Raw genomic sequence first — 65,509 nt, 5'->3', positions numbered from 1 at the left:
AAAGGTTACCTGGCTGTGAGGAGGGCCGGAACCTTTGAAGATCTGCCGGATTGAGAGCCCTGCACTTGAGTACGGCCGTGCGGCCAGGGACAGTGGCCTGCCGACAGCCGGCTCGTTCTGCCTCTTCGTCTCTTCTTCGTCAAACGTGCAGGCCTATTGGGGGCTCGGTGGTCTTTTCGGGACACACGGGGGGGGCGGCCTATGCTCCCGCTATTGTTTGGGGGTCTATTGTGAGTGGCTCCATGACGGGCTTCGGGGCATGTGCGGCGTTTGTGGTTCCAGGACCCTTGGGTTCCATATCGGGCCCGGAGCCCTGTTTAAAAAAAATAATAGATAAAATGAAACCCCCGGAGCCCCGTGGTGCTGAGGGCTCCTGCGCACCCGTTGCGAAGTAGTAGGGATCGAGGTCCCGTTTTAAATACAAAGCCCCGGAGCCCCGCTGGGCGCCATGCGGGCTCCCTGGCATGTACAGCGGTTGTGGGTCTCTGTGGTCGTGCTCTTGGGCTCTAGGCCCCGTTTAAAAAAAAAATTGAAACCCGGGGTTTTGAGGCGGCGTTAGAGGCTCCTGTTGCCCCCGTTGCGGCGTGGTAGGGCTCAAGGTCCCGTTTTGAAACATGAAGCCCCGCTGGGTGCCATGCATACTCCAGGGCATGTGCGGCGGTGCCCATTTTGTTTTTAAAATTGACGGGAGCGAGGCGCCTGAAAAGACACGGGGCTCTAAGCTGAGGAGGAGGGACGGGGGTCTGCATCAAGGGACAGGGCAGCTGGCACGCCGTGCGGGCGCAAAGGCTGGCGCGGGGCGCACGGTACCTTCCTCCGCAAACTTCATGCTGCCAAGGCGCGAGTAGAGGGCAGCGTGCAGCTCCAGGGCTCCTGCGGGGGCGAGGGGCATCCACAGCCCGAGACAGTTCCAGCCTCCTCCCGGCAGAGATTCGGACAGTTGACCGCGTGCCTCTCAGAAGTTTACTCTGACTGGAAGTCACTGCACCGTAGAGAGCCGGCTGGGGCAGCGGTGCACCGTTGTCACTGGCAGCGCCCGGGCGGCCTGGAGAGCGGGTAACTCACTTGCCACGAGCAGGGTGGCAGCGGGAGCAAGGTGACTTGTTTGCTTAGCGAACACGCCAAACTGAACGAGGCGCTGCCGGTGTGTGAGAGGGAAGGAAAGTGGGATTCTGGGCGGGTACCGTGATATTTACAAGGTCACACGGTGATGGCACGCAGAGAAGCCAGGATTTCAGTGCCATGTTTGTGGTTTTCGAACCCTGGTTTAGCTGGTAACCAACAAGCGCTGCGAGACCGCTCCTGCGCTAGAAGTGTGCTATACTACGGCAGCACGCGTCCTTCCTCCCTGGGCGGCGAGCTCTCCTTCAGGGCAGTGTGGGCAGCTTGTGCCCTCTGGTTTCCTTCTGGGGGTAGAGTTGAGGGAGTGAAGGCTGATGGAGATGGCAGGACACATGGCGCGGGACACACTGCACAAACGGGGATGGCGGGATACACAGCGCACACGAGCTACAGAGGACACGAACAGCGGGAGGGGGCGGGAACAGTGGGAGGGGGCGGGAGGGAGGACAGCTGGAGCCACGAACAGCAAGAGGGGGCGGGAGGGGACAGCGGGAGCCACGAACAGCGAGACCATCCTCATAGGAAGAGAAACCAAATAATGGCCGACGGAAGGTTCTACATTTTTTTCGGATTTGGGGGAGTGTTCGGTGGGCGTGGCTAAAAAGTGGAAAGAACACCGAACACACCTCCAAATCCGAAAAGGACGGAGCCTATTTGGAGTGACGGCTCTCTCCTCCAATGGCTGGCATCCATTTAGGAAGCCAGCCAATGGGAGAGAGCCAAAATTAGAGGCGGGATAAAGAGCCCCTCTAAGAAACATAAGATCTCGCTACTTCCGGTTCTGCAGAACCGGATAGTACCTCGACCTAAAAAGGGGTTTTCCACGTGGTTGGTAGAGCATTATCGGGTGTCACCAGACAGAGTCTTAGACTTCAACAGAGAGCCTAGTTGGTGATGACAATCAGGTGTGAACTATGATGAAATTGGGAAAATACATGCCTTATTACTTTTCTCACGGGCCAACCTTTCACTGTTATCCTCGAGCCCTTATCTCCATCTATTAATGGCTGCACTCGGGATTTATCAGGACAGGCTGTCCACGAGGGAGGTTACAACGGCGAGTGTAGCCATTAATAGATGGAGAGTTTTTTGTAAATTAATGCTACTTGGCAATTAGGAATTGGATACTTTTTGGAATTACAGTAAAATAAAATTGGACTTTTAGAGGAATTTTTGGGGAGTTAGGATTTACTATTGAAAACTTGAACAGATCAGAATATCAATTGAAGAAGACTTACCGGGGATATTTTTGATCGCAAACGAGAAACACGCATACTTTGCTTGAATCAAAAGAAAAGTAGGATGATATACGGAGGAATATCAGAAGTAGCCTAAAATCATTGGGAAAACGGCATGGTTGAATCTGGGAGTGTACATACAGAGTAGGAACAGGAAGGCATACTGACAGAGATATTCCATAGAGGACTAATTAATCTGGAAGCCCTAATGATGTCCCAAGAGGGACGAAACGCATAGGCTGTGGAGTGCGCATTGTACATTTAATGATTTATTTTGTGAATGTCTTCTTGAAGAATCTTTTGAATGAAAAGAAGATGAAAAAGTAACAATTTTCATATATAAATAAAGGACTGGACAGAAAAAGAAGCTTGCATTGGAATTGGATTATTCATTGACTTCAATATTTAATTGTTAATATTATGATTATATTGGCGCTCCTTCTGTATGGTGTTTGTTATTGTACTCTTGATTCACTCTGTGCTTCGCTGGTATTCCAGGTAATCAGCCCTGTAGAAAAGAATTATTCAATACATTCTCATGTATGAAAGTGTGTCATTGAAAGGTACTTTGAGATGAATGATATCAGACTTGAGAAAGTGATGAAAATAAAACATTTGTTTGTGAAGTTCACAAACTATTTTTTTTTTGTAAAAGTGCCCCATGCCATGCTTTCACTTTAATGGCGTTGTCTCGCACGTTGTCAGAGGGGGCTCACCTAAAACAAAAGAGGCGCGGCTTTGTCACGCAAGGAAGGCACTCGCAGGAACATTGACGGTTCACGCTCTCTTGAAATTTGGAGCCTTTTGGCCCACTACCAATCCTAGACGGAGTCACGCGATTCGGCGTGCCTTTTTAGGTGCCCTTCTTCACTACTCCGACACCCCACTCCCACCTGTCCTGATGAAGACCCCGCAGTAGGGCATGACTCGGCCTGCACTTCTAGGATCGAAACGTCGACACACCCTTGCTTGCCCCTACCCATCAACAACAGATCATGATTGGCTGTGGTAGCTTTTAATGGGATGGGAATATTTCTATTGTACAAAATACGTGCATGACAATGTATATACGTCCATGTGGTACTTAACTCTGAATGTATATGAGACCACTTGTTATTTCTTTTGAAACTGATCTGATTTCTGCACTACCCTGAACACACTCCCTCCACTCACTTATCCTTTCTTCCCACGCCCCTCCTCTTTTGGGCAATAAGAATAAGTTTAATTTTGCGCTTTTGTAAAGCATTGGCAATTAATTTGCAAATGAGGATGTGTATTAAATAACTTTTCTCAAAGTATTTTTCTCAGGAAGTCCTTCATTGTTTATATTTTTTGAACTGTGATTTTGGGCCCCATACACTGTGCCAACTGGGACCCCTTTCTATGTACTATTCACTTTAATGGCGGCTGCGCCCCTTTCTTTAGACATGGGTCGCTCTAAGGTGAATACGGTGAGCCGCAACTAAAGAAAGGGGCGTGGCCACCATTAAAGTAAAAGCACAGTATGGTGCGCTTTCACCCCAAAAATAACCACACAAATATTCCAGAGCTTGCCCACTATAGTTAAAACAGACTGCGCTGGCAAATAAAATAAATAAAGAAGTGCGGCCTTATAGTTAAAGCGGACCGAACATCATTACTAATAAACATATAAAAGCGGGCTGCATGCTGCATTTTAAGAAAGCACATTGTGGGTGGAATATGGGAAAATTATTAAAGAATATAGTGCTCACAGACTGTAGACAAAACAGACCATGTAACAACATAAGCTCCAGTCCTCATGGGAGGTTACAAATGCAGACAAGGCGGTACTAAGGAGGGACTAATAAGCCAATTCATGAATCAAAAGCAACGATTTAGAAAGGACAGTAACAGGAGCCAATTGAAAATATGGGCAGAAAATGGGAGGAGCTTTTAAGTCCATACCTGATTACAGCATACCTCACAGAGCAGCGCATGTGCTGCCCAGGCTCCACCTAAAAACTACCTTGGTGTGGGGGACCATTACTTCCAACTCCTGCTTTTGTAGTTTGTTTCTGAAGATGTAAAACTTTGTTAAAGTTTGAGAGAGGGTCATCATGTTTGAATGAGCTGTCCAGCAAACATTTACAGCACAGACAGGAACCAATGCGACAGTGGTTTCTCTCAATGTTTGGAGTTGTCTGCGGGGTATGAGAACAACTCCAGATTTGGCAGATGGCGGTCCATTAAGGTGGCAGGAGCAGTGTCCTCTGCCCGCCAAAATCAAATCAGTTTCTATGTTATTTAACTTGTTGTAGCGACCAGCCCTTTATCTGCTACATTTGCTTTGCTTAGTTAGTGCCACGATGCTATGGCATTAGTGCGCTTTATGAACAAAAAATAACATAACATAAAATAACATGTCTAATATATAATTCATCTCATTATGTAGTGCAAAGTTAGCGAATCCATTAATTAATTTAATATGCTTCATTCAAAGGCTAGGGATGGGAGTTTGCCCAGCTCTTGCTAAGTACAGTGTACCTAGTCCATTAATCAGCGTTCCTGGGTTAACTTGTTACTACCAGACATCTAAGTCGTCAACGAACAGAGGGCTGATAGACCAGATCAGATCCCACATCAGTCCCCCTAACAAGATTTTTACTTACTATATTTTTAATGTGTATTCTCTAAATACTTAAAATGTGTTATTTTTTGTTTTTTCTCCCAAAGGTTTCCATCCTCTCGTTTTATGCTAAAGTATGTATTCAAGACAGGCAGCAGCTCAATAGGTACGACCTTCAGAATATTTGTGTATGTGCACTAAAGTGGACCTGCAAAGCCCACTGACTCCATTGGTTTTGTGTTCAATCTTTTTTCCAGGTTTGGCCTCATGCACACTCTGGCTACCAATATCCTGATGTGGATGAGCGTGGTACTGGACGAGTCCATGAAGCAGCTGGAGGAAATATACCACGCACAGGAGAAAGACAGTGTGGCCCCTTTGCATGGTAATAGTTTTTCTCCCACACGTTTTGAGTGAGGGAGATAGGATAGATGTGTGGCTGGGGTGGGTTTTTTTGTGGACAATTTTATCTCTGAAGTCAGGAATTTACACAGTAAGTGCATGTCTTGCATCGTTCGCTGCAAAGGAATTCTACCATTCCGCTAGTCAGGGAACCCCACACTTTCCACTTACCTGATACTAAAGGGCATATGCCCATATGTACTAACATAATTTTACATAGACAAAATGGCCTATAGAGTCCAGTTAAGAGGCCACTCTCCAGTGAAAGCAAATGGGCTGACAATAACTCACACTGGGAACTGGAGCAAATGAAGGCTTCATATGCAGTCCTATACTTCTGCCTGAGGCTAACATCTGATTTGCTTGCTTTTTATTGGAACATACTCTCATCTCTTTCCGGTCTACTTGATAGAAGGCTGGACTGAGAGACCCCTTCCCTCTGAAAGTAGTCCAGAGGACAGTGATCCAACCACACACCCAAAAAATTGGCAGCCAGCGAAAAAAAAACGGAAAGAAAGAAAACACACAAAGACGCCTCGTTCTATCTGTCTTGCGATGTCTTTTTATGTGCTTCCCTCTAGTCCATCGCACTTCCTTGCGGCTGAGAAGCAGTGGGAGCGGCACGGGACAAAATAGCTGCAACAACCCAGCATTTTGGTGCCATTACCAGTGATTAAACTTGAGCCAGTGGTTGCAAGTGGGGCCCACCGGTCCTCAGTTTTGGGGACCAGCACTTAGGTTTCCTTAACGAACCTTGATCCAGAGAAAAAGAGATAACATTCCAAAAGAGAGAAAGAAGAAGGAAAGAAAAGAAGAAAAAAACCGTGAAAAGGGAGAAAACAGGGATGAAAAACAAGAGTGAGATAAAGAGGCAGGGAGTGACAGGTGGTGGATTTAAGAGGCATGAACTGCTATTATGGTATTCAGTGAACCGATCTTCAATAGAGCTGACTGCGAGCTTCTGAGCAAATCTTTGGGCCCCTGCACTTATTCTTTTACAAATTAGGCACTGGCCATAACCCTAGGAAAAACACTGAGCCTAGCATATGGGTGCTACATCTTGGCATATTATGGGCATCCTTGTCATTGCTGTACGCAGACTTTGGTAGAACACTGGTTGTGGCATATTGGGGCCATCCATTCCATGATAGTGCTCACCCTTGTCAAAAAATGAGTCTTAGCATATTGGTGGTCATTCTTGGCATATCATAGGCATCCTTGTAATGATGGTAGCTACCTCAATATGATCATGTCAGAATGGTGGTCGTTTCTGACCTCTTGTGAGCTTCCATGACATGATGATATCTGTCATCTATATATCTGAAGCCCTTCCTGGCATATTAGGGGCATCCGTGGTATTGTGGTGCCCAACCTTTGGTAAAATATTGAAAAATTGCATAAAGGGTCAACAATAAAACACTGGGCAAAATATATCAGTTCTATTTAGTGGCCTATTGTGGCCATCTATGGGAAGATGGTTCCTACTCATGTCAAGCCATCGGCCCTCCTGGGGCCATCTGTGGCATGATGTTACCCACCCTTTGGCACAACATTGACTGTGGCATATTGGTAGTAGATTTTACATATTATCTGCCTCAGTAAAATCATGGTGCACTCCTCTGATATAATCTTGATACACTGGGGGTAAATCCTGGCCTCTAGGCTTATACATGACGTGACGCTGCCCACTCTTAGTATACTGCTGGCTCTAGCAAAATGGTGGTCACGTGTGGAAAATTGTGGCCATCAATGTCATTAGATGGTGAGACATGGGCTTGCAAGACAGAATCTATCCATGTGTGTCAGATGTACATATGAGTATGTGACGAAAATAATAAATTGCTATTTGGGTAGCCAACATGTAATTATTACATATTGAAACTTGGTATTTTAGGACAAAATAGTTTTTTGCATTGAAAATGATCATCTTAAACTAGGATGAAAGACTATTAATTATTCATAATTATTCGAAATGAAGAGAAGTGTGTATTTAATGGCAAAAATGTATACATTTTCATAAACGTTGAAGCTAATGATTGAAAACAAATTTGTTGTATTTCTAAATGTATGTTTAAATGTGATGTTTGGGTGTTAATTAATACGTCAATGTGAAACCCTAATCTGTGAGATTAGAGTAACTTGTCTGCTTTCTCATCCTCCAAGCTGTCACTATTATGATCTCCATCATTGCTGACTTGCTTTACAATCTGTATATCTCTGCTGTACTGCCTGAGCTCTCCGTTGTTTGCCTCCCTCACTCACCTGCTGCCCATTGCTAGTGGTGCCAGGTCACTGACAATGAAATATGGATACAAATTGCTGAACGGTTCCCTAAAAATATCTGTTTGGCATGTGGTGTGGTGGCAATAACCCTCGCATGTGCCTATTCAGCGGAGACCCCAGTCTCCATACTTACTGGCCCCCGCATTCTGCTGTTGCCAAAGGTGGGAAATAATGTCAGCCAACAAAACCTGGTATCATTAGTGGTCGTTGTTGGCCGCAGTTTATTAATAACCAAAGACATATTAATAACACAAACTGGTTTCAAGCAATCTTCCGTGTTGCGGAGGGGAGCTTTCCAGTCGGGAGTTAGGTCCCCAGCTCGCTACCAAATTGCGCCCTGCCGTCCGGCCGGGTCTGGGCCGCGAGTGCCGTCTCCTCCTGTTACTCCCCTCCTTTATGCCGCCACGTCACCCTGCCGTGCGGCATTCAAAAGTGAGTGGCCATCCTCTTACACACCGCCCGCCGGTGTGTTTTCTTAGCCATCCAGTGTAGGATTTCCGCTAACGCCCTTTCCCTTATCCAGCACTGCGACTTTTGCTGTTCCTTAGGTGTGGGTGGGTGGGCTTCAGTCGTTGTTGCTGTCGCGCCGTTCTCCCAGCTCCTCGAATGCGATGTGCTTCTGCTGGGAGGGCGGCGTCGCTTAAATCCTCTTGAGCCCTCCATGCAGGCCTCAGGTGAGTCCCCCTGATTGGGGGGTTCAAACAAAGCCAGGTTGACCATTGGGCGCCCTTTGGGGGCGCTCAGGTCAACAGGTCACTTCCGGCCGGGTGGCTGGTGCGCACCCCGCTTCCGCTGGTTCCTGTGCGCATCGAAGCGCCCAGAACCAGTTTACCCCCGCTGGTGGCACCACAAGGGTTATGGCGCCAGCCTTCGAGCCTCCCCCACCCTTCGGGCGGGTGCGGCGGCCTCTGCAAATCCTTTCCTTACAATCAGATATGAAATCCGTGAAAGGTTGTTGTGCAAAGGAAAGTATTACAATTCAGGTACCTGGTTGTATTATAAAATGCTTTTTGATAGAATAACCCTAACAAACTGAAGGTCGCTGTTGGTATAGATATGACATCCTGATAAACTCATTGGGTGTATATGGTAAGGTGATGAAACATGTTGACTTCCTTAATAGTATGGAAATGTAGCTGTCAATACTTCAACTAAAACATTAACAAGGCTGATGCTCAGGATCAGGTCATGTGAGTCCGGCCGGACAGTGACCCTAATCCATCAAAGGAAACTTTCACAGAAACACATATTGCTACATTTTAATTTGCAACTTCTACATCACCATGATAAAGAACTCTATTTCGTTTATGTTTTTGAAATGGTAGAAAGGTCGGCTAGAGATATGAAAACTCATTCATGGAAAATTAAAGCAACACTTTCCTTCAGCAGCTGCAAAATGGATGTCAGTGCTTGTGGGCTGAGGCCTAGTAATGTTGATTTAGGCCTTGCTATCCTCCCTTAAAATGTAGCTAAATAAACGTATTTTTCAATTAATAAAACTCTCCTACACAGCATTTCTAATTTGTGGAATAGCTACTGAAAAAAATACATAAGCCTACTGGAACTATTTACATTTATTTTGTAACAATTAGAAGTCTATGAAAATAACACAGAAGAAAGCTAGTTCATATGAATTATTAAAAAAGAATTGAGGGGTCTGAGTATAAGGCAGCAGCCCCAGCACTACCTTCATTAACACCATGTGCGCTAGCGGAATTCCGCTCACACGCTGGGTTTTGCGGAATCGCACTTTACGTGACGAGCTGGGCTCGTCATCAGCGTGCGAGGAGGCTACGCCATGACGAGCCCAGCTCGTCATCAGCGTCGAAGGGGTTAAGGTAGAGTGGATGCAGGGGGTAGTTGTAGGGCTAGAATGTATGTTGTTTGAAAGTACAACCATTTGGGAGGTTCCTATTATGACAATTTGTAGAATTGAACTAGAATCTAAGTTCCACATGTAGACTTGTGAGGTACTTTAGTCATTTGTATGACTATTCTGTCCTTGAGGAATCTAGAGTTACTTAGGGACAGAAAGACCACGCATCATATATTTTAAATAACGAACGGTGATAAGTGTACATTAATGAGGTAAATTACACATCTCAGGAGATCTGATCATCACAGGCACTTACCCTTTACTTATTCAGTGTCTTGTTTCTGAATGATTAGCAGTGATGCTAACTGAGTTAGGTGTGGAGCCCCTCTAACCCCCCTCCTATTTTGATTGAGGCCTGTTGTCTTGGGACAAACAAAATGCAACCACTCACAATAAGTAGCATGCATTAATTTTGTCTATCAATTATTAAGAATATTAGAAACAGGTTATTCTTTGTGATGTAGAACAGGTACCCTACTCTACCGGTTCTTCACAAATGTGAGTCTTTACTGGCTGTGAATTGCAAACCATTGATGACTTGAATTTTTTAGTTAAATGGTGATCAGTTAAAACAAAAAATTTGAGCCAATGTATTGTTTATTTTGTATATTCCTCAGGTATCACTTGCAGCTATCTTAAAAATTCATACACGTAGAAATAAAATAAGCTCTAACCATATCACTGAACACAAATCAAGTGATACCTATGCACAGATAACATGTGATCAATTCGTTTTACATGAGGATTTGTTCCATATTAAGTCCAGAAATGCAAGGGTTTATTAGTTGGATTATTCCAAATAATGATATGGATCTTGATTGTGAATTTGTGCACACCACCTAGAAAGCAACATGTGTTTTGTCTAAGCGTGACTTTATCAAGGTTCAGTACAAGTTATCATGTCGGTAAATATATTCCACATAAAACTAGAATTGGATAAAGTATATTCGTAGAGTACAAATCTAACAATGACCCGTCCAAGATATATTTGAATAAGGAACTGTAAAGTAGAGAAGAATGTCTCTTTGACACAGTAACCTTCAAAGAAACACAATTATATGGTTGGGAGCGATGCCGTTAATTGAAAAACCTCCAAAATGTCCAATGTGGACAAAAATAAATATAATATATGCCGTGATTAGCCTTTTCTGGATTATTTGTGTCCGCTCTGGGACTGGTGAGCTCACGACTGGTTAACGACACTCATGTAAAACTAATTGATTACAACATATTATGTGTGCTTTGGTATCTCTTGTTTTGTTTTGTTGGATTGTGAATTCTTTTGCTTATGATCAGCTTACATACTCCTGGTAGCAGGGTGTAGGACACCATGTGAGCACTTCTGTTTTTGTTGTTATCGACTAATTGTAACTTGCTACTTGACCCAAAAACTGTCTGCTTTGGATGTGTGATTATTTAACCCTGGCTACCAAAGAGTTTTGCATTTGATATCCCACAGAACATTAACCATGCTGATTGCTTTCTTGCAGATTCACAACACTTCAACAGTTGTGTTTGTGTTACCAACCTTTGCAACATATTCCATGAAGGTGCTGACTATTTGCACCCTTTCAATATTGAGTTTAGTCTCTTCTCCTCCACCATGCTGTACGTCATTTGGAAAAACACTGGACATATTTCGAACCTACCAGAGCCTAGCAGCCAAAAGAAAGAACATTTCCACATCATAGGGGCCTTCGGTGGCCTGATTTTAGGCGCTCTTGCGATTTCAGCAACCTTTGGTGTTATGATCTCCTTTGGCGTGCTTGCAAAGTCACCCACAACTGTTCCTGAGGCATTGCGCACCTACTACATATTTAACTCGGTGCTTCTCTCTGCTATGTTCATTGCATGCCTTATTGGTATCGCGACCTACAAGGTGAAGCGCAGCCAGCTGTATCTCGACAGATCCAAGAGTGTGGTAAGAAGTCTGGACATAACCCTTCTCCTGGGAACATCTTGCGGCCCTTTGATGGTGTCCATTTTCTCTTTGGTGGCCATCTTCTTCGTTCACGATGATGACAACCTCCACCTGCTGGACCTCTGCTTCTCCCTCTGTAAATGTGTACAGATCCTTGGGCAAAACCTCTTCATAACTGAAGCGCTGCATTCAGGACCTGCCCGAAAGCCCCATACTTTGCCTACAGACTGGGTATTCTCAATCTCGGTAGGTTCCAACGATGAAGTGATCCAAAACCCAATACATAGCGTGTCCTCTGACTATGGCAGCAGGTGCACGTCCCACTCCGGCACTGAATCCCATCCACCCACAAAATATATCGTGGATGTGGAGAAAGATGGACATCAGAATATGATCTCCTGCAGCAGTTTCTCTGATGTGTCCCAAAAGCAAGCTATCAGATCTGGCAGGAAGCATAAAATGCTCAGCACCAGAAAAAAGATATTGCAGAACATATCTATTCTGTTAATTTTTTACAATATATCGGTAAGTTGAAAATTTTTACATTATTTTTTTATAATTATTTTTCAATGTCTAGCTATAGCTCTGGTGCTTCATAAAGTGCTGTCGTCATTTTTAACTCATTCACGGTGCTTTCATTCGATAATGTTGAAGAGTTTGTAATAATATTTGATTATACCTATTGCCACCAACATTACACGAGTTAGGTGCAGATGTTGCCAGTAGAATTAACCTTTTGTGGGGCTTCTGGTGGCAGGGGCAGTGAGAATACAATTAGTAAGCTATAGCAGACACAGCCTTATGGCTAGAGTGGTCGACCTCGGACCTGGGGAACCGTGTTCGAGTCTCGGCAACGACTCTCAACATCCTGTGATTCTGGCCAAATCACTTAATCTCCACATGCCTAACAAAGCAAATGAAGGTGTAACGAAACTGGTGCTCATGTAAAGCGCTCTGACACCGGATGCCTCGGGTCTGCTTCGCGCTATGTAAAACTCTAAAGCTAAAGGGTATATGAGTTCGGTAAGAAGTGTAGGTTGGTTCACTTCCTAGTATTTATTCACTGCTGCCTTATCAGACTGTATGTCAGTTGAGTCCGGCCAGGACGCAAAGGTTTCCCACATCTTGAATTTTTTAGTCCCACTATGCCCATTCTCAATGGAACAGTGCTTCAGTAGACATCCTCAATGGAACATTCGCTTCAACAATTCAGTTTTCAAAGAGTGCTGCATGACACTTTACACGACTGTAGTATTGTTACAGATTTACAGTGAATCACCCATTTTGCTCACCATGTGTGTTTCGATTGTTGCAAAACAACACCTTTCCATCAGGTTGCATGCTAGTATGCTGTGTATTGGTTTTGTCCAGCGCCTGCACTATTGTATACCCGCGCTAGTTTTTTGTGTTTTATGTAACAATAATTGGTTGATCTCATTACCTCTTGCACAACAGTCATTAATATGTGCTCCAACGGCAGGCAAGTAAGACTGTACAATTGGGTTTTGATTTATGTTGTTTGTCTTGTACTGTCTTAGGAGACACTTGGCTGATAGGATCAGGGTAACAGGACATAGAGACAATTGGACACAGGAGTACCATTATTAATCCTGATAAAATCCCTGGACCCTATAAGGCCAGTGACTGTGGGCAGAAACATGTTGACATAGAACAGGGTGCAAGGACCTTATATCCTTTCAGAACACCCGCATTACACAATTTCTAACCATAGCATGGGCACCCAACATTAAAGGGTCACTGAGGTTACCACTAGGTATTTTTATATCTTAACTATCAGAGCCCAATCAAACAAAATATCAAATGTGCTCCCTGGAATACAGTTTAGCTCATACTGGTTTATAGGACTCAGGATGATACCCGATGATGAAGCATAACATCAATAAAGTGTGTGAGGGTCACAAGAATAATGCAATTGAGCTCTGCATTTGAGGTTTCTGAGTACACCTGGATTTCAATCTAGAAATAAAGATACAAAATACTTGTAGATAACAGTTTGCGATTTGGGAGATGGTATCCTGTGATCCCTCATGTACTGAGAAACCTCTCCCCCTCGTTCTAGTGAGCATCTTTGCACAGTTTCTAGAATTTTTGTGAATTTTATATTGACATAAGGCACACAGTTGGGAGGGTGGCTGCAGCAAGTGAGTGGATTTAAGAGGGGTTAAGTGAGCAGTGGTTGCTCATAATTTGTGGAATTGGTGGGGCGTAAAATTTGGGGAGAGTTTGCATTAGCATGCGAGCAAGCAAAGCAGATGAGCCAGGCACAAGAGGAAAGGGGCATTCTCTCTCAAGCAAATAGAAAAGGCATCTTTGAATCTGCTGATGACGGCCCCCAGCCGTCATGCACTACGGTGCTCGTGTGCTGATGACGGCTGGGGGCCGTCATAAACCCGCCCACTCGCGATTCTGCCGCACAGGCGCAGAATCGCGGCTGCATGGAAGGGGCTAACTAAACAGAGTACTTTTATTACTGATACGAATTCATCAGTTGCAATACTCCCCACAGTTATTAGAGAAAGGTAGCCAATCAGAATTACACATTGACAGTAAAACATTAGCAGCCTTCTTCCCAAGCATTGCACAATGAAGTTTTTAGCTGCATGGCCTTCAACAGATATCTTGTAACAGGATGCTACATCCCGGTCAGTTTGTCGCGGGGCTCAGGTGCGGAGACTTAATTTTCACTCTCTATGAAAGGTATACTGATAATATGTTCGCACAAAGGCTGGAACATTTGCAACATTTAAGAAATTCGAACTAATGTAGCTTAGAGCTTGGCTCCTGGAATGAGAGAGAAAAGGGAGACAGAATCACAGCAGCCAAAAGTACATTGAAATGTTAGCATATGTTATTTGAACTGAGGCCTACATAAACTATGCCTAACTGAATGTGAACACACTTTAACTATGGGCAAATGTAATGTGAAAATTGCACTCTGAAAATATGCACATGATGTGTATGTAATGTGCAAATTAATATGTGTTAAGCAGCCTGAAAAATAGTGACTGCGCGTCACTAATTACATTTATTTTAAGAGATATTGGTGCTGTGTTAATTCATATATATGCGTAAGGAGATGGCTGCCAATCTCAGCTACACATAAATGTGTCTCGCTAGCAGCCATAATCAATGCTAGTCCCTCTTTACAAGTTTTTGTTTTTCTGAATACAGAGACCGTGCAATAGTCCATTTGGCAATAGGACATGACAAGGTGTCCTTGATACAGCTCGTACAGCTTCAGGTGAAAAAATAGATCAATGTCCCATCCCCCTATTGCCTCAGTTATTCAGGGTGACGCCCTTTCTCCCCAAAAAGTAAAGGGTTATTGTGCATTCTTCCCATCCACCATCTACATGTGACCGGCGTCTACCTCGATTCGCTGACCCTCCTCAGCCTGGGATTCATTGCTGGGTTAAGCATACCTTCTACAATTGGAAAACAACAGATACTTTAGCAGTGACACAACTCGCTGGCCTTGATTAAAAACGTTAAGTATCCTGAGTGAAACTTACAAAGCTAGCCAGCCAATCAGAATGCTCCCTTTGCCGGCTAATGTTATAGGCCCACCCAAATAGCATTCTGTGGCTACCAGATTCCTTCTCCAATGCTTGCCATGTACTGATAGCCCTTGTACCTACCTGTAAGACCCACCTTCTTCTTAACGGCTCCCCTCAGTAGGCTCTTTCGACTACCTCAGTAGCAGCTCTCTCTTCTGAACCGCTCTTACTGCTACTGTGTGATTGCCCCTTCCTTTACTTGTCAAAAGAAAAATTTAAGCACAAATCCTGAAGGACCTTAATAAAATTAACAAAATAACATGTTTGCTTATTTTTCTACAGTTCTGGGACATTTGGGATTACAGTTCCCCTTTGACAAGGGAGTGGCGGTAGAGAAAGAGAGGGTTCCGAAGGTAGAGGTGCTGTCCATAGAAACAGTGGTCTCTCTCTCCTCATAGTGAGGTGAATTCTTTGGGGCAGGGAGTGAGTCTAATAGCCTTGTGTCGCCCTTACCTGCAGGGCAATACGGGGTTGTATTCACCCTTCTCCTGCTAGGGGCCCTCGCCCACAGTTTACGTCCATGATTACTTGGAAGCAAACTAGCAGCAGTTCATTCCCAAAGATATGAGCAATAACACATAAATGAAGGCAAATCTGGTCAGTGTCATTCCCCAACATCAGAAGCTCACAGCAACCTCCGGGCTGGACATTTAATGCCTGGTTAAGAGGTGGGCTAAACTCAGAGGGTATTTCACACACCCGTTTAATATCATTAACCTAAGTGTAAATGTAAATGTATAGGCATTTATATAGCGCACTACTTACCCGTAGGGTCCCAAGGCGCTTCGACCGCTGCGAAACCCTTCCTGGCTTCCCTGAGAGATGGTCCCTTAATGGGTATCTCCAGGGTGAGACCAGGCATCCCCGGCGGTCTGGTGGGGCCGTTAGTGAAGATGAGGCAAGCTAATGCCCAGAGTTGCCGAGTGTGATCGCTGATCAGAGTGGGCACCGAGGCGAGAGAATTATCGAGTCCGCTGACCCTGGTCCAGAAACCTGCCGCGCCGGGAATCGAACCCTGGTCCCGGGCCGTCCTCTGTTCTCGGGTCCTTATTGTTTTTTGAGCTTAGCTTGCCACTTCTAAATCCAGTGCACTTGGGGCCAGGTTATGAGCACTGTTCAGGTACCAAGTTAATGTTCCACTTGTGATCGGGTAACTTTGCACCAGTATGTGCTGACCAACCAGTGTAAAAAAGTTGCTGCATGTGGAATTGGGTGCAAGTCGTTAACTTCAAATGTTGACACAAAATTGCAGACTCACTTGTGATGAATTGCTGTTATCAGTGTTACGCATATTATATAGTCCCTGGTTTAGAGAGCCAGGGCATCACGGCCGGCTTTAGTACTGGTGGCGCCCTGTGCGACAATGTTTGTTGCCCCCCCCCCCCCCCCCCCCATGACCAGCTCGCCACGGATTCCCTCACTACCACCATTTGACAATGCCCCCACGTCTCCATAACCACTGTTTCTTAGATGCTTTTAGTTTTATAGCGCAACTCATGCCAGGTCAAGGTGTCAGAACACTTTACATCACACATACATTACAAGGAGACAATCAGGTGTTTAAATCAGTGTATAGGAAATGTTACATAAGGCACAGGCCTACAAGGTGTAGGGGTCACATGATAGCCATACTGGTAGGCAGTATAGTTTAAGAGTCCTTGTTCTGGAAAAATGTCTTGTAATTACAGAGAAATGCATACTTTGGTGTTATAAGCTGCAAAATCCATCCTGAAAAATGTGGATCCAAGTAGATTCGAAGGATTTCAGAACATACCAGGGTGATTCTCTAAAGACCTGGATTAAATTGTGCTCCAGAACCGTGTGCCTATATTAGGAGCACGGTACCCAGTTCAACAAGCATTGGAAATGCAATAGGTCTCGCAGTAGGAAAGTTTGAGCTATAGGTGTTAATTATTTTTTTGTTTTTTATGTATGTGTTGTTTTTTCTAAATAGCTAAATTAATAGCTTTCTTCTTTACAATGCGAATAGTTATAATTTTTCTAAATGTGACACCTCTAGCATTTGTAAAGCAACATGTTTTGTATTAACGGGACTTATATGTGACTTATATGTATTGATATAAAAAAAATCAATGGCTTTAAAAAACAATAATTAATACGTAAATAAAATGGATTTTATTTTATATTGCCAATAGCTTAAAGTGTATTAAATATATTTAGTGAAGATGCTGTGGTTGCGCTGAGTGAGGGTGAGGGGTTGAGGGTGAGGGTGGGTGAGGGTGAGTGAGGGGTTGAGGGTGAGTGAGGGTGAGTGAGGGTGAGTGAGGGTGAGTGAGGGTGAGTGAGGGTGAGTGAGGGTGAGGGTGAGGGGTTGAGGGTGAGTGAGGGTTTGAGGGTGAGTGAGGGTGAGGGGTTGAGGGTGAGTGAGGGTGAGTGAGGGTGAGGGGTTGAGGGTGAGTGAGGGTTAGTGAGGGTGAGGTGTTGAGGGTGAGTGAGGGTGAGGGTGAGGCGTTGAGGGTGAGTGAGAGTGAGTGAGAGTGAGTGAGGGTGAGTGAGAGTGAGGGTGAGGGAGGGTGAGGGGTTGAGGGTGAGTGAGGGTGAGGGGTTGAGGGTGGGTGAGGATGAGTGAGGGTGAGGGTGGGTGAGGGGTTGAGGGTGAGTGAGGGTGAGGGGTTGAGGGTGAGTGAGGGTGAGGGTGGGTGAGGGTGAGTGAGGGTGATGTGTTGAGGGTGAGGGGTTGAGGGTGAGTGAGGGTGAGGGGTTGAGGGTGAGTGAGGGTGAGGGGGTGAGTGAGGGTGAGGGGTTGAGGGTGGGTGAGGGTGAGTGAGGGTGAGGGGTTGAGGGTGGGTGAGGGTGAGTGAGGATGAGTGAGGGTGAGGATGAGTGAGGGTGAGGGTGAGTGAGGGTGAGTGAGGGTGAGGGGTTGAGGTTGAGGGGTTGAGGGTGAGTGAGGGTGAGGGGTTGAGGGTGAGTGAGGGTGAGGGTGAGTGAGGGTGAGGGGTTGAGGTTGAGGGTGAGGGGTTGAGGGTGAGGGTGGGTGAGGGGTTGAGGGTGAGTGAGGGTGAGGGTTGAGGGTGAGTGAGGGTGAGGGTGAGTGAGGGTGAGGGTGAGTGAGGGTGAGGCTGAGGGGTTGAGGGTGAGTGAGGGTGAGTGAGAGTGAGGGTGAGGCTGAGGGGTTGAGGGTGAGTGAGGGTGAGTGAGGGGTTGAGGGTGAGGGGTTGAGGGTGAGTGAGGGTGAGGGGTTGAGGGTGAGTGAGGGTGAGGGGTTGAGGGTGAGTGAGGGTGAGGGGTTGAGGGTGAGTGAGGGTGAGGGTTGAGGGTGAGTGAGTGAGGGTGAGGGGTTGAGGGTGAGTGAGGGTGAGGGGTTGAGGGTGAGTGAGGGTGAGGGGTTGAGGGTGAGTGAGGGTGAGTGAGGGTGAGTGAGGGTGAGGGGTTGAGAGTGAGGGGTTGAGGGTGAGTGAGGGTGAGGGTGAGTGAGGGTGAGGGTGAGGGGTTGAGGTTGAGTGCGGGTGAGGGGTTGAGGGTGAGTGAGGGTGAGTGAGGGTGAGGGGTTGAGGGTGAGTGAGGGTGAGAGAGTGAGGGTGAGTGAGGGTGAGAGAGTGAGGGTGAGGCTGAGGGGTTGAGGGTGAGTGAGGGGTTGAGGGTGAGGGGTTGAGGGTGAGTGAGGGTGAGGGGTTGAGGGTGAGTGGGGGTGAGGGGTTGAGGGTGAGTGAGGGTGAGGGGTTGAGGGTGAGTGAGGGTGAGTGAGGGTGAGGGGTTGAGGGTGAGTGAGGGTGAGGGGTTGAGGGTGAGTGAGGGTGAGTGAGGGTGAGGGTTGAGGGTGAGGGTGAGTGAGGGTGAGTGAGAGTGAGGGTGAGGCTGAGGGGTTGAGGGTGAGTGAGGGTGAGTGAGAGTGAGGGTGAGGCTGAGGGGTTGAGGGTGAGTGAGGGTGAGTGAGGGTGAGTGAGGGGTTGAGGGTGAGGGGTTGAGGGTGAGTGAGGGTGAGTGAGGGTGAGGGTGAGGGGTTGAGGGAGACTAGAGCAAAAAAGCGGGGTGGGGCTACAGGCAGCATAGTTAAGGACTACAGCGCCTGGCAAGCCGTTCGTATCTGTGACGTGGTTACGTCATCCAGACTGTAACTGCGTAGTCAATAAGAGACGGCAATGGGAAGGAAACTAACTGAATGTCCGTCACTCGAAAAAAACGGATACGCTACTGTAGTATGGCGGAAGAAGCTGAACATAATGGCCATATTGAAATGTTTACGTGTTTCGCTATTTTAAAAAAGCGATACACTCAGAAATAAGTTAAACAAAGCAAGGTAATTTTTGTCTAATACATTAAATGTAGATTTATTTTTGGTATTTAAAAAAAAAAAGATGATTCTGTACATACAAGATTAGAAAAAGAACAAATACATACTTTGAACGAACAGAGTATTGAGGGACGAAGCAAAACCGTACTGCTTTTAAGAAAATGAAAACAACGAAATCCCAAATTGCAAATACATACTTTGAACGAACAGAGTATTGAGGGACGAAGCAAAACCGTACTGCTTTTAAGAAAATGAAAACAACGAAATCCCAAATTGTTTCACTGTTGTCAAGGCGTTTGAAAATGGAAGTTAGAAGGACCCTGGGTAATTATCCGCAGTATCAAAACTAAAAGTTAAGGCAGCAGAGGCTGTTGCTGGAGACGGGTCTAGATCGAAAGCAAAACAAGACGAAGAGAGCGAGAGTGAGCTGGCCCTGGAAATGCCTCCCCTCCCTGCTGTTTGTTTCAACAGAAAGAGGAGAGGAAGCAGCGCTGCTTGCCAGCACAGCCGCCCATAGGCAACAAGACGGAGGGAAGAGAGGGGAGGGGGGAGGAGAAATGCGACACGGCAGGAAGGGGAGGGGGCGGAGCGGGTAAAATAAACAAGACGGAGGGAAGAGAGGGGAGGGGGGAGGAGAAATGCGACACGGCGGGAAGGGGAGGGGGCGGAGCGGGTAAAATAAACAAGACGGAGGGAAGAGAGGGGAGGGGGAGGAGAAATGCGACACGGCGGGAAGGGGAGGGGGCGGAGCGGGTAAAACAAGACGGACGTGCACGCGCTTTTAAGCTCAATGCGCATGCGCATTGAGCTTAAAAGTCACGGGCACTGCAAGGAATCGCCACGATTCCTTGCAAGTTGGGGAAAGAGTGGATAAGTCCCAATAGTCTCGCTTGCTCGATGCGCATGCGCATCGACAGGCGAGACCTAAAAATGGTAGGGTGATTGCAACCTAGCTGCTTCGAAGGTTTTTGAATACCTGAGTAATCTAAAAAAAAAGTGAGCATAACATGGGAACTGCCAGCCAGGAGGCCATGAAACGCATGATCATAAATCCCATTATCAGAAACTTTCATGGCAGCTTGTTTTCACGAAATAACGTACACTGGCCTTTAAAGGTTACGGGGAGAGGGAAAACTGTTTGTTCCGAAATCTCTGCAGAATTAACATTCTATACTTAAAGCCACAACAGCCCGAACACAATGGTGCCATCAGCGGTGAACAAAGATTGCCCAAACCGGGCTATAACCTGCCAAGGAGGCCATTGGGGATCAGGCTACGTTAAGGACCTAGTATGTAAATGAAGCTAAACTCTAGGAATGATCACACTGTGTGTTTCTAACCAATAGGAAAACGCTGCTCACCCAGGATCTTCGCCTGTGACAGATCAGCTAATCTCTCTGCCCCAACAACTGCTGACGACAATGCCATTAGAGACCAGTGGGGTTGCGGGATATGGGGAAACTTTGAACCTGCCCCAGATGGGCAACAGGGTCCACCCAAGTGCTTTTGGCCACTGCTCCACCACCCATCATCAATAACACTTCCGGACTATGCGCTGGTGTAAAAGTGGCCGCAGTTTATTAACATTTCATCATAAATCCACATGATCGGTCATACTCATTACAACAATACTCAATCATATGCTCACATTTACGAAATGGCATCGTCCATATTCAATTTATCCATATGCAAATCATTTATCCCCAGTCTTAAGCTGGTGGGTCATCACCAGTGGTCAAAGTGGGGAAAAAAAGTAGGGGAACTGTGGGTGGAGCATCAGGGGGCAGGAATATTATGAGGATTGGGTCAGTGGGCGGAGACAGAGGTGTGGCTAGAAAGAGCAAAACATCCCAATTTTTACTATGTTTGGCATTTCACTGATGAGTTACAGCTTATAACATTATTCAATGCAACCAATAGATACACGTTTATCCAAGTGCACTGGTGCCATTTTGTCAGCGTAGTGCCAACGCAAGCACGGTGCATGCCTCCGATTGCATGCAGGATTGTTTTTTGCAGGAAGGGGCACCTTCCTGCACAAAAACAATCCAGAGAGGCTGTTTCCTCTTTCTGTGTGTGCTGCACATATAGATACAGGAAAAACAGGGTGAACAGTATAAAGATATTTCTCCTTGTTATGCCTCCCTTGGGGAGGCGTAAGATTTTGATGCAGTCCCAGGTTTAACATTCATTGCATTAAAAAAACGGGAGAGTTGAGTGGGAACACCCACTGCAACGCCTCCCTTTTGCATAGTAAGGCAAAGCAGCAATTTGCGCTGAGTTGCATTACTCCATAATTCAAACCCGTACTTTGCGTGGCTTCATAAATATGACTCGCAGATTTGTGTTGTGCATTTACCACTTTCCCTGGTGCAAGCATGATGCAAGACCCTCATAAATATGCCCCTCAGTTTGGTGTGTACAAATCCCTCATTGCCGATCCCTGGTGAGTTGCACTACTACTGCTGGAACAAGGCCAATGAGGCACTAATGGGTGAGGCAGACTGGCCTCAAGGGTCCTGTAACCTCAGTGACATAGTCTCTGCTGATCTAAGGTGTGCTGCTTTGTAGCCTAACCTGCAAGACTGGAGGTGAACTTCAGTATGGATTGTGGTGGACAGACCTTCAAGGTTAACCCACACTTGCCACCGCTAGGGTCCACCTGCTGATGCTAAGAGACCAGGGCTGCTGTGGTCTAGCGGGGGAATGTTCTCCCTCAGGAGAGTGGTCTGGTGGACAGTTCATGAAGCCTGATTCCCAAGTTCCAGATTTGGTAGCTCTGGCCATAGTGGCACATTCTTTCCCCCCTGAGCACCTTTCTACCCCACTGAGAGACACTTGCACTGCCTTCAGGTGCAACCCGATTGTGCCCCTTTATAAACACCTTAATGTGTCTCAATTCAAATTATGCACTGCTTGAAAAAAAGTAACCTCATCCAGGAAAAAGCAAACACTCATGGGCAATGCAAGATTATGTAAAGCATGCAAAATATAAGAAGGAACAACATGGTTACCTTAGCTTTTACACTCTTTGTTTGGAAATCAATGAGTGTTTTTTGCCTCGAAAGTTGAGGACATGAAAACAGTGCTCCTCGTGGACACAGGTGTGCCTTTGGTGTACTCGTGGACAGCAAGGAAGGGGATAAGCAGGGCTCAGAAGATTAAGGAATTCTTCAAGAAAATCTAATCTGACTCACAGAACCTCACAAGGGCTCCTCCACAATCATGTTAGCCAGCTAGCTGCTCAAACATCAACATTATATATTTAAGTGTCCTGCTAACGATACCTTTTGAACTGTCTGGCTTGCTAACTCTCCTACCCACAAAAAACTTGAAAGAGCTCTTGAGAGTTATAGGCAAAATTATATTTTCATTCGGGAAGTGAAGGATACATCCAACTTAATTTTTGTGGTGACACAATAGTACATTAGTTATGCTGTAAAGCGTCACTAAAAGAAATCACAAACTTAAGAGGTCCCAAAGGCAAGACCTATTGACTTCGCCAATGCTTGTTTAGATATCTAATTTGTTAAATGGGGCACTTTTAATTTGGTGCCAGACAGGGCCGAACTAGGAACCCAAAGCAGCCCTGGCAAATTTGTGTCCATCCCCTGCACTGTGTGATGTAGCGAATACAGCGAGCAAGCCTGACACTGCAAAGGGGATACGGGGAGAGGGTGTTCTCTTCCCAAGAAAATTTCAGGAAAATTTATATAAATGGTGCATTATACAACACATTGTATTATATATTCCATTGTATTAGCTTTTAGAGCGCAGTAAATGATGACCTTACGGTGCACCAGGATACGACAATCTTCTTGGGGACCTTCAAGGATTCCCTCACTATCACCCTCCAACACTGCCCCTCTCTCTCCATAGCCCCTCTCTCACATGTATTAAAATTGTTTTATAGTGCCTCTCATACCAGTGAGGGACTTGGAGCACTTTACATCATGCCACATATAGAGACAATGAATCATACGTGTGTAAATCAATGTTTAGAAAATGTTTACAAGACAAAAGGGGCTACTAAGTGTTAGAATTCACATGCCATCAATTCTGGTTGGCATTTTTTAAGATCTAGAGAAGGACATCCCGAGGATTCAAAACGTAAAACGGTGGTTGGATTTTCTAATAAGAATGTGTTTTAACCCAAACAAACCAATTTTAGCAGTATTAGGATAATGAATGACTGGAGAAAAAACATAACTTACAAAACTGCACCATGCAGTTTGCATTCAGGTCTTTGATGGAGGTCAAAGCTCAAGGTGCTTGATTTATTACGATTGTAAGTTATGCACTGCAAGTAACTAAAGGATCTCTGTATTAAAAGTAGTAACCCACTGAGCTATTCCTATTAAATATAGTTCTGTGATCTGTATGGTACAGGTTCTTTGCAGCAGGCATCTTAACCTGCTACAATGGATGAGTCAAAACTGATAATAGACAATACTCCAATATCTCTCCAACGTGAAGATTAACCACCAGAGATATACGTCTGGACTCTTTTATTGTTGCCTGAAATCTGCTGGGCTTACAAGGAATTCTGCAGTGAATTTTGAGTTTTTGAGAGTGAGTAGTGAGTCATTGTGCTGGACAGCCCTGCAGGTTATGTTACTGGGGGTCGGTTTTGCAGCCTCCACTAACAAAACCAGCCTCCCACCCCTCCAGCCTCCATCTGATGCCCAGTACACCAGCCCGGCCTTGGCGCCTGGGCTTATTTGTTTTCAGAGTCAGACCCTTTATGGGGTCGAAAAGGGGTTCTGGTGTCACATAACAGGATACCTCGGGCTGCTTTTGTGTTACATCCTTAGAAAAGGGTAAACAGTATTTTTAGAAAGACCACATCCCTGAACATAGACAGATGAGCAGTACACGTTTTATGAAATATAATAAGGAAAACAACTGATAAGACATTTAACATTTTCCACAGTTATTTTAAAAAAAGTACCAAGGTTTGGGCACAGTCTGCCACAAATTACACATAAAGTCCTATTCCTTTCCTTGTGGCAGCGTCTGGGTGAGCCCGAAAATAATGGCCAGATGGGGTCAAGGGCGGGGCTGCCAATGTGTCCTGATGTGACCATTGTATTGGTCACAGTGGGGCAGGTATGTGTCCTCCTCACTAAATGAGGCGTAAATCACTGCAGCCGCCGGGCCATCAGAAGTAGCCATTTTTTCGTGCTGATTGATTGCTCCTACAGTGTTGCTGGGCAGGTCCCTGCCCACAGATACTGAGGGGAAGGGGTGGAAGTCCTGGCAACTGCAAAGGCCTTCCTCGATGTACACCACAAGGGGCTAGAGGATCTTGTAATATTGTTTATGTTCGGAGCATTCCTGCCATCCTGGGACGCATTTTTAAAATGAAGAAGTAGGGGAACAGACTTAGTTACATTTAAAAAGTAGGGGCACGCTGTGCCCTTCGGATCCCGCTCACTTCGACCACTGGTCATCACCATACTCATCTTTGACTGCACTCTCCGTCTCAGTTCCAGTTCGTCTCGCGAAAGTGAAGGCCCACTGGGGTTACGCGTTGTGGCTTCTAGACTTCCCTTGCTACCGAGGTGTGGCATTTGCGGCCCTCTCTGGTCATGCCCGGGCTGCAATTGCCGTGTCTGCTCTGTGGCTATCCATCTTCTTGGCTCTTCCATTGCCCCACGGTGTCCCTGCCGAGTGGCATCATAAGGACACCGCTCTGGCACTTCTTCCCATCCAATGGCCTACCGGCCGCCCTACTGTGTTATTCCTGCCAGTTACTGTACTGTCTCCGCTACATGCCCAAATTCCCACGTGTTGAGGCTGCGACACCCGCTTCCAGTAGGTGTTTCGCGGTCAGCAGATGACCATTGCCACCGCTGGCCTCCGCTTTTGGCCTTGCAGGGGGACACGCCCTCTCTTCACATTGGTCAGTTCAATCCACTCTGCTCAATGTCACGAGTGGCCCAACTGGGCGTCGGATATGCACCGGGCAGTGAGTTCCTGGCATCCTTTGAGCACGTTAGCTACGGTCCTCTTATGGTCCGGCTATGCCTTCCTGGCCTCCTCTTCTCGAAATTTACAGTATACCCATCTTGGGGAAAACATGTACAGACAGTAATGTACATTCAGAAGAAGATCCCTATTAAAAATACAGCACACAACCAGGCTCAGTCACATAGTGGGACTGGCTTTATTTCTCATAGTCACATAGTATCCAAGAATCTTCATCAAAATATATACATGACAAACATTTAGGTGTTTCGTTAGACCATGGAAGTGCTTGTTGAGATAACACGCAGGACGACTCAGTGACTTGCATGCTCAATGCTGAAAAATGCTGTGGTTTGAATGTCACATGTTCAGCTGTCAGTAAGGCCGACTCAGCCTTCCATCCTTTCAAGGTCACTAAATTGAGCACCACAACTTGGCTAAGAATGGCATGTTCCTGCGGCACTTCTAAACGACAGAAGGGCAGTAGGAAACATAATATGATAGAGACAAGTTATAAATAGATTGTGTATGTGGTGTGGGATAAATGTATTTTTAACAAATAATTTCATTCCTAGCCCGTTTACCTGCCAACGTTAGCAGACAGCAATCTGCACAATGGTCGAAAGTACAGCATAGAGTAGCATAGGGTTCCAAAGGCCGATGCCTCACCAAAAAATGCAAAGTAGTGATATGTATCTATCCTAAAATGCTGCTGCCAATCAATACCAATGTGCATCTTTTTCTGGAAATGAATATCACTTTTTGTGTAGTGACATATGCTGCAATACTGCTAGTATTGCTAGTATGTTTATTATTTAAAATATTAGGTGTTATCAAATGTGAAAATTAAGTGGAATCAGATATACATATATAAATACACTTTCAACTTTCCATTAGCAGATTTTGTTTAATTTTGAGGTCATACAGGACATATTGAACCAGAATGCGAGGGAACATCAACCGCTTCAATATCGCACATTTTCGATATTTGCACATCATTTAATATCCCAACCACTAATATGTTTTGTGAAAAAAGCATGCAGATGGAACCATACATACAGCAGCCTGCACCTCGTAGTATACAAAATGTGTTCACAGTATTGCACTCTTGATTTCCACGGCAACCGTTAACTCATACAGAAAAGGAAAAAAAATGCCAAAACCAATTAATTCATCCCACAGTTTCAATTTCACTAACATGACCATTTGTCAGAATAAAAAGTCTCATTCTGTTAATAGCCTTTGCTCCTGTTAGGACCCCATTACTAGGAGGTGAGAAATACAGCATAAGCAAGTATTCTCGCACCTGAAATTGACAACACTGCGGTAACCTTATGTAAAAAAGTAAGAGGCTCCTTTATATAAAAATAGTAATTTATTTCAGGTTGGATGGAAAGAAGCACAGCACATCCGTTATGTAGAAAGTACAGGGAGATATAACAATTGGGGCAGAATCTGGAACCAAGGATGTAAGATGCAGGCACGCATCATACATTCCAGGCTCCAGCACAATGAGGTAAAACACAGTAAATAAACAAGCACTGGAAAAGCAAGAATGCAACACATCTTACCCCAACAAAAGAAAAGTCAACACAGATACCTACTAGGTGTTTTCTTGGGTCTAACATCAGATTTAACCCTAGAAGCAACAGACAAATCTTTATGAATAAAACTCTGGAGAGGTACGTTAACTTGCACATGAGGAGAAGTATTGACATGTGCACGATGAGGCGTATTGATCTGCGCTCGTGATGATGATGGAAGAGAGTTAGAAGAAACAGGAGGATTTGAAAAGTTGGAGGAATCAGGACATCTAGCAACCCTACGTACATTCCAAACTCTCCCATCTTGTGTGGCAACACAGTTTTTGAACACTTTGACCACTTTAATAGGAGGAAAGAATTTGGAAAAACCTTTAACCAAAAATCCAGGTTTCTTTACTCTCACCCACTCACCAACAACGAAATCATGAAGTTTAACATTCATTTTTGAATCAAATGCATCTTTCATACACTGTTGTTTATTTTCAACACGTTTGGCAACACTTTCAATATCAATCTTAGAATCATTCCTGTTAAGTTTTCTAACCCACCAGGGGCAAATGACAGAAGAGGGTTCCCTACCCTTCAAGAGTTTGAAAGGACTCACACCAGTGACAGAGTGAGGCGTGATGCGGTAGACCCAAAGTCTTTTCCTGACCACCTCCAACCAAGAATCGTCAGAAGAACTAATCCCAGAAATACAATCCTTGAGGACACGATTAAAACGTTCCACCTGACCATTCTCCCTAGACTCGTATAAAGAAACGGTATGATGTTTAATTCCACAGCCGTCAAGAAACTGTTCTACTTCAGAGGAAATCAGCTGTGTATCGTTATCAGTGACAAAGGTCTCAGGAAAACCTTCCCTAGCAAACGTCTCTTTCAAAAACAATAAAACAGCCTGAGAAGAAACATTATTTACAAATTTAACTTCAGGCCATTTCGAATGGTAATCTACCAAAACAAAAGCAAAACGGGCATTTGAAGGCAAATGTTTGAAAGGGCCTGAGATGTCAAAAGCCACTTTTTGCCACGGAAACTTAGGCCAAGCTACAGGTTTAAGAGGAGCAGAAGACAAATGAAGCATTTTGTCGCTGCTTATGCACTGAGAACATTCCCTTACCATTCTATCAACCATTTTGTCAATACCAGGCCACCAGAAGTTTTCTCTAACCAGACGCTTCATAGATGACATACCAATGTGACCTACAGTGTAAAAAAGTAAGAGGCTCCTTTATATAAAAATAGTAATTTATTTCAGGTTGGATGGAAAGAAGCACAGCACATCCGTTATGTAGAAAGTACAGGGAGATATAACAGTTGGGGCAGAATCTGGAACCAAGGATTAAGATGCAGGCACGCATCATACATTCCAGGCTCCAGCACAATGAGGTAAAACACAGTAAATAAACAAGCACTGGAAAAGCAAGAATGCAACACCTTAGTAACTGTGTAAATTGAGAATATTGTGGTATTCCCACTTTGCCCCTGTGGATCATCAGGAAAATTGGGAATCTGAAATACTTCTTAAATTTCTGTGGTAATTCTGCAATTTTAGCATTTTCCTGACCGATACATTTCTCTTTGCACTTAGCTGCTAAAACGTCGAGGTGTGGATTTCCGCATCTGACTCCGTCAAAAGGTGGGAATACAATTCACTCGTGATGGGGCTCCAATCCGTGGGAAAGATTAAATACACTAAATATAAGGATACTCAGAAATTGTGTATTTCCTTATCTGTGTTGGGACGGAAAAGTCCCTCGCATGGTGATGGACGTGTACCGCTGCCCTGAGTACCCCAGCTGCAATGATGTCTGGATCCCTCGTAATGATTTTTGTTATCATGGGTGAACACGGATCATGTGTGTGTGTCCTGAAATCGCCCTGTCTCACGGATTGTGGTGTTGCTGGACCAGGAGGGGCTTTCAACGCGCTACCCTAATAGTAGTGAAAGGCTACTGCCTTTGCCAGGATTTAAGCAGCACAAACGGGGTGGTGGCAGCATACCATGTAGTGATCAGTGGAAGTGAACAGGCCTTTTTACTGGTGTCACTGGAGAGCGACCTACTGGCTTACTGAAAGTAAAGTTCCCCTGCTATGTGCTGAACTCACCCTTGGCCTACATCAAGTTAGTATGTAGTGCTGTGCAGCGCTTGTGTGTTGTATGCAAGGGATGTGTGGTTTTGTGAGCCTGTGTATGGTACAATACATGGAAGATTCTGGGTTTCATTTTAGGGGACCCAGAGCTGACTCGAGGCGCATGAGATGCTAGAGGAAGCCCCCACGATAGATTTGTGGATTGTTGAATTCCTGTGAGCTGGTTTGGACACTGACTGGAGGAAGAAGAGCCAAGCTGTTTAGTACACTTCTATGGGTGCTCTTTGATTCAATTCAATTCAATTCAATTCAATAATTTATATAGCGCGCTACATACCCAGAGGGTCTCAAGGCGCTTGAAGAAGGGGGGATTACATGTCGAATATCCAGGTTTTAAGTTGCTTTCTGAATGCTAGGTGGTTTTGAGTGAGGCGAAGGTGAATGGGAAGTGAGTTCCAGGTTTTGGCCGCTAGGTAGGAGAAGGATCTTCCTCCCATGGTGGTTTTGTTGATGCGAGGCACGGTAGCCAGGGCTTGGTTGGAAGAGCGTAACTGGCGGGAGGGGGTGTAGAAGGAAAGTCGTGTGTTGAGGCATTCGGGTCCAAGTTCGTAGAGTGCTTTGTGTGCGTGGGTTAGGAGGCGGAATGTTATCCTCTTATTGACGGGGAGCCAGTGGAGGTCTTTCAGGTGACCAGAAATGTGGTCTTTACGCGGGATGTCTAGTATGAGTCTAGCTGATGCGTTCTGGATGCGTTGGAGTTTTTTCTGAAGTTTTGCGGTGGTACCGGCGTATAGGGTGTTTCCGTAGTCCAGGCGGCTTGTAACCAGTGCGTGGGTGACTGTTTTTCTAGTTTCGGTGGGGATCCAGCGAAATGTCTTTTTGAGCATGCGAAGAATGTTGAAGCAAGATGATGAGACGGCGTTGACTTGTCTGGTCATCGAGAGTGATGAGTCCAGGATGACGCCCAGGTTCCGTGCGTGGTCTGTCGGGATGGGTGCTTTTCCAAGGGCCTCTGGCCACCAAGAGTCGTCCCAGGCGGAGGGGGAGGTGCCTAAGATAAGGACTTCTGTTTTGTCTGAATTCAGTTTCAGACGGCTGCGCTTCATCCACTCGGCAACTTCTTTCATTCCTTCATGTAGGTTGGTTTTGGCGGTGTCAGGGTCGTTGGTGAGTGAGAGGATCAGTTGAGTGTCATCGGCGTAGGAGATGATGTTGAGGTTGTGTTGGCGTGCGATGGTCGCGAGGGGGCTCATGTATACGTTGAAAAGGGTGGGGCTGAGTGAAGATCCTTGTGGCACGCCGCAAATGACTTCAGTGGCCTCTGACGTGAATGGTGGGAGGCGGACTCTCTGAGTTCTTCCGGTAAGGAACGAGGTGATCCATTCCAGTGCTTTTCCTTGGATTCCGATGTTTCTGAGGCGTTGTAACAGGGTGCTATGACAGACTGTGTCGAAGGCTGCGGAGAGGTCGAGGAGGATGAGGGCTACTGTGTCTCCATTGTCCAGTAGAGTTCGAATGTCGTCTGTTGCTGCGATGAGTGCGGTCTCAGTGCTGTGTTTGGCTCGGAAGCCGGACTGTGAAGAGTCGAGGGATTTGTTGGTTTCGAGGAAGGCGGCGAGCTGGTTGTTGATAGCTTTCTCGATGACTTTGGCCGGGAAAGGAAGGAGCGAGATGGGGCAGTAGTTTTTGAGTTCGGTGGGGTCAGCTGTAGGTTTTTTCAGAAGGGTGCTGAGTTCGGCGTGTTTCCAGCTTTCCGGGAAGGTGGCGGAGTTGAGGGAGCAGTTCATGACGTCTCGGAGGTGTGGTGCTATGATGGAGTCTGCTTTGTTGAAGATGTGGTGAGGGCAAGGGTCTGTTGGGGATCCTGAGTGGATGGAGTTCATCAGGCGAATGGTGTCCTCAGTGGAGATAGGGTTCCAATTATTAAGGATGTTCAAGGGGGGTGAAGGTACGGCAGAAGGTTGGGTGGGTTGGTCTCTGGGTTGGTTATCGAAGCTGTTGTGGATGTCTGCGATTTTGTCGTGGAAAAACAAAGCTACGGAGTCGCAAAGTGTTTGAGAGGGAGTGATGTCGTTGGAGTTGGCAGTAGGGTTGGTAAACTCTTTGACGATGTTGAATAATTCCTTGCTGTTGTGGGCGTTGTTGTCTAGTCGGTCTTTGAATGCGGCTTTCTTGGCAGTCCGGATCAGTTGGTGGTGTATGCGGGTGGCGTTTTTGAAGGCGTCCCTGGTGCTGGTGTTTGGGTCTTTTTTCCAGGCCTTCTCAAGTGAGCGACAGAGTTTCTTGGATTTCTTAAGATCATCGTTGAACCAGGGGGCGTTTTTGCTGCCTAGTTTGATTTGACGTTTTTTCAGAGGTGCTAGGTTGTCGGCGCTGTTTGTTAGCCATTGAGTGAGGTTGATGGCTGCTTGGTTGGGGTTCGTAGAGTGGGCGGGGGGTTTTGAAGAAGCGAAGAGGAGATCTGGTCAATGGTGATTTTGTTCCAGTTTCTTCGCAGAGTAGGTTGAGGATGGTTGTGGGTTGTGGCCTTTTTGTAGACAAAGTGAACGCAGCTGTGGTCCGTCCAATGAAGAACTGTGGTGTGACTGAAGGAGATATGTTTGCTGGAGGTGAAGATAGGGTCGAGTGTGTGACCTGCGTGGTGAGTGGGGGTATTAACAAGTTGTTTGAGTCCGAGGTTGGCGAGATTGTCCAGAAGGGTGGTGGCGTTGCTGTCGTTGCTCTTTTCCAGGTGGAAATTGAGGTCTCCCAATAGAATGTAGTCCTCGGAGGGGAGGGCGTGTGGGGTGATAAAGTCAGTGATGTCTTCACTGAATTGTGAACGGGGTCCTGGTGGCCTGTAGAGGAGGGTGCCTCTGAGTGTGGTCTTGGGGTCGGTGTGGATCTGGAAGTGAAGGTGTTCGGCTTTAGCAAGGTTGACGTCTGAGCTGGTTGAGATGCGGATGGAATTCTTATGGACGATGGCGATGCCTCCTCCTGTTTGCTGGGTGCGGTCCTTACGGATGATCTTGTAGCCTTCCGGGATGGCAATGGTGATGTCTGGGGCTGAGGAGGCGTTCATCCATGTTTCTGTTAGGAAGGCGACGTCCGGAGAGATGGTTTCTAGTAGATTCCAAAGGTCGATGGCGTGTCTGTGGACCGAGCGGGTGTTGAGCAGGATGCATTTTAGGTGGTTGGGGTCAGATCTCTGTTTGGTGTTAGTGGAAGAGGAGTTGGTCTTGGTGCTGTCATACGTGCAGGAGTTGCATGTGAAGGGTCCATGGGTGTGTCCAGGAGCGGCTTGGGTGCAGTTGGGGAGTCGACCGGGGTTTAGGGCTGAGAGGGTAGAGGCGTCGTATGTAATACGGGTGGGGTGGGTGGGACGGGGGCCAGGGGGTCTGGCGCTGGGCGCGGTCCAGGCGCGGACGGGCGTAGACGGGCTTACCTTTGGCGCACCTTCGGCGCAAATGGAGCGTGACCGCTGCGCGTGGACGCTGCGTGCAATAGCATGTGACAAAAATGGATAGTGGAAGGGGAGGGACGAGGGAGGATCAGCTGGGAGGCGGGTGCGTGGTGTAGGGGGCGGGCTCCGGGCACAACAACAACAACTGTAGTAATGGCGGCTAAGAGGGAAGTGCAAATCGGGTTGGGGAGACAGACTTATTTATTTATATATTGTGGTGGGTAGCGGGGTGCAGAAGCAATGGTGTGCCCACAGTAACAAGCAGACAAATGAAGCGCAAATGCAATCTAAACACAGGTCCTCTAAATTAGTGAATCAATGCAGGCACTGTCGAGCAGATACACCGGGCGCGTGAAAATAATGAATTAATCAGCTATGTTCGAGCGCTAAAGAGGTCAGCACACAAGAATGAGTCACCACTACTGCAGATACACCGGGCGTGTGAAAATAATTAATTAATCAGCTGTGTTCGAGCGCTAAAGAGGTCAGCACACAAGAATAAGTCACCACTACTGCAGATACACCGGGCGCGTGAAAATAATTAAATAATCAGCTATGTTCGAGCGCTAAAGAGGTTAGCAGAGCAGCGCTAACGATACCCAGCCAGCGTGGTCAGGAGAGAGCAGGGCAGAAGGGAGCGACCGTTTCCAACAGAGTCAGGACGGTCACAGCGCCTCGATGTCCAGGGAGAAGCCTTGCCTCTTAGTGGGAGGGAGGATCAGCTGGGAGGCGGGTGCGTGGTGTAGGGGGCGGGCTCCGGGCACAACAACAACAACTGTAGTAATGGCGGCTAAGAGGGAAGTGCAAATCGGGTTGGGGAGACCGACTTATTTATTTATATATTGTGGTGGGTAGCGGGGCGCAGAAGCAATGGTGTGCCCACAGTAACAAGCAGACAAATGAAGCGCAAATGCAATCTAAACACAGGTCCTCTAAATTAGTGAATCATTGCAGGCACTGTCGAGCAGATACACCGGACGCGTGAAAATAATTAATTAATCAGCTATGTTCGAGCACTAAAGAGGTCAGCACACAAGAATGAGTCACCACTACTGCAGATACACCGGGCGCGTGAAAATAATTAATTATTCAGCTGTGTTCGAGCGCTAAAGAGGTCAGCACACAAGAATGAGTCACCACTACTGCAGATACACCGGGCGCGTGAAAATAATTAATTAATCAGCTATGTTCGAGCGCTAAAGAGGTTAGCAGAGCAGCGCTAACGATACCCAGCCAGCGTGGTCAGGAGAGAGCAGGGCAGAAGGGAGCGACCGTTTCCAACAGAGTCAGGACGGTCACTGGAAAGGGGCCTGGGCACATCACAGGAAGTAGATGGGGCTGATAAGCGAATCAGAAGGAGTAGGGCTTCGGGCCCTGGGGTAACCTTTTGTTACACATATCACTGTGGCTGACATCCAGGTGTGAACCTTTAGTCACTCCCATGGCCTGTGTTGGGGTCTATCAGATTTGGATTTGCTCCTGCTGTGACAGACTGCTTTCTAGAGGAAGAGCGGGGTAGAGGAGTGGGCACTTCAAAAGGAAGCAGGCCACACATACTTAAAAGACTCAGACCCTAAATCACTTTTGGTGTCTGGAAACCAACTATAAGAAGGGGTGCTCGAGACCACCAAAATTGCCACTGTCAATCAGCCAGTCAGGCTGTGCGAGCAGGAGAAGCTCTGCAAGGCATCTGCTGTGACCAGGGCTGGAGGCCAAGGCCAGGACCACCTGCCCCTGGAGCCTGGAGCACCAGTGCCTGCCTGCCAAGGCCAGTGTGCCCTGTGAGGAAGGGGAAGAGGGTTGGTGGGAGTGAGATCCAGTGGGGTATCCTGGCGAATGGAACCCTGTAGCAAGGACTTGAAGTTACATTTCTGGATTGGCCCATACCACTACAATTCTGAATGTTTATCACCCCGAATGTGTTTTAACCTCATCCATGTTGCCACGAGTTACCGCCGTGCCGGGGCCCAATGTTAATGGGTGTGGTCATGACGGAACGGTTCCGTCATGAGCACGCCCAACCGATGCTCATGACGGAACCGTTCCGTCATTTGCATCGAAAGGGTTAAACTAACACATTCATTAAACTTTGGCCCACACATGACATCAATGCAACCCCAAAAGTGATACTTCCATATCTGAAGCTATCTTTGGATGCAACAAAAAATGGCAAATCGTTTGAGAATTCATTTAAAGACAAATGATAATAGAAGAGGGTGGATCTAAATTGATAGGCACTCTATCTTTTACAAAGTATTTAGCACATCCCCAACATTCAGTAGAGTATGTGTGTCAAGCCAAATATTATTAGATGGTCCTCTGAGATCTACACGCATTCCTATTATTTAAGTGGGTTCACAGACTGTTATAAAGAGAAGGAAAACATCATGAGGCTTCAGTAGGTACAAATATGCTGCAATTCTACAAATCCTCCCTTGGTATTTCCTTATCAGATGCAAATTGCAGATACAGTTAACTTTTTGACCGTGTGTACACAAGGTCTGGCAGTGATAGTTAAAACGTTTTTTTCATTAACTATCTTTTAACCAAAACAGTTCCTGTGCATTTTCCTTTTCAGTCCACTGTTTAATTATTACAACTTATACCATTCACCACAGTTTTCATACCATTTTAAAGGCTGCTTGATGAGCCTCTCCAAACATTGACTGTCCGTGATCAAAAGTGTACAGTTCTGTTATCTTTCATCAAACTCAATTGTGACTTTTTCAAACCCCAGGATTGTATGGTCTTGCCTCCTTATACTTCACATGCAGTATCTGACGGAATGAATTTTTTATATCTATTTCAACTGTGTTCGTCTTCCCTGCAATCAATTATGAGATGATAAATATATTAGCATTTTCATTTCCTATTTGTACTTCTTGGTTATCTCATATGGTGCCTTTTTATTTCCATTCATCTTTGAAATATGTGTATTCTCCTGCTTATTATTGTTATTCTATAAGAATTTTCACAGACCTCCTTTAAAAATTTGTTTTAACACTTTACAAAATGTCACTTGTCATCACACCATTGGCACAGTTTCTTTACAACTGGACAGACCTAGAGGTTTCCTCCATGTTTGTAACACCCACATCTATAGTATACGTTTTTTCAACCTTGGTTCTTTGCACCTCCTCTCTTCTTGCCTCAATCTTGTCGAAGTTTCCCACTTCTTCGCCACCTGTTGTGTTTGCCTCCACACTGTATTTTCATCATTTTTTTTACAAGGTGTATATGCAAGATATTTATATCCTTTGAGCTACTGTAATGGTTTTTTGGAAAGTACCTTTCCTTTCAGCCCACAGCTTTTCATGTTTTTGTTAATATTACATGTATTTGTCATTAACTGATCTCTTCAATAATCATGAAGTGTTCTACATCTATGTTTCTTAAAGAAGGTTAGATCTGAAACAGAGGTGCTACACTCACCAGATGGTATTAAGTGGATTTGGCCTGTTGTAAATTGTGAAACATATGCCTGTTGTTTTTATCACCTCTAACAGAAAATCTCTGAAACCTGAGCTAAGTTGAAAAAGCTCACATTATACAATCCATCACCCAAGCCCTCTTAGAACAGATGGCATTAACACTGCACAGTAGATGGTGTATATGTTGAAACTACAACAAAATGCCTAAGCACACATAGGAGAAACTAAAGTTCATGTGATCAACTAGTTGAAGAACACAAAAAGCCTCATTCGGATGGAAGGAAAACAGTCTTGCGGAGATTCAAATTCAAATTCAAAGTTCATTCTGGTAGATTCTTTTTATTCCGTTTCAACAGTGAGGGTTCGTAGAACAAGCCAGCCGACACGTGTTTCGTCGCTTAATGGAGTAATGCTCTTCAGGGCAAAAGGCCGGTGATAATTCCAACCCGGCCGGGCTTCACATAAGGCAGATATGGTAATCAGGAACCAGTATAAGGAAAGTTGAACACAAATCGTAGCTGATACTTAAAATTGTGATCAAAATGGTTTTGTGCCAGATCGCGTAGAAGCACTTTAAATTGAGGGCGATTCTTCTAGGTCGTATCTTTAAAGCACGCACATCCGGGTTCAGATTGTGCACTCTAGAGTAGGTTCGTGGCCGAAGAACAGCCTCTCGACTTCTCACTCAGTACCGGGAAGCAGACCGAGTGAAAAGTCGAAAGGCTTTTGATCACAATTTTAAGTATCAGCTACGATTTGTGTTCAACTTTCCTTTTACTGGTTCCTGATTACCATATCTGCCTTATGTGAAGCCCGGCCAGGTTGGAATTATCACCGGCCTTTTGCCCTGAAGAAGTCGAGGAGCATTACTCCATTTAGCGATGAAACACGTGTCGGCTGGCTTGTTCTACGTACCCTCACTGTTGAAACCTACCTGAATAAACTTTGAATTTGAAAATCAGCAAGACTTTTTTCCTTCCATCCGAATGAGACTTTTTGTGTTCTTCAACTAGTTGTTCACATGAACTTTACTTTCTCCTATGTGTGCTTAAGCATTTTGTTGTTGTTTGCTTAGTGTGGTTTGTTCCACGCCTACTCAAGGGGTTATAGGGCTTATCCCCTTGCCTAGTTAGTACCATGTTGTATCTACATGCTTCTTACATCATACTCAATAGCGTCTAATTGCTGAGCGCCAAACCAACCCCTGAACTAAAAACCCTCCCCAGGTGTATTCATTTTTATATGTTGAAACTGGATGATAAACTATTTTTATATGTTGAAACTGGACGATAAACAATTTAGTAAATAATCATTGAATTTATTTGTTCAGCACATTTGCGATCTCAAGAATAGAAAAGTATTAATGCTCAAATTGAATATTATTCATTGGTTCAGCCTAAATTGTTAAAGACTATTTATGAAGACTTCTGTAAATATATTCATGCCCTCCTTTCTACTCCCTTCTAACAGGTATGGATTCTCTATGCTTATGGAACTCGGCCGCACTTGGTGAGCCAAATCGAGCAGTCCTTTTATGGATTTACACTGTGGGTTATCATTGTAAAGATATCCCTTCCATTGGGGATATTCTATCGCATGCATTCTGTGGCGAGCCTGTTCGAAGTTTACTGCAAAACCTGCTAAAACAGTGTTTTTTATAGTATAAAAGTTGCATGTAAATTTGTGTGGAATAGAGCTTCAGCTACCATAGGAATCTAAAGATCATAGATCGGAAAAAAATTAGTACTGAGCCCTACGGAACGTGGCTCAATTTGAAATTTACTCACTACTGACAGCTTTAATGAATCCACCATATGTGTTTCTCTTCAAGTAGTGTACTCAATTAAATAGTTGATTGATGGGTGCAAAACTGCAAAAAAGCTTCTGAACATCAAGAAAGTCAAGCAACGCATCTCTTCAACTTTATTGAATATTTTTTGAAATAACATCATATTGTCAGAGATGAACACTCCTGGTATGGAACGAACATTATTTCGGATCGTGGCCTCAAAGACTACTTCTGGCTCCTATCTTGAGGAGCACTATGAAAGATGGATATCAAGAGGTCCTTCTGGAAAATTCGGGACAATTTATTTTTACCCATTAATGATAGGGTTACACTTCATATAGATGTTTGCCAACCAGATGAAGTGGTATTCTATCAAATTGTATTCTGTCTGTGTTTTCTATCCAACTGCAATATAATAAAATAAAGCTGTTTACAAGCACACGTTACTTATTATGCACATCCAAGCACTTGGGCCTTAAATTAGGGGACCGGTTAACAAAGCAATTGTTCTGAGGGTAAGAAATGTTCTCCCTTCTGGACAGTCTTACCTTTAGCGTAAATGGGTAACTTTCTTGGGACTGGTAAACAATCCCTGAGGTACTGTTGGAAATCTACAGTTGTTGCTTAATCACATGCACAACATTTCGAATGCACAAATATCACACAAGAGTGCATTTGCACGTTTAACTTATCGTTTCCCTTTGTGAGGAAACAAATTTCCCTGTGGGGAAAACCACCCTTTCACTACACAATCCTTGAAAATAGAGATATCCTGTGGAAAGGCTGTTATTTCTGCTTCTCTCTGAAGCAGATTTGCTAACTACATGTAGCCTCTGTGCAAAGAGTGGACAAATGTTTGAGTTTGTAGGTGTATACAACAATAGCATTCAGAATCTTTGGGATAATCTGGATCAAACTGCGTGGAGGAAATACCACCTCTTCTTTGTCATGATGCTAAGCCGGGTGGTTTGACCTTCTGACATCGGCTGGAATGGAAGATAATGCACGTTTTCATTTTTTAACAAATGATAAAACAGCACCTAATTGGCATCTCCAACCTATTTCTACCTCCATATTCCCTCAGCTAAAGCACATATGCATTTGAGTTCAGAAAACTCCTGGGACTAAACACAAATTGCTCCTAACTTTGAAAGTACATTTACAATCTAAGAGTCTGATGCAGAGAGGGTATTCTGTCGCAAAAGTGACAGAGTACCTTGTCCACCTAACCTTTGGTCCAACTGCCTGGACAGAAAAATGGGATGCATGTCACACCACCCTCCCCCCCCCCATCCCCCCTCCCCCCACGATGAACATGGGCATTGACAGAATTTGCTTTACATTTTATTAAGGAGCATTTAATGAACATTTAGCTGCACCCTGACACAACGAGGGGTAACGATGGCTCGTTAAGCACTATACCTGGGCTATTGATTAGCATCCCCATGACACAATCAGCAACACAATTTAACATTAATTAGTACCCATCACACCTTGAAAACTCCTGATCATATTGACTAGCAGCTTTCCATATTCAGAAGCTCCACCGAAAAAATGGTGACATATTAAGCATCACCCATGAACTAGTGCCTGCTTTCTGGAATTCTGAGCTGCACTTGATTTTATATGCAGCCAATTAAATATTTGGGAAGCGCTTTATTCCCTTTGATTGACACCCCTGAAACTTTCATCATTACCCACAGCATATTAGGAATCACTCGCCATTATGGGTAGCCTGGCCAAGTAAGACACACCCTTGAATGCAGAGCAGCACCATTAACTAGGGAACTAGACCCTGGACACACTGAGTTGCACCCTTATTTTATTAACAAGAGCCATTGAATATTGAAGTCCCTTAATGGAATGATAAATAGCACTGCTGATATATGGGCCTTGAAATAGCACATCTGTCATTCTGGGAAACATGTGGCATATTGATTAGAAAACTGCTTGTGGTACTGCTTCTGTGGATGTGAGGGGTGTGTGCGAGTGAGAGTGATGCTGAGCGAATTTGTCTGGTGGGTTGGTGAAAGTTACACTTGATATAGAAGGGTTATATACAAATATCCCTCAAAACAACATGATAGAGGTAATCAGAGAGGTTTTACACAACTCTCACATAGCAGGTGTAAACAAGGAATTTATAGTGAAATGTGTGTCGATGGTTCTCTAAAATAATATATTCCTTTTTAAAATTGGTTTGTTTCTCCAACTCAAAGGTACCAGCATAGGAGCCACCTGTACATCGAGCTTAGCCTGCCTCTATGTAGGCGAATTTGAAAATAAACACATTAATTACATGTTTGTAATTTTTATGACAAAATTAAATGCCGACGTAGATTTATCGACGACATTTTCTTTGAAAGGGAAGCACCTAGTGAACAAATCCATGAATTTTGATATGGCTTAACTTGGGTGATGAAAATCTCAAAATTACAGCCAATGTAAGTAATGTGAAGGTGGAGCTGTTCATTAAGCCCACCGACAAGAACACTTTACTTCATTACACTAGTTATCATCAGAAAGAACAAACAGATAACATCCCTTTTGGGCAATTTCTCCGGCTAAAAGAAATTGCTCATCTATTGATGATTTCTACAAACATTCTGAAAACCACAAAAAAAGTTTAAAGATAGAGGTTACCCCAAAAAACTGACTAACCACTCATTCAAAAGGGCTCAGTTCTCTGACAGGGACAGCATTTTTAACAAACCCAAGAGAAACAAAAATACAGAGAGGATTGTTAGCCACTTTTTAGACATGAGTAATCGCATCAAGAATGTCAATTACAAGAATGTGAACATTCTCAATGGCAATGAGGAAGTGAGATTAGCAAAACCACTATTTGCATTTCAGGCGAAATCAAAAATTGAGGAATTCTGTAGTACAAACATATCGTGAATAAAGGTCCCAATTACAGGTGGGCCCTGGGGAAGATGAAAGTCACAGGTAACTATAGGTGTGGCAACTGTAGAGTCTGTGACCAATCTGGTATTACTAAGACTTTTGAATACCAAGGCACTAAATTTACTACCAACTCTCTGATTAAATGACGTAGCAGTAATATAGTATGTGCTTTGATTTGCCCATGTGGTTTGGGATACGTGGGCAAGGCAAGACAAGTAGAGAAATCAGACTTCGAATTTACGTACACAAACAAGCTATACGAATGTAAAAGACTAATGCCCCATGAGAAAAACACTTTTTAGAAAAGGTTCCATGTGAGCAACGATATAAGGCGGTTTGTTCTTGAGAAAACATTGGACAAAAAGAGAGAAGGAAATACAGATGAGAGAAGGAAGTTCAGGGAACAGTGGTTCATGTTCAACTTTAAAACAATGCGATGTAGCCTCAACAAAAAGGAGGAGTGAGATTAGTTTACTACATAAGTGACCCCTGAGGAGAGTACTTCTTTAATGCACTCCCTAAAAACTTCATTTGGGGGTATGGGACAATGAATTTAAGTGGGGACTAAACACCGTAAGCTCAACCTGTGGTCGGTGGTCAGATTGCTCCTTACTTTTGGGGCGACCAACCACTCTCAGTAATTGGCTGAACACCTGCAGACAGCACTATATATTTTTCAGTAAACAGCCAGGCTGATTAGATGATAATAAAATACATGCGATCTTAAACTCGTTGAGCACTTTCAATGCATTTCATGTACAGGAGAGTAATTCTTAGATATTTCATAAATAGTAATTACTAAACTGTAAAAACGGGTGCACACTAGATGCGGTGATCTTCCATATGATGCTCTAACTGTGTGTATAACTTTTTGAGTCCAAGATGGTCCCTGTTTATTTCAAAAAGGGTCTGGAAGCCGGTCTAGATGTTGTATCACGTGGTCTCCATTACATGATTGAAATACCCAATGGAGAGGTACTTAGAGGGTACGTGCGATGGTGAGAGTAATTTCCAAAAAAGAACACTTAATGACATCCAGGCAGCATGAAAATGATGGTAAGCTTATTCAGATTTGCGTCCAATAATAAAACTTAAGTCAGAAGGCTAGCGAAATAAGTATTAAGCAGCACCAAAAATATAATTGAACCATTATGACAAAGTTTCGCTGCACTCAATGTTGTTCCATTAAACAGAAAAATGCTCACCCCTAGAGCCATTCGTTTATAAAGAGCCAAAAAAAGACCAATTGCAAACACAGAAAGGAGGAGCATAAACAGATAAACTTTTTTGTTATAAATCCACAATGTAATTTATTCACTAAAAAGGGCAGAAGAAGGAGACTGGAAAACACAATAACAATAATAGGCATCAAAAGATCTATATTATTTTATAGAAAATTCATCTTTTATTCCTTCTTTTCTTGCACATAATGATATGAACATGAACACAGCCAAGGACACAGCAAAAGACACAGCCAACAGATTTCGCCCTTATACATAAGGACTTCCTCAGGGCAGATTTTCTTTTTTCTCTGTAACCTTCCATTACCCGGCTTCCATTATTCTTTCAATATTCCCCAAAACTTTGAGGGGGACATTCCCTGCATTCGGCACTGCAAGAGATGCCTATGAGTGCCACTCCTTCTTATTGCAGCCAAAAACTTTTTATATCATTGGACAAACCATTCATATGTCCCAACACAGTTTAAATGGCAGGAATCCTTTTCCTCAGGACCCAGCATCTACTCAACTCTATCAAAAAGTGGAATATTGAAAAAATTATTGAAGCCGGGTATTGATATTTTTAGTGAACAAATTACATTGTGAACTTACAACAAAAAGTTTATGTGTTTATGCTCCTCCTTTCTGTGTTTGCAATTAGGCCGCACCAGTTCTGGGAAGTAGAAGAGGTTCATCCCCAGGAAATCAAGTGGATTGATCAATGGTTAGGAACTATGGAACTTCGATTTGCGATGCAACAGAGCGGCACGTAACCGACCACATGGACCACAGCATAGGAACACGGCAGTAGTAAAGACCCACAAGCTGTGCGTCCCAGTGAGAGTGAAACTCCTATTCTGGGCTTGAATAGAGTTGCTAAGTTATCTTCAGACACTATGAACATGTTGGTCAATGATAGACGCTTTAGCGTGGCAACAGGGGATTTCTCATAACAATTGAGCAGCATTTTAACATATTGCCACGGACACACACAGGTGGAGGTATTGTTGTTTCCCCACTTGTAAAGAAGAAAGGAGACACATAAAAGAGCCGTCTTGGAAAAGTCCTTAGAAATGGCTGATGGTAGTAATTGTTTGAACTGATAAAATCCCTGAGGGCACCACCAGAAAAAAAATTGGCAGGAGGAGAGTGGCTCACTAGTAAATGTCTTTAGATGATATGGGCACATTTACAAAGGAGGCGCATCACAGTGATAATAAGGGTGTGACCTAGTGAGCATGCACCAATCATAAGGTTTGGTCTGGGCAACAGTTATGTGCTTTACTACTAAGAACACTACAGACATAACTTATAAAGATGGGGGGCAGTAACACTGTTTCCCAAAATGCAGGTAAAAGTGTAGATATGTGGAGGAGCCTAATAGGTATAATTTCCCTTAATATTTCGAGACAGTGTCCATTGGAATTTGCAAAAGGATTGAGATCTTAATCCCTGATTTATAGTTCAGTGGACAGGTTACTCTATAACAAATGTGACTGATTTCCCGCCCGCCATATTCCAAGTTCCATTGAATATAATGCACTTGTAATATAGCGAACGGGATATCCGTCACGTTTGTGACGGAGTAATCTGGCCGCCGAACTCTAAATCAGGCCCTTAATCACTAATGAGTAAAGATTTTTAAGCCAACACAGTTCGATTAACAAGCTCCATTTAGACATCAGGTATATGATGAAATAAGATAGAGACACATGGGTTTCTGTACACCGAAGTTTAAACTAAAGAATATATGAACACCATTGATGGAACAGAAAGGTTGTCAATATGATACGTCACTTTAGTATATGCTACATCATGAGAAAGAAGGGCCCCCTAAAGATGTTAAACATGCCATCTACCATAGGGGCATAAGTTGATATTTATAATAGTGTAGATGAAAAAATATTTTCATTATGATTTATTGTAGGAGTTCAGCCAATTTTCAACACTTTACATTTAAATTGAGTAGCGACTTCTAACACCGTAAGGAGAATCAATGTCCCCTATGAAATTTTCTTCATCAACTGGTCATAGATTGAAGAGATACTGTCTAAGCAACAGTGAGCAATGGAGTGTTTTTTGTGTCATATGTAAGCTAAATATAGCATTCAGATATATATTTTTGCTCTCTACTTTTCTAGAATGCTCTTTTGGAATATGGTTTGTCCTCTAACTGCTTTGTGCCTCTAGCATAAGAAGCCCTTCTAGGACACTAATATTTACATATTAGTTGCATTAAGGATTTTCAATTTCTATCTATTGGTGAGTGTGTTACTTTTTGGTAATTAATCAGTTGACTGATGTATGAGGAACTCAGTGAAAACACTATTAGAGATGAAAAGCTGACAGCAAGTAAATCACTTTAAACAAAGTGTTGAATAAGTTTGATAACACTAATGGGCCTTATTTCCGATCAATATGCAAGCATAACATGAATAATGTTGCATAGCATTTGAGAATAGTTGTTTGGAGACAGTACCACCACAGTTTGGGATGCACTGGGGCTTTTTATGTTGTCTTAACATAAGGAAAAGTCTTTGTGAGTTTTGTATTTACATAATTGCTATATGAATACTATAATGTTTGTAAAAAAATGTTTGCAGTTCTTAATGAATTTTATCTTTTGTGTGTGGGAGAATATATATGTTTCCCCTGAAAAAAGTGGCAAAAGTTTGTGAAATCCACCAAAATGTGTTGACGTAATTAATTAACTGAATCTGTATAATTTTTTGATACAATAGATTGTGATTTCTATGCTACATTATGTATTATGTATAATGATAGAATGGATCAGTTCTATTGAAATAGACAATTGCTTGTTGTCTTTTCTATTTCTCTCTGTTTAGTTAATTTTGATAGAGTATTATTGTTACGCTGAATTCTGGAGTTTTTTACTGTAATATTTACACTTTTTCTGTATTATTGTTTTTTTAATTGTATGTAGGTGATATGATCATTGTAACATCCATTACAAAATTGATACATCCATTGTCGTGACTTGCAATTGAAACAGTGAACAGTGTTCACGAATACTCCCTTAAAGCTTTGTGTTTCATTATATTGTTGTGGTACTGGATTTGCTGGTAAAACTGTGTATATGATATTAGCCTGAAGGGTGTAATTTGGGGAAACAGAATTAGCTGTTTTTGGTGCATAAAGGGCTAATATCTAGGTACAGGAGATGCGTAAGGCTATTTATAGCCTTTATGAATATCACAAACCGCTTTTTGGCTCCATTTTTACTCTTGGAACCTGATATAAGAGATATAAGTGACTTTTTGTTTTTATAATTTTATGCCCAAAGGTTAACAGGAAGAATTACCATGCACTCGTTTGTGAAACTAGCAGTTGGGTAGAGCTCTTCCCATTGGAAATGGGCAAAAGAAAACAAATGGAAGTTCCTCATGTAAAACCACGACCTAAAACATCAAATGCTATTACTAATTATTTAACAAATTCAGTGGGATTAATTCAAAATGAAATATGTAATGTGTAGGAAAGGCTGTCGGCCACCAAACAGATCGTAAGTAGAGCTTCTCACAAAGGAGCGATACATGTTGAGGAGGCAGCCTGTTCTGGTGCTCTTGGAAAATGGAAACCCGAGAAGAAATGCCCTCAACGTGCGGAACAACCTTGTGTTTCTAATAAATCGTTAGAGCTAGATGAACTATCCTCCTCACAAGATATAAACCTACCCCCGACTAAGAAAAGTAAACAACCAGAGGACACAAGCATGGTATTCCCCTTAAATTATAAAATAGGTCATAGTACCTGCGGGTGAAGAACAACATCCAAAAAGAAAAAAATGGCTAGAGTAAAAGAAACAAATAGCTTTGGTATCCTAGAGGGTTTCTTAAACAAATTGTACGCCAAACTGGAGACTGGCGAGCAGAGTTATAGGTGAGCTCGCTGAAATTAAGGGCAGATTAATGGCACTAGAAAGCGCCCCTACAAACACAGAGAGGGCACCAATAGAGGAAACTGCTAAGAGGGAAATGGCATCTGATAGACAACCCTCGGACAAGCAGCGCACCGAGGAAATGTCACACCCTAGATCAAATCACCCCCTTGCACCTCTAGCATATAGCATAGAGCCCACACAAAAAAAGACAGCCACAATTTGGCACCAAAACCCCAAACCAGCTAGAGCATGGAGTCATACCCCAGATATAAAACATCATCCTCCTGAAGCAACTCTGTATATTATTATCTTAAAAGGAGCCCCCAAATTAGCCCCTCAACCTAAAGAATCCTGGACAGAACTAAGAAATAAAGTGGTACACTGGATGGCTAGCTTTAATCTAAGCATCAATCTCCTCTGTGAGGAAATCATAATGGTGCGACGTGTGAACTGGGTGGGATCTCCAGAAAAACGGGTACTGTGGATTGCATAGTCATTAACTTTCGACACCCAGAGGTCGTAAGTTTTACACTTAACAAGGTCCAGTATAGACAACAGCACATGACCAATTGGGATGAACTAGTGACTGCGGTCCCATTAGGTATTTTCCATGAGCCCCCCTATCTGATAATCCATTTATTTATAAAAGCCCAAACCAGGTACACACATTCAGTATGAGACCTACAGTATCCTGCTTTAACCGCTATGCTCTCCTTTCTAGTTTAGTTGAACAGGATTGACATAATGACCAAGGGGAGACAATAACAAACCCTAGGGGGATAACCCCACAGAAGCATACTAACGATGAACATCCAATAATAGCCACCGAAACAACATCACAAATTAAGATTAGGTCATGGAATATAGCCGGGATTAAAATTAATCTAAAAGACAAAGAATGGCTAGATAGCATTAAACCACTCCAATTACTAGGCCTCCGGGAGACTTGGCATACCCAAGAGCCATATATTGATGGCTTTGCCACTGTCTCAACCCCAGCTATACCATCAGTCTCTGGGCGGGCAAGGGGAGTTCTGGCAATTTTTATTTCTACCACATCGCCAATAGAACTCAGAAAGATGAACAATGGCTCCCCTTATTTTCAATTAGTCCTACTAATGATGTGGAAAAACCAACCTTTTATAATGGTGAACTGTTATAACAATATATTTATTGCTACCCCTTATAAGGTTGTGAACGAGTTGGAGAGAGTACTGGCTACCTTTATAAAGGGAGTGGACCCCTCATACATATGTATCTGGGTGGGGGATTTTAATACCAGTAAATGTAGCTTCTCAGGAATGAATGTCTGTGGATTCTCAGATATAACAGGGATTAATTTACAATATTTTCCACATGATACCAATGGGGAAGCGCTACATGAACTCCGATGTAAGCATAGCTCGGAAATATTAGTATCAAAAGGAGAAGATGGAGAAAATACATATCCAACCTTACAAGGCAGTGGAAATCCAACATGCATCAATTACATCATAGTGTCCACTACTGGCCGTGCATACTGAGGCTTACCAGACAGTGAATTCACTAGATTTAGCAACCACGCTTCGCTGACTCTGCCCATAGATGTTATATCAAATGGGCCTGAGGACAGATTAATGTTGCTTAAAATAGTGGCGACCGGAAAGAGTACTGGTAGCAAAAAATATACAAGTGTTTATGAAGACACTTTGCTGCATAAGGTTGTTAATGACAATAAGGAAAGTTTCTCCATATGTACTGATAATAATTTCTCCCCCGAAATGATTACGACCGCTTATGAGAGAATCACTGTGGCAATATCTAGCAATTTAAGAAAAGAAAGTACAACGAAAAAGAGACAGGTTAATGGCTGGTTTAATCACGATTGCATGCGGACAAAACAAAACTTAAATAAGGCCCTACATACAATACTTAGAGATAGGACAGAAACTAAGTGACTTAGATTACTATATAAGCGGGCTTTAAAAAATAGGAAGAGGGAGGTACACGAGGAGGCCTGGTCAAAACGGAATCAGGCCGCAGAAACTAGGGATTCCATCCTTTTCTGGAAAGTGATAAATTCACCAATGTGGTAAGATGATCAAGACCCCCTCATTAAAACAGTTATAGCCCCAAATGATTTGCTAACACATTTTAGTGGAATTTTTAATGCATTTATTAATAACATAAAACAGCACCCTTCTACAGCTATGATACCTCTCCAACAAATTAAGCTGAAGGAGGTAATTATAGCAATAAATAAGATGAAACAGGGCAAGGCTCCAGGACCCAACAGGGTCCCAGCCAATGCATATAAAAAATATACACAGTTATGGACACCCATCTTAACCCAGGCCTGCAATGCTGCTGCTAAAGGTTGCGTCCTCAAGACTTGTACTGATAGTATTATCGTCCCAATTTTTAAAAAGGGGAGTCAGGGAGATGCGAGATGCTACAGCCCCATATCCCTCCTATGTTTTAGATAAAAGGGGTAACCCTGTGTCCCTTAGAACCTGGGTAAGCGTGATTAACAACAAAAGTGGTTCAGTTGGGTGGCAGCAAGAATTGCTTTGAAAGAAGGCTATATCAGCTCATAACACAAAAAAGTAAACCTTTCTGAAAACAACTGAAGTTCCCAAAATTTTTATATAATAAAAGACATAATCACAATACACAGGAAGTACTTCATTCTGTTTTAGATTTCAATAAATGCTAATACATGTGATGAGTGACTGTGGTGAACAAAGTGACTAGTGCATTACATTTAGTGACACGTATATACAGATTTATACAATGGAGACGGGGAGGGGGGGGTTTCTTTGTTGAAAGGCAAGTGTTCAGAGTTAGTTCTCCAAGGAAACAGATGGTTACTATGCAAGTTCCTGGAGGTATCTTGACCAATTATGAGCGTCGACGTTTCGACCCTATTGCGCCCCTATTGGTGGTCGCGGCGGGTCTTTATCAAGACAAGGGGTGGGGGAGGGCCTGGAAAGGAAGGGAAATAGGTATCAGAGAGGTGTAGGTATTAGTCATCACAAATTACTGGAGTGAGTAGGGAATCTGGTAAAACTGGAATAAATCTGGAGGGGAGCCTGTGTATTGTGATTATGTCTTTTATTATATAAAAATGTTGTGAACTTCAGTTGTTTTCAGAGAGGTTTACTTTTTTGTGTTATGAGCTGATATAGCCTTCTTTCAAAGCAATTCTTGCTGCCACCCAACAGAACCACTTTTGTTGTTAACCATATCCCTCCTAGACATCTGTCAAGATCATGGGGCGAATAGTTCTTGAAAGACTGGAGAACTGGGTCAACAATACCAATATCTTGACTGAAACCCAATATGGCTTTAGGTGAGAGATAGGGACAGTAGACTAGTGTATAAACCTACATTTAATTATCGATAAATATACGTTGGCTAAGGAAGAACACATCCACCTTTGCTTTGCAGACCTAAGCTCTGCTTTTGACTGTGTGAACCATACCAAATTGTGGGAAGCCATGATGGATGTGGGCACCCATGATGATATTATTTCATTCCTATAACAATTATATTCAAGACTGACATCTAGAGTAAGGTTTGGAAGGAGAGGTGAGTGCATCCCAAACTTCAAGGTGTCCAGGGGAATAAGACAGGGTTGCGTCATCGTACCACTGCTATTTTCATTATATATGAACAGGATTGATAAAACTCTTACAATTATGTAAGGGATTACAAACTAAAAGACGTCAAGAACTTTTCCTACCTAGGTATCTTTTTTTCTTTTAACAGTAATTGGGCTTCTCATCTAGACCAGTCTATTCTTAAATCCATCAGAACCATAAAGGCGATTTTTAGATTTTGAAACAAGATAGGTAGTAATCCTATCCGTGATATGCTTAAAATGTATGGCAGCAAATGCCTATCCATAGCAACCTATGGCTCTGTAGTGTAGGGCAATGCCAATCTTAATGCATTGCAATTCTGTGAAAACTATTTTCTTTGTTGTATGCTGGCCGTACCAAGATCTACGTCAACATTTCTCTTGCATAAAGAGTTAGATGTATCATATGTCACCAACTTAATTCAAGTAAGAGCTCATGGCACAACATTTGGTGCCAGGAGGGACCAAAGTTTACCAGGGATATTATTAAGGGGTGTTTAGCTTTGGAACACACTAACAAAATCCCTTGGTTAGCATACATGGACAACCGATTAAAGAATATCGATAAAGACCTATCAATAAAAAAAAACCACAGCCATTTTGCAATTTGGCAAAAATTATATTGCAAAACTGTAAAAGGAGAAACTAAGCCAAGGAAGAGTGAGGAGAGAGGAAGAAAAAATAAACGTAACAAGATATATGGCTAGCATCAAGTCGACTGGTCCACCAAATTATCTGGTAAAAGTTATGAATACTCAAGATAGATTGTATTGAACAAGACTGCACCTGGGCACAGTTCATGAACTGGTGGCTTTCCCAAAACTTAAGAAATGGCAGAAAATAGCACATAAGGGGCCCATGTGATAGGAAAGCAAACCAGACCACCATGCATTTTATGCTGTTTTGTAAGTTTAACCAAGATATTAGAAAAACATTTTTACGGCCAATTTTTATTGTACAGGAATTATTTTTTTATAAAGATGCTATGAAATTCATCTGTACCTTTTATAACGAATTAGCCTGCTGTGCTGTTGCTCGTTTTATAAGCCAGGCCATACAAAGAAGGAAATCCCTTATACTTATAGACCAATTAGTTTATGAAACTGAATAAAGGATCACCCCTGGCCGGAAAAAGTGAAAATATTAATTGGGATAACAAGATAATGTGTACAGATGAAGATTTAATTGTAATATCATGAAGTTTTAAATGTGATATCATGTATTATATAATATTGAAAATACTTTTTTAATTGTTTGTACTTTTATGAATCGAAAAATATTTGAATGAAGTTTTATGATGATGGTGTGTGTAGTACATGTATGTGGCAGGATGACTTCCCATGGGGAGATAAGACTTTACTGGTGGAAATGAAGCCAGTGATTAAGGTATGTGGGTCCTGTGTTGTGCAGTGGCTTGAATGTGTGCATGAGAAGTTTGAATTGGCAGCTCTTCTGGGTGGGGAGATCGTGTAGCTCTTGGATAATTGGTGTGGTGTGACTTCAGTGCAGGAGGCCAAGGACATTTTGGATGGTTTGAAGTCTGTGAAGAAGATGGGTTGGGATGGCGGTGTAGAGTGTATTGCCGTAGTCCAATCTACTTTTGATTAGGGCCTGTGTAATGGTATGTCAGGTGTCCAGTGGGAGCCATTGAGGGTTTTATGCAACATTCAGGGAATGTGGAAGCATGAGAACTTGACGGCATAGACCTAGGACTTCATTATGAGTATTGTGTCCAGGATGAGGCCTAAGTTCCTAGTGTGGTTAGTTGGGGTGAGTGTGGGTCCGAGTTTGGCGGGCCACCAGGTGGAATTCCAAGGTTAACTCTTATTCTCAAAGATCAGCAAATCAGTTTTAGTGGTGTGAACTTGAGCCAGCTTTCTTCCATCCAATTGGCCACGCTCGTCATGTATTGTTTGAAGTTTTGTTGGTGGTGATGGTGTTATCTGAGAGGGAAAAAACGAGATGGGTGTCATCAACGTAGGAGACAATGATGAGTCATTTGATTCCCTTGTGGGTTTAACGTAGGATGGCTATAACTGAACCCTCAACTTTGAGTATTTCCTGACAAGAAACCCCCTAAACCAGTGAGCCGTGAGTCTTTAGCTTTCTTGATGAGACAATGTGCCTCCTGCGTCACAGTGGACACAAATCTTGACCTTTTATTTGACTAATATTTTACTCTCCCCTCAAGTTGGGCTATATTTTGTAAATGATTTTGTAAGAATCCTTTTTAGCCTGAAAAAAAATCAACAAAGTGTCATTCAAGGTTAGAGAGCTCCACTGGCTCCCTGTGCATAAGAGGGGCTCTTGAAAGTACCCCACTCCAAGCATTACATTTTCCACACTGTTTTCCATTATTTTTGGCTGAAAAATGTATGAACTAGGCTCTCCATGGTATTTCACCCCCAGTCGATAGATCTGGGTTAAATCCATCATTCTTTTGCTCACCATGCCACCCCAGTTTAGACCCAGCCATATGCAAATGAGTGGTGACCCTGGGCCTTCGTGGGAAAAGTCCAGACCGAGCTGCCAAGCCAGGTCCGCCCTGGACTGGAAACAAGCCTCCTGGGACCAGTTTCGAGGCATCACCCCTCATCAGCAGGCTAGCTTGAATCCAGTGGCACAGTGAGCCCGGGACCCACATCTGGGCATACATGGGGCACTTAGGGCGAGAAAGCAAAAGACACACAGATGATGGACGGAATGCTGAGAAAATCAAACATTCACCCCCAGTCAATTGATCTGGTTTGAATCCATCGTTCTTTTGCTCACTATGCCACCCCAGTTTAGACCTGCCATATGCAAATGAGACTTGACCCTGTGCTTCACGGGAAAAGTTCAGACCGAACTGCAAAGCCAGGTCCACCCTGGACCGGAAACAAGCATCCTGGGACTGGTTTCGGGCATCACCCCTCATCATCCAGGCTAGCTTGAATCCAGTAGCACAGTGAGCCCAGGACCCACGTCTGGGCATACCCGGTGCACTTAAGGCGAGAAAGCAGAAGTCCCCCAGTCCATAGATCTGGGTTGAAACCATTGTTCTTTTGCTCACCATGCCCCCCCCCCCAGTTTAGACCCAGCCATATGCAAATCAGTCTTGACCCTGTGCCTCATGGGAACAGTCCAGACTAAACTGCCAAGCCAGGTCGGCTCTGGACCGGAAACAATCATCCTGGGACCAGTTTTGGGGCATCACCCCTCATCAGCCAGGCTAGCTTGAATCCAGTAACACAGTGAGCCCAGGACTCACGTCTGGGTATACCTGGCGCACTTAGAGTGAGAAAGCAAAAGGCACCAAGATGATGGACAGAATACAGAGCAAATCAAACATTCACCCCCAGTCAATAGATCTGAGTTAGGTCCATCGTTCTTGGCAGTTCGGGCTGGACTGTTCCCTTGAGGCACATGGTCAAAACTGATTTGCATATGGCTGCGTCTAAACTGGGCTGGCATGGTGAGCAAAGGAACAATGGATTTAACCCAGATCCATTGACCGGGGGTGAATGTTTGATTTGCTCTGCATTCCATCCATCATCTGCAGGAACTGGGAACCAAAACCGGCCTTGGCAATGTTCTCGGCCGGCCCCCCGGGGGGTCGGGGATGTGGACGAGCTGTTTACCAGTGCTGGTTTTTGCTGATTTTGTTACAGGGGCCGATATTGCAGCTATGCTGCAAAAATGGCCCTGTAACAAAAACAGCCCCCCAGGGGCCCAAAACCGGCCCGACCCTGGAGGCCCACCGGGGAAATGCCTGGTGCCATGATCATCTGGGTGTCTTTTGCATATCTAAAGTAAGGCATCCTAAATGAAAAAGCTTTTCCTTCTAAGCTCTGTAATGGAAGAGACTGACTTTCTCTAATTCACAGAAAAGATTAATAATCCCTACATCTGGAGCAATTTGTGGACCTTGTTCTTTAGTGGAAAAAGGCCTTCTTGGGATGGGAGTTTTGTGTTTTATGAATGTGCTCTTGGATAGATAGATAGATAGATAGATAGATAGATAGATAGATAGATAGATAGATAGATAGATAGATAGATAGATAGATAGATAGATAGATAGATAGATAGATAGATAGATAGATAGATAGATAGATAGATAGATAGATAGATAGATAGATAACAGACTGACATGCACAAGTCAAAAGCTGGTCATTCTGACATTCACTCAGCCTCTCATAGACGAAACACTGCTCCACTGGCCTGCCCTGCCTTTACATTCAACTGTCCTCTGATCATAAACTTCCCTCCTCTCATTGTGAATGGACTTTTTTCTAATGTTTGTAAAGAGATTGTAATCACAAGTCTTACAGTAATTAACACCTCATGGGAATTGTCTATAGGTGAATTTCAGGAGTTGAAACCTGCTCAAATTAACTGAGGGAAATGTCCGGTAAATACAATACACAGGTCAAGGCAGGATTTGTATTCCTCTGGGCATTTCCCCAGTGGGCTCATGCCTTAGGGGACCAGTTTTGAATGCCCAGGGTGCTCCTGGTGCCTCTGTCACTTTTCCCATCTCCCCAAGGTTACTTGTAGTAGGCAGGGCGAGGCTTCCAGATAGAAAAAGGGGGAAGGAAGAGAGAACGTGATAAGAGAGGGAGACGAGAAGGAGGAAAGGATTAGAACAGAGAGAATGGATGGTTAGAAAGAGAGAGCTTGCACATGGAAACTAAGGAAGCTTGCTGGTTTGAGCGTTTTTGCCAGTGTAGCTTTTGGTCCCAGAGCTTGGTCCTACAGATACATGCAGATGTTGGCACCAACATCCATGTTATCCCGTTTTAGTGGCCACAACTTGTAATAGGCGATAATTATTGCACCTTTTAAATTCCGATCCTAGATTCATGGTCAGACTTTCCTATATGGCAATGGGGTAGTGCCAGAACGGCTGGTCTAACAGGTCAGTGAGTTGACTGGTTTTTTTTTTTTACTGTTTGTGGGACTGTTTTATGGTTTGTTGTACCGATTTTTACTGTTGATTTCCTTATATTAAAACAAACCTTGCCTGCAGCAAGCTAAAATCCATGCAACCTCCCATACATTGCAAACCTCTTTAAAGGTTTAAAAATGCCCACATTTGTTAACAAGAGACACTTTTTTAGCTTTCTAATTCCCTAATGGGGGCTTCTTTTATTTTCGGTGCCTATTTTCTCTCCTGGTCTGATCATGTGTAGGTGTACAGGGCGGTAAAAGGTGCAATAAGTATCTCATCTTAACCGTGGCCACTCCTAATGAGGGGCTTAAAACGGAAACAGTTACAGGGGTTCTTCCAACTAATCTTCAGGCTCCTACAATGGCTTTTGACTGATTGATGCTAACATTATCAACATCAACCAGCAGAGGGCAGCAGAAGATTTCAAATGGCCCCCGCAAGGACGCCTGCAACAGGTGTCTAGGAGGAGGCTGCCTCTAACTAGCTGCCGAGACTACCGGAGACTCCAAGCATCCTGTCCACTTCACCTCTCCAGGCAAGTAGTGTTTCCTCGTGACGTGCGACGTACGGACGCACGCGTCACGAGACCCAGCTGTCCGGTAATGAGAGCTGTCAACTGAGGTTGGTGCCGGAGCAGAAACACCGCACAGACTGCTCTCCTCGACTGCGGGCGTGTGCTTGCTTTTACCGCTGCTCTCCATCCAGGGCGGGAAGGCATGGACACGGCAGACCCCGGGGCTGCACCCCAGGAGGCTTTGAGGTCACCAGGTCTCTGCTGCTGAAAGCTGAAGCCTCCCCAGCGCTCCTGTGTCACAGCAGCAGGTGAGTCGCGCTGCCTGAGCCACACACACACCGGGCTGGCACCTGCTCTGGGGGATCGCTTACACCTGGGGTCGGGGGGAGGGTGGCGGCTATTTCTTTTGTGCCACCCGTGCTGTGGGGATTTGGCAGAAACTTTCAAACTGATGCATAACAGCACCGTTTGGAGTAAGCATGGTGACTTTTTCAGTAGAAATTTAAAGGAAATGCTGGACTTTTGTATTTGTCGGACAGAAATACAAAATGCACGATTTGTCTTCTAAGCCTCCCAACACGAGAAGGTTGTAGTAGTTCCCTTGTCTGTTTTCAAAACAAACCCTGAGTGTACTTGATGCCTTTCGTTCGCTACCTGCACTTTTATTTTTCCATTTCAAGCCGTGTCTGTTGCCCCTATATTTTAGTGCCACCATTTCCAACTCAATAAATAAATGGTACTTTCAGCTGCGTGTTTTAATTGAAGTTTGACTGTGAGACGGATTGTGGCGTCATCAATTTTTAGCATGATTTATAAATTGAGAAACTCATTGAAACAAGTTCGGAAGGTTGAATTTATTTCTTATTTCAATTTTCACCCTCAGTTTGGACACTCCATCTGTCCATGATTATTGCTTTTGCTTTATGTTACGTCTACTGGGAAAGGTCGCTCTGTTTAGATTGGTTTACATAACCCGATTATGCCCCTTTTAAGATGTACTTTGTTGTAAATGCATTTAGACTAGCTATTGTATGCTCTGTCGCTGAAATCTTTCACGTACGGACTCTGCATTATTTCTCTATTGTTATATGTGCACCTAAGGCCTTACCCTGAGTGATCTTGCAGAGAGGTCTCCTCATGAATAGGTCGCGTCTGTGTGTCTTCTTTGTCTGTGCAATTTTAGGTAATTCAACTGTATGTATGTATGTAATACGTATTTATTGAGTGCAACTGTCACCCAAAAGGGTATCCTGGCGCTGTGACCAAAACATTACTGACAGATGTTACGCACTACACTACTCTTGGGAAGAGATAGCTTTTTAAACCCTCTTAAAAAGCCACCAAATCCTGGCAGCTCCGCAGGGGCAGGGATAAGGAGTTCCAAAGTTTTGCAGCTGCAAAACTGAACGACCGACCGCCCATCCTCACCCTTTTAATCCTGGGAACAACTACCAGGAAGGCTGAGGAAGACCTCAGCGGTCTTGCGGCTGAGTACCAGGAGAAGAGATCTTGTAACATCACTTGCCCCAGCCCATGTAAGGCCCCGAAAACAAGGCAAGAGGCCTTGAAATGAATCCGTTGCTGAACAGGCAGCCAATGAAGGTCCGAAAGCGCCAAAGACGATGATGCTGAGCGTGGACGAGAGAGGGCCATCTTGGCAGCCATGTTCTGAATCCTCTGCAGCTTAAAAACCAAGATGTTAGGGGCTCCTAGAAGCAGTGCGTTGCAGTAGTCTAACCTACTGAGGATGGTACTACGCACCACTTCTGTCCTGGCCGCAGTTGGAAGTAATGGCAGAATCTTCCATAAAGTGAGAAGCAGGAGCATACAGGTCGCCATGGTTTTATTAACAAAAGCATCAAGCTGCAGGCTAGGCCCGAACATGACGCCAAGATTACGGGCCGAATCAGCAGCAGTCACTGTGCCCAAGATTGAAGAAGACCAGAACCCATCAGGTAGAGGGCGAGGCAACCGGTCCAGGGAGCAGTGGAGCACCTCGGTCTTCGCTCCATTGAATTGGAGTGAGTTATGGCGTAACCAATCTGCTGTTGCAGTCATGCAGCGGTGAAAGGTTTCCCTCGAAACCGCATCACCTCCTTCAAATGCAAAAATAAGTTGAGTGTCATCGGCATAGTTAATAACAGATATGCCGAATGACCTAATCAAACTTATTAGTGGACGAAGATATAGATTGAAAAGGATTGGGCTAATTGACGATCCCTGAGGCACTCGCTGCTTTACATTCTTCACTGTTGACCGAAAAGGTGGAAGTACCACAGCCTGCTGCCTGTTTGCAAAGATAGGAAGTCAACCAGTCCAAGGCCAGACCAGTCACCCCGGCCTTCTGAAGCCTGCCCAGTAACACCGCGTGGTCAACTGTGTCGAACGCGGCCGACATGTCGAGCAGCCCCAAAAATGCCGCTCTGCCCATGTCGACACGCGAGCGCAAGTCATACAACACGGCCACCAGGGCAGACTCCGTACCGTGGGCCGGCCTGAAGCCAAACTGGGCCGCGTCCAGGCAGGCATTGGTTTCCAGAAAGTTAGACAGGACCCTTATAACCAATTTCTCCAAGATTTTTATAGAAAATGGCAAAAGCGAAATTGGCCTATAATTGGCCGGATTCGAAGGGCCTAAGGTGGCTTTTTTTAGCAGGGGTGAAACCACTGCCAGCGTCCAACTATCTGGAACCGTAGCTGTGGCAAGTGACTGACAGCAGATGAAATGGAGCGGTGGAAAGAGCTCAGCCTGAAACACCTTCCAAAACCTGTGGGGCATAGGATCAAGTGGGGAGCCAGAAAACCCACAAGCATACTGTACAGTGATATTTTCACACTGTCATTACACTGTTTTTAAACCTGACGTCAAGGTGGATACCAATAAACATTTTTTTTTGCCTTGACCGTCATCTTAATCACCACTATACATATATTCTTTTTTGAGCACTGCACTCCATCAGCACCACTTGCGGTGAGGATACATCTATCCTCTGAACGGTGGTCTAGTGATATTAAGCCACTACTTCTGGGCTTGGACACAAAGACCCTGTTCAAGAGGTCCTACATGACGATGCTCCGCCATATGGGTGGGCTGATAGGACTTATCTAAGTACCTGATGGTTCTTCACCACAAGTGGTAGCTGTTTACTGTACCTCTCTTGTGGTAGTTTTTCTTACTCAGATTTCTAGACCTTCAAGTTTTCGTTGTTAGAGTATAGTTTGCAAGGGGTATTAGCTTGAATGGTCGGTAAACACAGTCCCCTAGACCCTCCTTTTGAAAGTTGTTTTTCCCGAGCCAGAAGAGACAACATTTGCCACCAAACAGAAGTCCTCCAAGGAAGGAATAGGAAAACAGGTCAACAAGTGCTGTCCTGACTCTGCCCCAGAAACTCCTGGGGTCGTTGTGCTGGCCAATTCTACAGAGGAAGGCACCAACGGTGTAGTCTGACCAGAGTCCGAAAGGGCAAGTAGAATGTTCCTAATTTTTTCCTCGAAGGAGGCGGCCAAGGAGTCACATAACTCCTGAGACGCCGGAATAGCTGACGCAGCGCAAGAAGGATTGGATAGGTTGTTGACAAGTTTGAACAATGCCTGGGACTTGTTCGTGGCCTTAGTCAAGGTATCCTCCAGGAACTTTGCTTTGGCCACCTGTATCTGTGTTTTATATTCTTGAAGGGCTTCCTTGTAAGCCAGTTTATCAGATTCCAGATAGTGTCTTCTCCAAACACGTTCCACCCGTTTACAGCAGAGTTTCTGCTTAAGGAGCTCACCAGAAAACCAAGGAGAGGCTCTCATAGGCTTGTCCTTTGCCTTACGCAAAGGGACCAACTTATCTAAAGATTCCAGGATCTGCTGGCATAGGACTGTGCATCTTTCTTTTGTTTCTACAAGTCTGCTGTATCCACTCATGGTTCACAGACTCAGGGGAACCGTAATAGTGCAAGCTTGCTTGCTACAGTAGTGTTATACATTTTACACATCGCGTTCATTGTTCACAATGTTTACACTATTTTAACATCTCTCACTCTAATCATTTGTTATTGTAATGAGTCAGAGGTCTAGCTGATGGTCCCGGCTGACACCGGATATGTTGCACCCACACGGACGGGAGCGAGAACCACTCTCCTGTGCCCCACCGTGCCAGCAGTACAACGCACAGCCCTGGCAGCCCGACACGTCACATAACGGAGTAAGAGCGCCATCCATGCCTCCACAACCCAGCATCTTCCGGTAATGCGAACTCACTCGTGGTCGACCTGCAGCCCAGGCACAGCCCGAGGCACGTGCTAGACCGCCCACAAAAGGCAATGCCTGCACAGGCGAAAAAAGGCCACTGACATGGCGAACTAGGACGTTTGAGGGCACAAGGCCACAGACAAATGGCAGGTGAGAGCGTCCACGAAAGGGGGTCCCACATGGCTCAGCAGGACAGCAGCAGTCAAGCCTGCAGGACAAGCATACAAGGGGCGCGGCTCAGACCCTGCAGACCCCACACCATACAGTGCCAGGACACGGTCCCAAGACACTATGGGGGACAACCCCAAGGAGAACCTCAGTACGGATCGTCACACAGTAGGCTCCCACAGGTGTGTTACCCCCGTTAAGTGAAGCAGCTGACCCCACCACGGCATCCCCAAGGTGGAAGACGTGGCTCAGACGTCTTGAGAATTACTTCATAGCCACCAGGGAAACAGATAAGGCAGTAAAACGGTCACTCCTGCTCCACTATGCAGGGGAGGAAGTCTACTTGCTTTTTAAACATCTCCCTAACACAGGGGCCCCAACTGACTACGACGCGGCAGTGGCACCACTCAACGCGCATATGGACCCTCAACTGAACCAGGATTTAGAGCGGGTCAAATTGCGACAAGCTTGGCAAAGAGAAGGTTGAGGGAGCTAGCAAGCGCACACCTGGTTGTTGACAGGGCAGCGGAAGAAATCCGAGACCAGCTCTTCCAAGGAATATGCAGCAAGGTGCTACGCTGACTTACACTATGATAGCAGAACATACCCTTAAATGACATACTAGTTATGGCTAGGTCACACGAGCTGTCAGTGGCCCGAGCAGATGAGATGGACTTGGCACTGACGCATGCAACCAAAAAGAGCGTGACCATCAAAATGGAGTGAGCCGATGCCATCAAGACACGAGACAGGGGAAGCAGGCCAAAGGACTGCCTGCCCCAGCCCGCGAGAGGCCAATAAGGGTACTGTGGACATGAGGAACATCCGTCCCAGGCATGCCCGCCCACGGAAAGATATGCACCAATTAGGGGTTCCCAATCACTTCGCATCCGTGTGCAGAAGGAAGACCACACATAAGGACGGCAAAGGAGCAAAGCCCATGCGAAAACTTGTGCAACAAATGTCAAGTGTTTACCTCGCATCCTCCCAAGGGGGAAGAAAGAATGAGCGGGCTGCCTACCAAGCAGAAGACTCCTCCACAGAAGACCAAGAAGGGGAGACGTACCTAGTCTCTTTCACACAGGTGCTCAAAACACGAAGAAGGCCACAGCCCATGTGCACAGTGAGAATCGCTGGGTCCGAAGTAAACGCTGTGATTGACACCAGCGCATCAGTCAATGCTATTTGGATTCAGCAGTATAATCAGTTAAGGCCCTAACCAGAACTCAAACCTTCCAAAATATGGATCTTTGTATACAGAAGTGATTCACCCCAACCACTCAGAGGCAAGATGACCATGCCAATACGTCAGAGGACAATGAAATCACCACCGACATCCATGTCATCAACAAAGAGGCCGACACCCTACTAAGCAGTCATGCTGCAGAAGAGCTAGGATTAGTGGCATTCGCAAGAAGCATGCAGGCGAACCAGACCAAGGAACTGTTAAGCCAATTTGTATATTTGTTCGAGGGTCTAGGATGGATCAAGAAGGCCCCAATCAAGCTGCACATTGACCCGTCTGTCGCCCTGACAGCACTATGCCACAGACGAATCCCTTTCCACCTCAGACCACTCGTGGAACAAGAACTAATAAAGCTGAAAGACCAAGGGGTCATCGAAAAAGTTTCTGGACCCACGCCATGAGTGTCCCCCATGGTAATCGCCGAAAAACCCAGACAGCCAGGGAAAATCAGGCTGTGTATTGATATGCGCCTCCCTAACAAGGCTGTCCAGCGCAAACGCCACATCACGCCAATGATGGACGGCATTGTGGCTGACCTCAGCAGGCCGCCTTGGTTTTCTAAATTGGACCTAAATTCAGGCTATCATCAGCTGGTCTTAGTGAAGGAGAGTCGTTACATCACCACGTTCAGTACCCACCTAGGGCTGGGAAGATACAAACGCCTTAACTTCAGAATATCATAGGCAGTTGAGGTGTTCCAGGACACTGTGAGGGAGATCTTGACAGGTCTGCCAGGAGTACTGAACATGAGTGATGATATCCTCATCCACTCAAGAACCACGGATGAGCATTACAAACACCTGAGAGCTATGCTGAAACGACTGCAAGAGCATGGCGTAACCCTGCATAGAGAAAAATGCCTGTTTTTCAAAAAGCAGATAGAGTTCTTCGGATACATGTTGAACCAAAAGAAAATCCAAGTGGACCCGCGGAAATCTCAAGCATTTAAAGACGCACCAGCCCCCCCTAACCGTATTGGAGGTACAAAGCTTCCTTGGGATGGCCACGTACTGTGGCCGGTTCCTCCCTGATCTGGCCACCATTGCGGAGCCCTTCCGGAACCTCACTCGAGCAGACACCATGTGGAAGTGGGGAACCCTGGAAGATGTGGTATTCCAAACGGTTCACAACACCCTCCTCGACCAAACCACGTTGGTGTACTTCGACTCTGCCAAACAGACGGAGATACTGGTCGACGCCAGCCGCGTTTTCACTCAGGAGCAAGAGCCAGGAAGATGGGTGGCCCTAGCCTATGCCAGCAAGGCGCTCTCACCCACTGAGAGGTGCTATGCGGAGATTGTGAGGGAGGCCCTGGCCATCCGGTGGGCGGGCGGCCATTTTCACTTATACGTCTGCGGCCAACCATACAAGATCATCACGGACCACCAGCCGCTAGTGCCGTTGTTCAAGGGGTCGGCACCACATCCATCCTGAGAATTGAGTGATGGGCTATTGGACTCCTGGCGCCAAGAATCCTGCCGATTTCCTCTTGAGACACTCGGCCTCACATGATGAACAAGAGTCAGACGCGGAAGCGCTGGAAGCACACCTAAACACGATCTCCACCATCACGTGCTCAAAAGCACTAACGTTAGAAGACACTGCCCCTGCAGCGGAGGGAGATCATGTGATCACCAAAATCCATGCCGCTGTCCAAGGGGGACACTGGCACCACTTCTTCCAGTCGGCTAACAGCTGGGCTGGTCCCAAGAAAGAGTGATCAATGAAGATGTGGAGGATTCGGAACGAGTTAAGTGTGACCCAAGGGGGAGTTCAGCTAAGAGGGTCCCGAATCGTTATCCTGGCAGCCCTACAACACCAAGCAACACAGTTGGCCCACGGAAGATATCAGGGAATCGAAAGGATGCAAGCCCGAATGCGGGAAAATGTCTGATTCCCAGGAAAGGACGCCCAAATCGAAGAAGCTGTGAAAAAGTGCTAAACCTGCCAGTTAACCAGCGCATTAGAGAGACCGGCACCCGTCCAGATGGAAGAACATGAGAAGGCTCCGTGGGAAAAGGTGAGCCTCAACTTTGGGAGTTTTCCTGATGGCCGGAGGACCATAGCCATGATCGACAGATACTCCAAATATGGCCTCATAGAGGTCATCAGCTTCACCGCTTTCTCACAGGTTGCCCCAGTGCTTTAAAAGTTCTTTGCAATGTTAGGATGTCCGGAGGAAATGAAAAACAACAATGAACCCCCATTCCAGGGCAATGAGTTCCAAGAGTTCATGCAGCATCATGGAATACGTCATCGCTGTCACCCCGCAGCAGCCACAGGCCGATGGGGAAATCGAAAGGTTTATGAGGACTCTCAACAAAGCCCTCCGAATCGCCGTGGCCGAGAATGCAGACTCTGAGAAACCCCTGAAGCTGTTCCACCAAGAGTACAGAAGCACCCCCCACATCACCACGTGCCAAACAACATGGACGCTTATGTTCAACGGAATAAGTCGCAATACTCTCCCTACCTGCCCTGGGTGAGCCTCACCACCCTACAACGAGGAAGTCGTCCTCGGGTGAAGAGAAAGACAGAACCTTACTGCCAGCCGGACGAGGAGAGCGACACTCCAGAAGGTGCAGAGAGAGGAGACAGTCATAATGAAAGACATGAAGTTCCGGACCCGGTACGAACCAGGTCACTAGTCCAGTGTCAAGGAAAACATGATAACTGCAAAGAGAGGAGGGAACAAGTGACGTGGAGCTTCTCATGGTTCAAGAAGGTGCTGGAACCTCCCTCCAGTGAGGAAGCAGACAGTGTCCCGGAGGTGTGGGAAAACAGTGGAGCAGAGCATGAGGAACCTCACAGGAGCCCACCGTCACAACTACAGCCTGCAACACCTGGTGAGGCGACAACTGGAATAGCCCCAGAAGTATCGTCAATGTCCAGAGCACTGGGGTCCTGCATCCACTGCTCAAGTTTGCCACCCCCGGTATGGACTGAAACAGAACCCAAGGACGAGCTCCCGCCTGAAGGACTTTGCATGCCAGGTAAGGGGACGGCGGGCCCCAGCAAAAGAAAAAAGACTAAGTTGGGATGGGTTGTAATGAGTCAGTGGTCTGGCTGATGGTCCCGGCTGACACCGGATATGTTACACCTACACACTTACGCCGGGGGCGTGTGGTTAATAAAAGGGGGCGTGACCGAACGTGGTCAGTCGGCACCCAGCCTCCATGCGTAGTGGTGTCTCTTTTGTTGTCGCAAGCCTGCTCTCACTAATAGCGCACGCAAGGCATGCAAAGCACCAGGCCTTACAGTTATCGGAGTAACATGACTAATTTATGGTTTTTATTTACCCTTGAGTTTATTATTTTTTTTAGATTGATGCTAAGTATATTTATTATTGATCTCATTTTCATGGGTGTTTATCCTCCTATACTGTTTTCTCTTCTTAGTCTCGTAAGGCATTGTAGGGAATTTTTATTCCCGCTCTGCCCATGGCATGGTATTATTAACATGCTCCTCCTGTACCTGTATTGTTCAACGGTTATGTTAATACCGGGCAGGGGCAAGCCGTGCCTCTTTTAAGTCTTGATTTGAGGGTTATAAAGTTCTCAAAACTAAACACAAAATACCGAGTTGGACGTCTATTCGCAGTAGTTTTAAAACACACGTTTAGCTTTAAAACCCCAGTAAGATGTATTTGACCTAGTTCTTCAGTCTGAGGCCTTAGTCTGTATTTCTCTTAGTATATTTTCACCCAGTGCTGCACAGGTTTGCTGCCCAAAGCCTTAGCTTGTAGGGCTTTTCTAACTGATGAATAGCTTTGCTTCTCCTTCTCTGAGCCTGGTTAACATTTGTAACCTGTGTGCTAGCTCTGCAGCCTGAGCTGCTGAGATCTCTTGAACCCTTAGGGTAGCGTTCTTGTAAGAGGTCTGAACCTGTAAAGTAGTCATAACTAAAGGAAAATGGCTTTACTTTCAGAGGATATAACCCTAATATATACTATGTTTTTAGGTCTGTGCCTGTAAAACCAATTTAACCTGAGGAGTAGCTTGACTACCAGATGTCAGAGCCTGTAAGAGCGGTGTAAACTGAGGAATAACTTTACTGCTAAATGACTAAGCAGTACGATTTTTGCAACCTGAAGATAACTCTGTGTCCTTGTGCCTCGTAGTGTAAGTTGTATGTAAGCTAAGGGCTAGTGTAGCTGTTTATAGCCTGATCTGTGTAAATGTGTCATAGTTCTTCTGGAACAGGGGTGGGAGCACACCGCTTCACCTCCCAGCAAGGTTCGCCCCTGGCATTGTGGTAAATGCAGTTTCAGTTACTTAGATGCTTCAAGAGTGTTCAATTAATTCGCCACAGTTGGCACAGATAGTGCTGATCTCTAGACATGTGTTTCTGGTTCTTTACCCGTCATCAGTAGAGATTACAGTCTTTGAAATTTGGGGTTTGTTGAGTAGGCTACCAACATCTTTCTCAGGTCAGGTACCTCTCACAGGCATGAGGGTGCTTCATCCACGAGCTCGTCAGCTCAATGACTCATGGGAGTACTATTAAACAGGAACAGGGGTAGGAGCACACCGATCCACCTCCCAGCAAGGTTCGCCCCTGGCATTGTGGTAAATGCAGTTTCAATTACTTAGTTGCTTTAAGAGTGTTCGAGTATTTCGCCACAGTTAGCGCAGATAGTGCTGATCTCTAGACATGTGTTTCTGGTTCTTTAACCGTCATCAGTAGAGATTACAGTCTTTGAAATTTGGGGTTTGTGAGTAGGCTACCAACATCTTTCTCAGGTCAGGTACCTCTCACAGGCATGAGGGTGCTTCATTCACGAGCTCGTCAGAAAAATGTATGTGACTCCTGAAGAAGGCGTTTTGCGAAACGCGCGTCGACTACATTAATTGCCACTTTTATTATTAATTATAGGTGTTTTAATTGAATCTTTTGTAATTTTGTTCTTACACTACGGTCTTATTTCCACTGTGTATTTATTTATGCTTGTACTATGTTGAATATGAATTATGACCGTATCAATATTTTAATATAATTGTTCATTAAACAGTATATGGTTTTATTATAGAGCATGTTCCTTTATGTCCTCCAATTTACACTTGTTCCCTATGTCAATGTTGTGATTGCCTAGGATTTGATACACACATTTCTGAAAATCAACAGTGTCTGCTAGGTTGACCTTTGTTCAGCCTGACAACACTGTTCCTGAGGGGCAAAAGGTGGAGGGGCGTTTCCCCTCTGCCCAACAGACCGGCCGCTCCTGCTGTCGTAC

General features: G+C 44.8%; 1 protein-coding gene across 1 annotated transcript; it reads left to right on the top strand.

The window, feature by feature from the left end:
• Positions 1–5,024: 5,024 nt before the first annotated feature.
• Positions 5,025–37,649, top strand: LOC147660887 (proton channel OTOP2-like). The gene is made up of 4 exons (XM_086951445.1): positions 5,025–5,113; positions 5,205–5,332; positions 10,999–11,954; positions 37,214–37,649. The coding sequence occupies exons 1-4, from the start codon at positions 5,025–5,027 to the stop codon at positions 37,385–37,387; spliced, it is 1,347 nt and encodes a 448-aa protein (XP_086807571.1). The 3' UTR covers positions 37,388–37,649.
• The last annotated feature ends 27,860 nt before the right edge of the window (positions 37,650–65,509 follow it).

The sequence above is a fragment of the Lissotriton vulgaris genome, unplaced genomic scaffold (genome assembly GCF_964263255.1).
Source record: "Lissotriton vulgaris unplaced genomic scaffold, aLisVul1.2 SCAFFOLD_1420, whole genome shotgun sequence".
Taxonomy (NCBI): Eukaryota; Metazoa; Chordata; class Amphibia; order Caudata; family Salamandridae; genus Lissotriton; species Lissotriton vulgaris.
This window is presented reverse-complemented; position numbering and strand designations above follow the sequence as displayed.

Bases quoted from the DNA above. Each gene is read 5' to 3' on its own strand.
- LOC147660887 (XM_086951445.1), top strand. From the start codon at position 5,025: ATGTGTTATTTTTTGTTTTTTCTCCCAAAGGTTTCCATCCTCTCGTTT. The intron at 5,333-10,998 runs GTAATAGTTTTT...GCTTTCTTGCAG, and splicing joins CAGTGTGGCCCCTTTGCATG to ATTCACAACACTTCAACAGT. The intron at 11,955-37,213 runs GTAAGTTGAAAA...CCCTTCTAACAG, and splicing joins TAATTTTTTACAATATATCG to GTATGGATTCTCTATGCTTA.